The following is a 72,089-nucleotide window of genomic DNA, read 5'->3' on the forward strand; positions in this document are numbered from 1 at the left end:
TATCCCGGTATTTTTCAGGCCAATTACTACTCCACTCGTGGCCACCCTGGAGTGACTATGACTCCGGGGATATCTTGCCCAGTTTGAAGGTCTATTGTTCTATGTTATTGTTGTTGTTCTATGTTATTTTTGATGTTTATCTCCTCCTACACTTTTCGCTATCCTGAAACTACACGCGGGCGATTTATTTTTCTGCAAGAGACACATTTCCAACACAACTCCCATCCCGTGCTCCGTTCCAAAGCATACCCCGACACATACCATGCATGCAATCATTCAACCAAAAAACGAGGGCTAGCGATTTTATTTGCCCGCCACCTTATTTTCGAGCCCATTGACTCCCTTGCAGACAGAGAGGGTCGGTACGTCATTTTGGTAGGTAAACATAATAACAATCTTTGCACTCGGATTAATGTTTATGCTCCCAACCAATATCAGAATTGTTTTTTTTCTAAACTAGATGTCTTATTGTCCCGTCTTCGCCAGGGGGACCTTATCGTAACGGGAAACTTCAATACTGTCTTGAATCACTCCTTAGACCGTTTCTCCCCTGTGGCCGCACCCCGTACCGCTTCTGACCCATTATCCTCTAACTCGCTCCTCAGCCTCATGAAATCCCAGCTTCTCTACCACTCCTGGTGAGTGAAGGAACCGTCAACATATTACTCCCCACCTCATCATTCATACTCACGCATTGACATGATCCTGCTCAGCCATAATTTTGCATTAAACCTCCAGGCGGTTCAAATTCACCCGATGATTTGGTCTGATCGCGCTCCCATTTTTATAGACCTCTGTGGCCTCTCAGACCGCCCCCGCCCCATGATGTGGCGTCTCAATGACACTATGCTCCATAATGTGGATATACTCTCCCAGCTTGGGGCTTGCCTCAAAGAGTTTTTCGAGCTCAACGACCACCCAGATATTTCTAGAACCACTCTATGGAGGACACACAAGGCGGTCCTGAGGGGACACTTGCTTAGCATTGCCTGCAGGAAGAAAAAATAAACTCTTACCATGACTAATGAATTATCTTTTAAACTACAATCTCTGGAAGCCAAACACAAGGCTACTCCAGATCCTTCCATTTTGCTAGTCCTCCGCGAGACCAAAGCCCAACTTGATTTCCTTCTCTCCAAGCAGGTCTCCAAACGCCTTAAATGGCTCCGACAATAGTTTTATGAAAGGGGGGACAAGGCAGACAAAATTCTCGCTGCACGGCTTAGATCAGCCAGAACCCACCAAAATATTATATTGATTTGTGATTCTAATAACCAACTCCTCCGCGACCCTGTTGCTATCAGAGATGTTTTCCAGTAATACTATTCCGCCCTTTACAATCTCCCATCTCCCCCTGTCTCTTCCTCACAGCAGTCCAATGCCATGCTGATCTCAGACTTCCTTGCTAAATCTAAACTCCCTAAGCTATCCCCTCAGGCCCTCCAATACCTCAATGAAGAAATCTCATTAGATGAAATTTAACTTACTATTAAATCTCAAACAAATGGTAAATCCCTAGGCCTGAACAGATTTACATTAGCCTATTATAAAAAATGTCAAGCTTGCCCCCCACCTGCACTCCCTGTATAATGGCGCCCTTTAAGAAGTTTCTTTCCCACCTGAAATCTTCAAAGCAAGAATTGTAGTGATCCACAAAGATGGAAAGGACCCACTTCATTGCACCAGCTACAGACCCATATCCCTCCTCAACCTAGACTTAAAGATATTCGCTAAAATTCTGGCAAATCGTCTAAATATATTTCTTCCCTCGGTGACCCACTACGATCAGGTGGAGTTTATCCCGAGGCGCCAGACGAGGGATAACACCAGAAGAGACATTGATATTATCCACATTGCAAACACCAGGAGATCTCCCACTATAATCCTCTTTCTGGACGCTGAAAAAGCAAGTTCCCTATTGACTAGACTAAAAGAAACATCCTATAAAATCTACTATCGCTCTGACCCTCGTAGTGGCCCATGTGCAGCGGGTAGGATCCTGCACCTGCTCTACCACCCTTTTACCTCTTGACATTTACACATTATCTTCTTTCTGACTACACTCTTGCTTTAACCTTTGTGGTCTTCCCTCCCCTCCCCCTTCTTATTCCCCTTCACCCCCACCCTATTTTTGTATTATTGTCTGTTATACTTAAAGAAAAGCAAAAAATAACGAAAAAATTGTCAATTGATGTTTCAAGGTTTCTGTGGACGTCTTATCTGGATTTCATTAAAATGTTGAATGTCCTTTTATGTACACACTGTTACTTTCATACTTTGTATTTTGCATGCCTTTTATTGCTTGACCATTCAAAATAAAGAATTAAAAAAATATATAGAAAAAAAAATGATTCTGGCACACAGAGCTTAGTAGTGATTCTCATTACCAAGTAGTACTAAACCATGGAGTTACATTTTCTGACATTTTAGGCAATTCTATCAGTGCTATCCCATACACTTCCATTAATTTAGTTCCCTATGGTGCAAACCACGGCAGCATCCTATCTTACAAATTATGTAAATGGAAAATAATTCAGAACAATCTGAGTGTAATTTAATGTGAATACTAGGCAAAGAGTAACTTATTAATATATACAAAAAAAAGGAATGATAAGCAAATTGAGCAGAGGGTTGCCCCTGCTGCCTTGGACCCAAGTGTATGTGGTCTTTTCACAAATACAGACTTGGCAGTAGCAGTACTGGCCAATAAGATATCCAGCAGTAGCAGCAATGGAGAGTAATAGTAATGCTCAGCAATATGCACAGTAGTAGTATTAGTAGTAATGCATAAGAATATACCCACACTTTGCAGTAGGCCCATTGGAGCAGTTATGTCCAGCAGTAAGCAACAATGGCAAATAAACAGCATGGTCACGCCTGTAATAAAGTTGTGGGTACCCAGCCAGTGTATTCTGCATCACGTCCTCTCCATCCTTCCTCTGTGGGCTCTGGATGTGCAGGAAGGTGTGAGCGGTATGTGGGGAGGTATGAGGAGCATGTGGGGAAATCTGACTAGTTTGTGAGGAGCATGTGGATGTCTGAGTGACATAAGGGGCATGTGGGGAAGTCTGAGTGGCATATGAAGGGCATGTAGGGAAATCTGAATGACATGTGAGGGCCATGCGGGAAGGTCTATGTGGCATGTGGGTAGGACTAACTGGCATGTGATAGGCATGTGGGGAGGTATGAGGGGCATGCAAGACTTGTGGGGGAGATTCTGATGAGATTTTGAGCCAAGTGGGGGTCTGAGGGCCTATGAGGCGATTTTGGAGCAGATGGCAGGTCTGAGTGGCAAGGGGTAGAATTTTGGAGCAATTGAGCATGTTGGTGTGTCTTGGGATGAGTGAGGTAGGGATGCTGATGGTGTTTTTGGGCTTTGTTTTATTCTTGAAGTTAAGGGTAATGTGCGGTCTTCCAACCTCTAGACGGGCTGCACATTACCCTTAATTTCAAGAATGTGGCCCCTAAAGTAAATTGGTTTGCCCATCACTGCTGTAATATGAGCAACAGTACTCAGACTTGATTGTAGTGTTGCCCCAGGCTGCTCTGCAATAAGCCCTTCACCCCCTTAAAACCCATGAATCATTTCAGTTAGTAGGAAAAAGGAGCAGGTACAAAATAAATAAATAAAATATAAATGATTATGAGTAATTAGTAATTTTACTTGGCTACGTGCACAGGATGAATAGTGGTGTCACAATGGAGGAGGCACAGTTAAAGTAGAAATCAGTCTGGTTAGAACCACATAATCCTATAGGCATCTCTCCCAATGATAAAGGAAAATGGATAAATGAACCTCAATGATGCTTTAAAGTTCTCTAATACCCCACCTGAGGTTTATACACATATAGACAATCAGAGCGGCTTTCTCATGCTCTAAACAATCAGAGCAAAATTGCACTAGATTGGTTACTTGCTGACAGGCCCTCAGCCTGTCATTTATGCTGTAGTTCTGCAAAGAGCAATTCTCGTTGTCTATAAGGGCTTTTTTATTTTTTAACTATTGGATTACCACAGCAGAAAAGAAGATGGAAAAGAAGAGGAAAGAAAAAAGTCCCATAGGATTTACGAGTATAATAAAGAACAACAATATACCCAAGCAATTTATGGCTACCAATGTTGGCTGGTGCCAAAGATTAAAATACTGTACAATTTTTTACACATTACAATAAGTGCCCCAACACCCACCATCTTGAGGTGTTGAGATGAGCCCCAGGGCTGGTTTTTCATAGGGTAGATGGGCTACATTATTTTGTGCTTCCAATTCCCCTAGGGAATTCAGCCTGGTGCTGATCAGCCTGCGTTCCATCCTGACAGGGGGACCGCACTCGGTGAGGTTCCCTATTCTAGCTTTACCAGCCTGTCATATACTGGTGCTGGGTGTTGCTTATAGTGTGCGGGTGTGACCCCACGCTGTTTGTCCCCACATCAGTGGTAACCAGCCCAGGATATGACCACTGTGCTTGGCTCACTTTTGGGAGGAGTGGGCACATTTATTTTCTTTTTTCTCTATAATATACATTAAATTGCGAGTTGATAATGGATGGTGCATCATGTATGCGGCTACACCATGATGCACTTTAAATGTATCTTGATGCAGCCTCATTCGATGACATTATGTTAGTTTGCACGTATCTTAAGATATGTGAAACTTAACAGAACCACTTAAGAGCATAATATTTGAAGTCCGCAATTTACGTGTATGTTCAGCCCGCAAACAGGGGCGGGCTGGCCTGGGGGGCAGGGGGGCATCGCTCCCCCGGGCCGCTCAGTTTATCCATTGTTAGGGCCGGCTGCCCAGCTCCACCCCACCCCCGGCTGAACTATAACTATTAATTATTACCGGGGGCCACATCACATGTCATGTGACGCGCTCCCCTCAGCGCACAGGTGGGCGCGTCACTTGCCAGCCCGCACCTGCCCGCAAATTGCACTGAATTGTACATGAGCCCCATTGAGTGCACTTTGGAGCGATGTCCAAGCCAAAAACTGTTCAGTCAACTCATTGAGTGACTAGACTGTGAAGCCAGGAATCCTGAGCATAACAATAGACCACAGGTACCTATAGTCTGTGTAACTCCAAAAACATACTAGTAGGTTAATTGGCTGCTATCAAAATTAACCCTAGTCTCTCCCTTTGTCTGTCTGTCTCCCTCTCTGTCTGTCTGTCTGTGTGTGAGTGTGTGTCTATCCTAGGGAATTTAGACTGTAAGCTCCAATGGGGCAGGGACTGATGTGAATGAGTTCTCTGTACAGCGCTGCGTAATTAGTGGCGCTATATAAATAAATGATGATGATAATGATGATGATATCCTGATCTAGAGATAAAGGGAAACCCAATCACAGTGGTAACCTGATTCAGGGGTATCAGAACAGTTGTTATAGAGGACAGTGTAGAGGACAAGAGAGAGAGAGAGAGAGAGAGTGATTATCCCCAAGGTATGGAGTGTCAGCTTTTGGGCAACATATAAGAAACACTGTCAAGCTTCATTGTAACTACAAAGTATGTGCTGAAGGTATAAATATAAAAGTAGTCAAGAAATGGTCTAGCACCCATTTATGACAACTGAGCACTGTATTGATTTACATGTGATTTCATACTGTCTACCTGGTTTCAAACCTACATTTGCAATAAACTTTTCTACATGTTACCCACATAGCCCTGGAAAAAGAAGAGACTGAACTAATCTGATGGACTCCAGGAGATAGATGCACTGCCTATTTGTTCTCTCACACTTAAACCTTCGGAATAGAGCTATATAGTGTACAATCCAATCAGGACCATACAGCCAACCTTTATATATTTGTACTTCGTGTATCTTTGTGTTTACGTGTGTCTGAGAAACTGAATTCTCAGAACCCAGTAATGCTGTGTATTTAAAGGTCCTAGCTCAGCAGCAGGGTTCCTCATTAGTGCAGGTCAGCTAAAATGACTGAGCAACACATTTGACACTTTGAAAGGCTGTAACGTGTGAGATTGCCGAGAATGGGATTGCATCTGGCTGTAAAATGGGTACATGTAAAGCTTGTTATCCATGTGTAAAAAAATAATGATAGCAGATTGAATTCTTTAACAGCTATTTAAGAATTATTTTCAAATTAAAGTAATTGACATAAAAATAAGTAATTCTGAGACTAATTCAGAATATTATAGAATATATAATGAATAATATAAATATCATATAGGAAATGAGGAAGCATATTTCACGCACTGAAATTAACATCCAGTCCTGTAATCCAAACAAACATACTCAGGGGACAAGAGAGAAAAAGATCCTTTGCAAACTCAGGCGCTAAATGAAAGTTCAAATGGACTTAAATGTACTTAATAGGAACAAACAGTCACTATTCTTGACCTCAAGTTCTTTCATGTTGGGACAAGCATCATTATCAACCAGGACTCATTGTAATATCCATGACAAATAATTCCTGGTTGGATTTTACCAGATGGCATTACTAGAACAGAGTCACAATTTTTCATACATGGAGTTTCACTGATTACATAATTTATGTTTATGTATATAGCGCCAATAAATATACAATCACTTTACAATATTATTTATAGTACAGGGAGATATATACATTACAATATAGGGAAATAAATTCATGTACATTGACAGACATTAATGACGTATAAGGAGGAGGTCACTGTCCCAACTGGCTCAAGGACATCTGTGACAGGTCCTCACATGGTAAGTGCAGGCATAAATGGGCACATGGATGTGAAGAGCCTTCGAAGATAGAAATCAGAGTTTGAGATGTGAGAGATTGTAATAAAGAATTGACAGATATGCTAACAATTTTTGTAAAAAATAATAATACTGATTTTTTGTTTTGACACCCAGCCGGTGCGGACACACTATTGTTGAATGCCAGTTCCTATGACCCTACTGACTTCCAAGGAATATAGTAAACCTTGACCAGGCCCAGAAGTCAAAGTTTATGGGATCCCCATGATACACAGTGCTACATATAAATCGTGCAGTCACCAATGTAAGAGCTTTTCTAAGTGCATTTTGGTTCACATAGAGGTTGTTATTCATTATAAGTTCTTAAATTTGACACTTAATATATTATCATACATCTGTGCCCACATGGAATGCCTTTGAACAGACTCCTGGGGGTAAATGTATGAAACGCCGATTTCCGCAAGTCGCCGGAAATAATTTTTGCATAGACAGCTAAATGCAAACATCTCACCCTCACAAATAAAGCTCTCTCTAACTCCGCTGCTCCATATCTCTCCAACCTCATCTCCACTCATACTCCTTCTTGCCCTCTATGGTTTTCCAATGACCGCTGTCTCACCTCCCATCTGGTCACCACCTCTCATTCCTACATTCAAGACTTCTCCTGTGCTGCCCCCCTTCTCTGGAATGATCTCCTCCATCTATCAGGCTTTCCGCTAGCCTGCAAAACTTCAAATGCTCCCTTAAAACCCATCTGTTCAAGTTAGCCTACCCTTCCTCCACCTAAGCCTCCCCTCCTACAGTCCTCTTCTCTATCTTTCTTTACTTACCTTTCTATACCTTGCCCCTCCTACTTAATCCTGTGCTTCTCTCCCCCCAGTGTTCTCGTCCCTCACCCCATCTTGTCACTTTGTGTCTCCTGCCAGTCTCCCCTCACCTTTAGATTGTAAGCTGCCTTCATTCCTTCAACACGTCTCCCCATTTTGTCACTTGACTCCTGCGCCTATCTTTCCTCTGCTCCATTGCCTCTGCTTCTCTATCTTTGCCCTGATCCTATAAGTGGTGCCCACTCTACTGGGCACATGGCACAGGCTCAATCCCTTATTCACTCTCCACCTGCCTTCTCTCCTTTTCTATCTGTACATATGAATTCACTTTTACCACGTTTCCCTGTGCACCTTTCCATGCCAAACTGGTACTTGCTTATGCCAATTGTACTTTGTTTATACTTATTGCACTTTGTTTACACTTATGACACTTTTACTGCACTTGTTTTAGTACTACCCTGTATGCCATGTATTTTTACCATGTACTTTTATCTTATGATCTATGTATGGCGTTGTGGACTCTTTGTGGCGTCTCATAAATAAAAGAAAATAATAATAACATCTCGACTTTTGGTTTATACCATTGTACTTAACATTTAGCAATATTCATAACTGTTGTAGTTATTATTATAAAGGTGCAAAATTCAGTACATGGCAAATAACAAGATAGCATTCTTTACAGATTAAGCTAAAACATAATACAGCAATTTGCTTTATAACCAAGGAGACAAATTGCTCTACTTCAGTTTTGCACACGTTATACCACTTTATACAGATAGTGGTAGAGTAACACGTTTATTGGTGTCTTAATAATTAGAAATATGACTTCAGTATCACTTTAATCATTTCTGTTGCTCTGGGAAATAGATCTGCAAAATAAACTGCATATTGGTGTCTGCTTTTCAATGAGCAAACACATTGTATTCCTTGCCAAAGAAAAGTTTCACAGCACCTTTGTTAATTGAAACTGAATCACACACCAAAAACATACTAGTAGGTTAATTGGCTGCTAACAAATTGACCCTAGTCTCTCTTTCTCTCTCTCTCTGTGTCTGTGTGTGTGTACGTTAGGGAATTTAGACTGTAAGCTCCAATGGGGCAGGGACTGATGTGAATGAGTTCTCTGTACAGCGCTGCGGAATTTGTGGCGCTATATAAATAAATGGTGGTGATGATGATGATGATGAAAAACCCCACTGGCATCCGGGCTCACAAGCAACCCCTGACCTTGATCGCCAAGAGCTGCATCCCTGTCCGCAGAGCACCCAGCACCCAGCCCACAAGCAATCCTCGACCAGGGTCACCAGAGGTGGCACGACGACAGCAAGGAAGGCAGTTCGAAACACAGGCAATCCTCATCATCATCAACATTTATTTATATAGCGCCAGCAAATTCCATAGCGCTTTACAATTGGGAACAAACACTGATAAGACAATACTGGGTAATACATACAGACAGAGAGGTAAGAGATCCCTGCTTGCAAGCTTATCCCTGCTTACAATCTATAGGACAATGGGAGTTAGAAACACAAGGGCATGTGCTACATCATATTGCACAATGGACCAGCTAGAACGCAATGTTGCAATGTTGGTCAGAGGGTTGTTGTCTTGCGTTAGCAGTGTAGAGGATGGTAAAAGGGTAATCTAGGGAAATTAAGATGGTGGTTGAGGAATATCATAACCTTGTCTGAAGAGGTGGGTTTTCAGTGAACGCTTGAAAGTTTGAAGACTAGAGGAAAGTCTTATTGTGCGTGGGAGGGAATTCCACAAATTGGGTGCAATCACAGACACCTCAATATTCTGCAAGTACAAACCGTATGTGCTGAGAAACCCCAACGCGCCTCCGTGCCATAGAGCACCCCCACCAGAAGGGACGTCTGGTCTGGTGAACCAGAGAATGATCCACCCAAATTGAAACCAATCGGAAGCTGATCAAACAATCAAAACATCATATGTATAATAGAACACCCACATCGCACCAAACAACCAGAGTATGAGACTCCAAAAAATTACAACAATACAACAGTCTGTAAACAGGACCAATGGATCCCCACAGAAACAAACAAATAAACACATTCAAGAGTAAGCAACACACAAGACAGTTAAGCACTACACACAAGATACACGTCCTCCACAACCACTCCACCAACCTCACACAAAGGTCCGATAAAGTGGCTGAGCAGATAAAGCACCATCCCAGAAAAATCAACAGTCCTGGGCCCAAGCCCCAGAAAAAAAACAAACAAATCCCAGGTCCCCAACTAGATACCTAACCCCCATAAACATCAGGGATCAAATACAACACATCCAATGACCCTATCTACAGGAGACTAGCCACCACACTGCACAAACAGCCACAATCCAAATCTGTGCATTTCACCTAAACCATCTGGCTCCAATGCACTAAAACGATGGATCTAACAAGTTCCATGAAGACAAAGGCACCGAAGTTTGCCACCCCCCCCCCCCCCCCAATGGCAGGAGGGACAGACTCCAAGCCAACCACTCTCAAAATGTGCATTATTTATTTTGATTAATGTTTAAAACATTTTTGTTTTCATATTAAAATTCTTTCACTTTGGGAATGTGCAAGTGATTACTTTGCCACCGATACACAAATACAATCTGATTCCATGGGACACACCCAGTGGGGGGGGGGCAGGACACACCCAGTAGGGGGGGGGCAGGACACACCCAGTAGGGGGGGCAGGACACACCCAGTAGGGGGGGGCAGACACACCCAGTGGTGGGGGCAGGACACACCAAGTGGGCGGGGCAGGACACACCCAGTGGGCGGGGCAGGACACACCCAGTGGGCGGGGCAGGGCAGGGCACACTAGTGTCTTTGTGATGTCATCGATGTTCTGCATTATAATGTCATACCTGCCAGGGTATAAATTGCTGTCTCCCTGCCCAGGGTTACTATTACCTGGGACAACCACCTAAGGAAATCGCTGGCATTTTCACAGAAAAATGGGAAAACAGACAATATTATTATGGAGATATACTTGTCGAGGAGACATCGGAAGAGCTTGGTGGCCCCATTTCAAGATGAGAAGAAGGAGACAGCAGACTGGAAAAACTGATAAAGAAATGCTCAGCATTATATTGTTAGAAAATATATTTTTTATTATATTATATTTTTTTTTTTTTATTTATATTATATTTTTTTTTTATATTTACATTTTATTTATATATTTTTAGAAAGTATATTTCTTATTATATTATTTTTTTATTTTATATTTATTATTTTATATTACATTTATTTTTTACATTTATATATTTTAAATATATTTTTTATTATATTATATATATATATTTTTTTATTAAATTATTTTTTTATTTTATTTATATTATATTTATTTTTTACATTTATATTATATTTATATATTTTAACAAAGTATATTTTGGCCATTTAACTCTGCATAGCCTCTTAATGCCCAGAGGGAAGGGCGGTCCTCGCAGCCATGGTTCCCCAGAGGTTTCCTCCACAGGGGGTTTTTCCTCTCCTGAGTGCTGAAGGACGACTCTTTGTGAGTCCATAGGCTTCCACTTATAGGTCAAGTTTCTGAGAGCCACAGGGCAGTTTTATAATGCAGAGTACACAAAAATTATATTTTATTATTATATTATATATATATTACTATATTTTACCAATAAAAAAACAAAATTAAAACATTGGTTGTCCTCAAGTTTTTGAAATTGTATTTAACTGTGTGTTTAGATTATACAGTAAATGTGCTGTATACAGTATATATTGAGATGTGACATATAGCAGGTGATAGGATCATGGTAAAGGATCATGACTACATTGTTACCAGCTGTGTTCAGGGCCTGACTGAGGGTTCTGGATGCCCGTAGAGTGCCCCCATCCCCCACAACAAATGTATAGGCATATAGGAATACACCTGAATATTAATATGCAGGAGTATTCTCCAGCATTCAAATGTAGAAAATATATACGAGAAGGGGTATAGATGCGGGTACACCTGTTAGTGCATCCGCAAAGTTAATACTCCAAGCTCATACCCTAATGGCGCTACTGATTGGAATAAATAAATAAATAACCACAAGCTGCAGTCACAAAGGGCAGTGGGAATGCCCAATTAAGAAGGAAAAAACAATGAGAAATAGGTGTCTGCGCCAAAAGCCACCACAACAAATGTAATGAGATAAAAAAAAAAGTCGCACTCCCATGTGTAGAATATACAATTGCATCCAACACTCCAAAACACAGACGCACAAAAACTCAATACAAAAACGTATCACAACAGTACAAAAGAACATATATAGAAATGAAAACAAAAGTATAACTAATAAAAGATATACAAATATCCAATAGCATCAAACAATATGTTGTCATCTAGAAGAAAGTTCAGACGTGCACACTTGCCAACAGAGTCCCGTTGCAGAACCTGCAAGTACAGAGCAGATGGAACAAGACACTACCTCCAACCATAGAGTTCAGCTGTGTACAGAAAAAGAGCACTCACCATAGTTGCACGCAGCCGGCCACTCACAGCCACCGACGACCGGCAAAGCGCAGATGATCCGCGCCGATGCACTGAAGCGCAGATGGACCACCTGAACAACCGGACAGAAGGGCCTCACAGACACGACGGCCGACCGAGCAGCCCTCCACCAAAACAAAGTCTGCAGATGCCCGCAACCGCTGCGACGTAAAGCAACGCAAAGATGCACAAGACCACACACATCCAGAATCAGCCAAACAAGCAGGCAAAAACATACTAATAGGTTAATTGGCTGCTATCAATTTGACCCTAGTCTTTCGCTGTCTCTCTGTCTGTGTGTGTTTGTATATGTTAGGGAATTTAGACTGTAAGCTCCAATGGGGCAGGGACTGATGTGAATGAGTTCTCTGTACAGCGCTGCGGAATCAGTGGAACTATATAAATAAATAATGATGACTCCAAAAACATGCTGGCAGGTTAATTGGCTGCTATCTAAATTGACCCTAGTCTCTCTCTCTCTCTCAGTCTGTCTGTTTGTGTATGTTAGGGAATTTAGACTGTAAGCTCCAATGGGGCAGGGACTGATGTGAGGGAGTTCTCTGTACAGCGCTGCGGAATCAGTGGCGCTATATAAATAAATGGTGATGATGATGATGATGGGTGGGAAATCAATGTGTCTTATTAGCATCCATGTTGACGTTGTTCTTCAATGTTTAACCAAGATTTGAATTTCTGCAAAACATCAAACTTGTTTACTGCATCTTTGTTGATAGGGAAAACCACTAATGAAGTATAACTGTATTCCTAGAGTTGCCTGAATAAATGGAAAAACCACATCCTTTAGTTTTAAGGATGTGAATGATAATTTAATCATGTAGTAAAGTACATCCTGTTACTTTACACAGAAATACATTGTATTAACATAGTATGATAGCTCATTGTTGTTGCATTTCAGAATGTTTGAAACCATCTAATAATTTTGCTGCAAACAATCTGGCTGTATAACATGTCCTACTATGCTGTTTTCGAAATACATTTTTCTGTCTTCAAGGATACCGGACTTCCGATTATCTGATTTTCTAATAAGATGCTGATCTGGACTAGTAGAAAATGCATTTATGACTGTGCTTTCACTATCCTACTGCATGAGCCGTGTCCCATGGAATTCAGCCATCCGGTCTGACACGTGGCGTGACATGGCGTGTGTATATGTGTGTGTGTGTGTGTGTGTATATATATATATATATACATATATATATATACACACACATGCATACATATATAAAACTACATGAATCCCGGAGCACTACAACCCTATCATGTAATTTCCATTGAGTTGTGATTATAAGATATTTGTTTCACTTTAAATATGAACAAGAAAATGTGCACCTTGGCCCTTAGGATGTAAGCTCGTATGAGCAGGGCCCATCTTCCCTCCTGTCTCCATACCTGTTCTTCCGCTCCGTCTCTACTGTATTTGCCTGCCTGGAGTTTCTGAAGTACTGGTACTTTGTGTTCATTGTTCTGTACTGTTTTACCCTGTATAGTCTACTGTTTGTACCATGTACGGCACTGCAGAAACCTTGTGGCGCCTTACAAATAAACAAACAATAATAATAATAACTATGCTGCACTGCTGGACAGCAAAGTCATACTTGATCAACCTAAAGTACTGTCCGGGAGCCTGCCATATTTCAGGCAGTTCAGACCTCCAGCAGACCTCCAGGGGTTTTTTTCACTCCCACTTCACAGGGGCCTCCTTATGCACATCCTGTGTGAGTTGGCTTAATTACTGCACTTTGCTACAGTGGCAGGGTCAAAGTTGGCAAGTATGAGCAAATTTAAAAAGTGTGGACAGAGTTGGCAGGGAGCATGTCCCAGCTCAACTCTAAATTGCAGTGTCATCATCATCATCATCCGCCATTTGTATGTGTGTGCTACATGCAAAAGCAGACAGTATTTTCCCTTTTCAAGACCCAGAGAGGTCTGGAAAAGGAGATAATGAGCTACTCAATTCCAAACCCTGTAAACAAAATTGTTTCTCCCATATCAATTTCACGTTAAAATATAATACAGCGTGAGATGTCTCTTTAATGTGGTGGAGGCATGTTGGTGTGTTGAATAGATAAAATAAATGTACAGATAAGGTTAGAGGTTTGAAGTAAATGTGCTTATGTAATATATAACATAATAATGTATAGTATAGTATAGTATAGACATCTATAATATTTTTTATTTCATGTCAAATCAACTGCATGGCTATTGAATGCTGGTTTTATATTTTGTGCATTACTCGGCAAGGTTCTGTGGAGTACTCTCCCTGCAGAGTTAATTGTTGTGTTAATTCTGTAGACTCGCCCATCAGCAGCCTGTCTGTTTGCTATGCCACTAGACATGTCAGGCTTGCTTCAAAAAGTCAGGTTCTTATATCATATGATGGTTAAAGTGGAGACCAAGTCAGTGGTACAAACCTGTACATGTTTTATTTCATATATGACACCCCAGTAATAAAATACATCTTTACATCTCCATCTCCACACCACTACGTCTCAATTAACACACCAGCCTTCAGCTTTCTTTATATACATCTTACTTATTCCCACTTCCTGCAAACTCCTTTCTCTAACATTGTAATATTTCTCCTCCTTCAAATTTGAATGTGAGATCTCCTGAAGGCTTTTTGTGTTATACACAGCATAATGTTTATGCTTTGTCATATGCCGACCTTCAACAATAAACTGCATATTTTGGTAACATCTTCTAAATTCATAACAATTATATAAATGGATAACTTTTATTCTATTGTGTACATATATATTATAATGATTAACAGTAATCGACAATAAACCAATTGTGTATGGTGTTTTCTACAATACAATACAAATGCAGCTTTAAAATCACTTTTGGATAAGTCAGATATCAAACAGGCTGTTAGTGTTTACTTGCCATAGACATGAACAACTATTTATGGGCAGGATTTTTAAACCCTGGCATTGATCCTGCCTATATACCATGCATGCCTTGCATTGATTAGTAGCAATACGTACTTTACAATTGAATTGCAGGTGAACTTCAGAGGGCGAAGTAAAAAAATAAGGTGCCAAGTCAGCTGATCTTCATTTAATTTACTTTTGATACAGATTTTATATATTGTATTGTTAGTGATGTACTGTATTAACCCCTTCTCTGTTGAGGATTTTTTCACACCTGTGCTGAGCCTGTTTTGGAACTTTTGAGGTGAACACGTTCCAACATCATTAGGAGCCAGAGAGCCATTTTTCTGTGCTGTAACCACACAAATCATACCTTGTGTTTTTCAGAAGAATTTGCATTTTCAGAAAATACCATTGTTTTGTTTAGAATCCTTGACACAGTAAAGAAAAATGGACAAAAAGTTTTTTTTAATTGAAATTGAAAAAAAGTGCAGAAATAATATGGGTAGCCCAACAAACAATACCAGTGGGACAAACTGGGAAGCCTACTACATCAAATCCATAGTTAATGAATACACAGTAGTGTCCGGAAAGATACATAGTAGCAAGAAATAACGCTGTTGCTGGTGAAACTATTTCAGGTTCTCTCAGGTTGCAAGGAGTTAAAGAGTTGTGACCACAAAGTTCAAATATCAATCTTTTATTGCAAACAAGTAAAAATATAGTAATAAGGTATGTTGCTTTCATAGTTCCCTTAGTAATATGTTTAATCAGCAATTTTCCAGGGCCCCATTCTCTCTCTCTTCTTGAGCTGGATAGACAAATGATTGGCACCATTATCGGCGGTCCAGGGTGAGAAAACTTGTGTAGCAGCAAAACCAGCTTTTATAGAGAGGAAACTAAGGGTGCCGGATATCACTAACATATAAGGTATAATTATAATTAAGAACTTCATATTGGTACAGCTATGAGTATTAAACTGTTTCACTTTCCAGTACATGCACAGTTAGCACTGGGACAACGCCAAGCAGAGATATCCCTGCTTTGCCTTGGTTTCGTCAGCATTTCAAAATACACACAACAAAAGTACAAGAACAATAAAATGGGGTTCAGCGGACATTTTGCCTGGCCTGTCACAAACGCATTTTTCATTTATTAACCAACAAAAAAAATTCAGCTGCTGAAAATTAGGAATTGTCCTACCTTTATTTAAATGTGCCATCTTGTGGTCAATCGAAAAACTGCATTTGAAAATCCATTTAGTTCACCTCATAAAGCACTAAGATCTCTGCATATAATTATATCCCAAATATAGTTATATTAATGTAAACAGTAGCAAATATACAACTCAACCACAAAAAACACATATCCTCAAGTGGAGGCTATCAACCATGGACCACTACATATACACTATGTCCTCCACATAGTAATAGTAGAAAAAGTTATACATTTGTAGCATTGGATCGCTGTAAATGATACCTTTAGTCCTACAGATCAAAATCTTGGACGGTGTTACATTGGAGATATGCTGTGTCATTGTGGACGGTGAGGTATGGGTGTGGGCATAGGATGTGCCTTGAAATCTTTGTCATGTTTCTCAAACCATTCCTGAACAATTTCTGCTGTGTGGAAGGGCACATGATCCTGCTGAAAGAGGCCACTGACATCAGGGAATACCGTTGCCGTGAAGGGATGTACTTGGTCTGCAACAATGTTTAGGTAGGTGGTACGTGTCAAAGTAACATTCACATGAATGCCAGGACCCAAGGCCCAGAGCATCAAACTGCCTCAGCCAGCTTGCCATCTTCCCTTAGCACATTCTGGTGCCATCTCTTCCCCAGGCAAACGACACACAGGCACCAGGCCGTCCATATGATTTTAAAAAGAAAACGTGATTCATCAGATGAGGCCACATTCTTCCATTGCTCCACAGTCCATTTCTGGTGCTCATGTGCCCATTGTAGGCACTTTCGGCAGGAGATAGGGGTCAGCATGGGCACTCTGACCGGTCTGCGGCTACACAACTCCATATGCGGCAAGCTGCAATGCACTTTGTGTTCTGACACCTTTTTGTAATAGTCAGCATTAACTTTTTCAGGAATTTGTGCTACAGTAGATTTACAGTGGTATTGGACCAGACCGGCGGCTAGTCTTTGCTCCTCACACTCATCAATGAGCCTTGGGCACCCATGACCCTGTCACAGATTGTCCTTCCTTGGAACACTTTTGGTAGGTACTAACCATGGAATAATGGGAACACCCCACAAGACCTGCTGTTTTAGAAATGCTGACCCAATTTGTCTAGCCATCACAATTTGGCCCTTGCCAAAGTCACTCATATCCTTACACTTGCCAATTTTTCCTACTTCCAACATCAAGTTCAAGACCTGACTGTTCATCTGCTGCCTAATATATCCCATCCCTTGACTAGTGCCATTGTAATAAAAATAATCAATGTTATTCACTTCACTTGTCAGTGGTTTTAATGTTGTGGCTAATTGGTGTATGTTTGCATTGATATGTGTTCAGTGGTAATGTGTGGTTGCGCACATAATATGAATTGGTGGGACACTACTGTGTGGCATAATAAGAATTGGGAGCACTACTGTGTGGCATAATAGGAACTGTGGGGGCACTTCTAGATACCCTAGGCGGTGCTAAACACGCCCTTCCAGTGGCAAGCTGCAGCGCAAAGAATGCCTTTCTGTGTTTCCCTGGGTGTACACCCTAATAAAATGTGCACAGCTATGTGGTCAGGTGCTGGGGCCACAGTTATCTATAAGCTAGGAATAAATATGAGTAATAAAATGATCGTGTGTGTAGTGGTATAAACTGGTAGAGCAAAATTGTCTGGGAAAGGATCTAATACTATTCAATGAGAACTCAAACATCCATTCCAAACATTCCATAAGCCTAGAGACAGCTTAAGAGCAGCTGACACAAAAACACATAGCTCAACAGCATACCCTTCAACCAATACAGACGCATAAGAAAGGAACTGCAAACACAACACTACCTATTTCAGTGGGTTGGAAACAGTAAATATTTAGACAGTCAGACTGCAGTCACCAAAATGACAACAGACAGACTGTCGGCAGATGCCTTCTGTCGACATGTTTAAAATGTTGACATTGTGACTGTTGACAACAATAATGTCGACATTCCAAGGGAAATGCCAGCGGACCCACCGGCATTACAGCTGGGTCCAGGAATTTAATTGCTTCCCTGGCTTTCAGAGTGGATAACACAAGAACGAGGTACTTCACTCAGAATTGAATCTCCCTCTTGGGAGTTTCTACTAACACCAATAAACATCAAAAAACGTATCAACAACATACCCAAGTAACGGGTGGCCCTCTAACTTTCAAAAGGGTCGCACATTACCCTTCGGCTCAGTAATAATTTAAAACAATTAATTTAATCACGAAGACGCCTATCTGTTAAAACATATCAGGAGGCATTTTAAAGAAATGACACTTGCTACTGTATAACAAACAAATCTGACAAAGCAGGAAGCTGCAAGTGATAGCTAGGGGGCTACCTGCTACCCATTACTGTCATATATGCTATGTTTACCATCCCTATCTCCGCAACTAACTGTAACTTAGAACACATCCATATACGGGAATGTACTAAAAGGATGATCACAGAAAGGGATGATCAGGATGATTACCTGCAGTTCACCCCCACAACACTGGGTGTCAGAATTCTGCACACTACAAGAAACATACAGCTTTTAACTATAAATCAGAATAAATTAAAAACTCTGTGAAGTACATTATCCTATATATATATATATATATATATATATATATATTTATTTGTGGGGAGTTTGTTGTGTGTGGACCAGGCATATTATAATAAAATAATACAGCTAATCTGTATTTATAACAATCCTTAGTGTGTGATATTATGCTGTAGTGATATATTATTTGTTAATTGTATAAAAAAAAAAGCTTTCATATTTAAGTAGGATGATCACATTTTAAGCATAGATAAGTCCACTGTGGAGTGTTTTCTATGTGTTTCCAGTGGGAAGATGGCTATATCCTTTTTATTTACGTAGGATGATCACGTTTTAAGCATAGATATGTACAACTGGGAGTGTTTTCTTCGCGTTTCCAGTGGAAAGATTCCTATATATTTTTTACTTATGTGGGATGATCACGTTTTAAGCACTGCAGCTACTTATTCAAAATAATAAAAATGCTATCTGTGCCCACTTTGCCACCTGATTTTATGCCCAAAACAGTGTGGGGCCAGGCAAAAGACAGGTGCTTTATATGTAACTGACCACCCTGTGTTGATTCCCACTGTCAAATTAGTGGCCCAATGCTCTTTAACCCTTGAAAACCGCACTTATTCAAAATTATAAGATATGGTAACTTTGCCCACTTTGTCCCCTGATCACATGGCCAAACCCTTGTTGGGTCAGGCTAAATACTACTGCAGTTTGTATAAGGGACCCCCTTTAGTGTTAATCTGATGTGAAATCGGTGATCCGACTTGATTTAATCCTTTAAAAATAAGCTTTTGTGAATAAGAAGCTGGAGCATGAATAAGAAGCTAACTTCAGCCTCGTCTTTTCTGTGATCATCCGTTTAGTACATCCCTCCATATATCACATTATCACTGCACGTATACCACAAGCTTCATCCATTGCTAACCCTAATATTTTCATCATTTCAGTTTGAACACACATCACATATATCTACACCATGTCCAGGCCAGCTGAAACATTTAAACCACTCATCATCCACTTTCCCTCTATAACCAAATCCATTAAGCCATCTATCGGCCAAAGAAGAAAAAAAAATATTATTATATTAAATTTAAATTATATATATATATATATATATATATATATATATATATACACATACACACACATTTATTTGTATTATATGCAATTAATAAACCTTATACTATTTTATTATTGACTTTTATTTCATGCTATCATTGTTTGTTTTTTTATCTTAAATACATTCGGGATAGACATCCTACACAGTTCAACACAAGAAACCAATAAACCACTCTCACATCCAAACAGGTGACAACCCCTCCGTTCCCGGTTCTTCGACGCGAACACCATTGCAAACACACCCCATATCACAACACACCCCATATCACAGCACACCCCATATCACAGCACACCCCATATCACAGCACACACCATATCACACCCGCCAACCCTGTCCAGTTCAGCATAAGGTGCGCGCGCAACCTACCTCACTGCACACTTCAATAACATCAGAAAGCAGCCGCCATCTTCGTTAAGGGAAAGACGTAACCCGCATGCGTCCACCTCAAGCGCTGCCTTTTGACGTCACACATTTTTAAAAAGTGCCCGGTTAATAAACGGTCGTGCAAGAGACTGCGCCTGACAAGATAGTAGCGGTGATATATCGTGAGTAGCGTCAGGTCTTACCTGATCTAACTACTTAATTACCACAGTACATGTAACCAGACATGATACATTGGATTTTCTTCCCCGATCCACGTATATGAGGGACACGCGATGTTCCATATATACATAACGTGTAACAGAAAGCAACCTCCTGGATGCAGTTTATAACCTGTGACCAGGGATAAAGCACGTCTGTAATATACAGTTATTCTATGAGTTGGTCCTGACATCAGCCCCAAGCAGCTATTAATTTGTGTTGTAGGAGAGTGTATAAATAGATGATGATGATGAGTGAAGCAAATATTAACTGGATAGAAATGACAGTTATGATTGGTGAATAAGATAAATTATTTATTAATGAACATTTTTTAATCTTTAGAAGACAATATGGTTATGTTCTGTGTCAGTTTTGCGGTAATACATTTTTAATTTCCTATTCTACTGAATACAATTTTGTATATTTTTTTTGTGATATTTAGGGGTATAAATTGGTATCTTATTGCGTTAGCTTTTATGTGCATTAGTCAAAGGAAAACTTATAAAGTCATGAAAATGTAAACTTTTCTGTAATATGTCTGATTTACTTTTATATATTTTAGGCAATCCTAGAAAATTGCCATGGAATGTAATCAAATAACCTATTGAATTCTCTTCAGTCAGTCTTTCGGTCTCAACGCTCCACTGCGACTGTGTTGACTAATGTTGTCAATGATTTCATCACAACTAAAACCATTCTCTTCTAATTCTCCTGGATCTCTCTGTTGCATTTGACACTGTTGACTACTCTCTTCTCATACAAATGCTAAAATCCCTAGGTCTTCAAGACACCGTCCTATCCTGGTTCTCATCCTACCTTTCTAGTTGATCTTTCATTATTATTTTCTCTGGATCCACCTTTGCTCCGCCTCCTTTATCAGTTCGAGTACTGAAAGGCTCAGTACTAGGTCCTCTGCTGCTCTTTATCTGTACATCTTCTCTAGGAAAACTAATAAGTTCCTTTTGGATTTAAGAATCATCTCTGTGTGGATGATATCCAAATTTATCTATCTTCTCATGATCTGTCGACACCTCTGTTGTCCCGTGTTACTGACTGTCTCTGCTATTTCATCTTGGATGTCTTCTCGCCAACTCCATCTTTCAAAAACAGAGTTAATAATAATCCCTGACTCGAAAGTAATATTTGTTCCCCACATCGACTCTATATGTAAATCACATTTTGTGTATTTAAAAACATTTCCAGAATACGCAAATATCTTACACATGACACTGCAAAAACTCTAATTCATGCAGTCCTTATCCCTCGAATTGGCTATAGCAAGTCCATCCTTACTAGTCTAACCTGAAAACAGACTCTTACCCCTACAATCTATTTTTCACGCAGAGACTAGATTGATTTTCCTTTCAAATCATTCTTCATCTGCTGAATCACTCTGTTGCCTTTTTACCAAATCCAATATAAGATACTTCTATTAACCTACAAAACTGCACCAACATACATCTCCTCACTTGTCTCAAAATACCTCCCAAATCGATAACATCGTTCTGAACAAGATCTGCGTCTCTCTTCAACTCTCATGCCATCCTCCCATTCCCGTGTACAGGACTTTTTTCGAGCTGCACCCACTATGTGGATTTCCATCCCTCGCACAATAAGACTTTCCTCTGGTCTACAAACCTTCAAGCGTTCTCTGAAAACTCACCTCTTTAGGCAAGCTTATAATATTCCTCAACCACCCGCTTAACCTCAGTAAGTTACCTTATTGCCACCATTTACACAATTCACCCAAGACAACAACCCTCTGACCCCCCTGACCAACATTGCTGTGTGACTGGATCATATAGCATACAAATCACTTTATACCTTTGCAATCTGGATGGACCAAAATACAATATGTAGACTTAACCTCATGTATTCAACTCCCATTGTCCCATAGATTGTAATACAGAATTAGGTAGCACTATATAAATAAATGTTGATCATGATGATGCCTAGGTTGTTTCTTCACTTTTGCCAATAATAATTGTAAGTAGGTAAATAACACATCTTGTTTAGGTCCCTGGTTTTTGATGTTTATAACTTTTTTTTTTGCATGAACTGATTTTTAAAATTGTCTTTTTCTAGGACCCAGCGTGATTCTTCCTTTTTCTGTCCACATCACTTACTGTCACAGATATGGATAAGCTGACATTTCCGATGTTTCCAGCAATAGAGCTGGTTAATTTTTTACGGCAGAATATTTTAACTGGTACCGAAGGTAAAAGCTTTACGAAAAATGATATCTATCCTAACCCGAAGGTAAGATGTGTTGCAGTCATTCTAATCTGGTTGGAATAGCCATCACCGATTTGTGTTGTAGGTTAAAATTCTAATCTTTAATTATACATTGTCATATTACTATAACAAGAATATAGTACACTACAACATGTCACAATACTATAGTAATCTATCAATGAGGTAGCTTCTGACCAGTTCTTCTAGTATAATTTACATAGGTTTAGGATGAGTTTACTGTTTTATGTTTCTTGTTTTTTTTCACCCACATAATGTAAAAGGATTATAATTAAAGAGGAATTGGCATTTTACAATATGGTTAGAACCCAGATTTTGGAGGGAAAAAAGGCAAAACCATTTAATGTTAGGGCATTGTCGCAGGGAGCACCACATTTTGGACATTCGGTAGCTTGATCAGGTCTAAATTTGGCCAGTCTCCATGGAGTGAGGTATGCTCTGTGGAGAATGTAAATCTGAATAGTAGTTGGTAGTTGCCTTTCAAAAACTACTGAGAAGTGTACTCTAGTCTTCATCTCGCAGGGGGCAACGGTCCTCTTCCCATTTCTCTCAAGCGTGTTAATTATAGTTATCATATTCACCTATTAAGTAGGAGTATGTGAAGGAGATGAGCCTCGAATATCCCAAGGGCTGCAATAACGTTTTCATAGGACTCCCTGTTCAAATTTGGTCAATATGACATGTTGACGTTTTAAATAGCAATAAATTACATCTTTGGGAAACCCAAATTTCTCTCTAAGATACACACTGAAGAACTTTTCAACCGATGTGTTATCTATAACTATTGTACCTGCGACTGAAGGTCCGATCAGTCTGGCGATTCATGCATACACACTGACACAGATCTGTGTTCTTCATCTGGTCCTCCAGTCTTCAGAGAATGACGGCACAATATTCATTCATTCTTGTCACACTAATTAAAACAGCCTTGTTATAGCTATCCACATGTCCTAACAAATTTCGTTCGCTTCTGTGACCTTAAAACAAAACATTCTGTCTCAGAACGAACAATTGAATTATTCCTTCTACAGTACTCTCTACATTTATTCACCGGGACATTCATTGTTTGCATCGGCTGAAAAGAGTACGACTCTCTGTAATCTATGGAGATCGTGAAATATTAAACAGTACGAACAACCAAATGAGCCCACAATCGACACATTGGAACGTCTTTCGACCATCGTGTCACTATACACACTAACCCGACTTTGGTTGATTTGCCCGATTATTGGACGATAATGCTCCAGTTTGTACCTAGCCTTAGTTATTCAAGGACTTGAGATGCTCATCAACATACAATTGCCCAGTGGTAAAGGTACCATATTTAGAATCTAAAATATAATATAACATTTATTTATACAGCTATATTCATTTTTGTGTTTACAATTTTTTTGCTTTGTAAATTAGTCCTTTTTTGATCTCGTAAACCTAATACCTAGATTTAACTCTATGAATTAATTTGCAGGTAGAATGGGTACAGAAGCTCTTCATGAGAGTGCTGCAGCAAGTATTCAGTCATGGAGTGGAACAGTTTTATATGGTACGGACGTGTTTTCCATGAGTCTACATTGCTGTATTCTATGCCTATGTTATGTACCAATAGTAGGTGGTAATTGTAAGGATTCATATTTTTTGTGGATGTATGAATGAAAGATATGTTGGCAACGAAAGTGCATTCTGCTATTATAAACTGCCATAAACCAATGGATCCAAAATGTTCACAAATGGACCATTATTCTGTGCCATACATGCACACCCCAGGTCAGTCTGTACTTGACTGTCAGGTAAAATGAAAACATTCGCAATGTGTTGCAGAGCTGTAGCATCACATAGTGCATCTATTGCTATGGTAAGGAACTGCTACATTGGTAAAGTTGCTTTCAGGAACAAATTCTGATTAAATTCATTATCTGAAAATTAAACGTAGACTCGCCAGACTATTTGGCTCTACTGTATAGAGCAACTGGCATTACTAGTAAATTCAGAGCGAAGGGGCCAGGTAAGATATATGTAAGTAGTTGCTACCTATACGGCAAATATGATGGTACTGCTGTTATAGTAATATATCATCTTAATATTTTTGTTGTAATGTGGTCGATTAACCTTTTTCTACAGCAAGTGTCTAGCATCAAATTTTGGTTGGAGACTGTTAATTTAGAGCTTTTGAGTTGCTAATATTATAGGCTGACATTTGACAAAAGTAAACCTATATGTTGCAGGTACCGATGGATTTAGAAATTCCGTACCCACATCTTGTTGAAGGTTTTGCTCCAGTGGCTTATATTCTGAAACTCATGTATGTATTCCATTTCTTGTGCGAAGACAGCTGGTTTTTTTGTTTGTTTTTTTTAAAGTTTAATTGTTGCTACTTTTTTCTATTTGTCAACACAAGAACCCTAGTGAATTGTTCTCAATGTGATTTAGAAATGTGTCTTAAATGCACTTTAGTTTTGTCTTGCATCTTTTGTGAGACACTGATGCTGGGGTATGGATTTTCCTTCCAGGAATTTGACTTTTAGAATATCTCTACCAAGTCTGTATTCCGCCCTGGAGTTTTTTCAAAATGCCCACAGGGGCTGGGTGCTTTTTTTTCAAAGCGGTTTGTAGCAGCTTTACTTTTAATAATAATGCTGCAGGATGACCTTATCTGACATCATGCATGAAGTTTTTTGCATGAAGGTCTTGGAAAAGATGGTCTTGATCTTCAAGATGGTGCAATTTACACTGTTCCATACGAGGGAGTTCCAGATTGAATTGTTATCAAAATGTGACAAATTACACCTTTTCTTGACCTGCCAGTTCACTGGACTGTCTTACAAAGATGTGTCAGAAGCTCCTCTGGTGGCTGAAGTTGGACAACCTAAACAAAGGTTGCACCTTCACCAGTTTGGATTAGACAATTGTAACAGCAGACTCAAGCTTTTTGGACTAGGGAGCTTTGTGTGTCACACTCCATTGTTTTCAGGGCCTTTGAACTGAAGTCAAATTACCTGAGAAACCTGCTACAAAGGAGACCTGTGTAAAACGTGCTCTAGTCAAAGAACATCTGTTGCGGGAAGTGCTCTTAAACTTCAGCTAAACATTGCCGTGGCAGTGGCATGCATCTATCATTAGGGAGGCACAAAGTGCACTCTTGCTATGAGGGAATAAATATAATGCGTCGGGCAGAACAATATTTTAACAACAATCTCAACTGTGTTCATACTACAAGTGTAGAACTGGCAAAAAGATTTTCTTAACAGGCGTGCTCTACTCTACGGAGAATGGGCTATACATCTGGAAGTGTTTCAACAAATTGTAAAAATAAAAAGGGGTCAGCTAGATTTGGACATGATGAAAATTACCTCAGTTGTGCCACAAGGGGCAGTGATTTTGCGCAGGAACATGGGCTCCGCAGATAGTTTTAGTGGCACAATGTCTGTTTCATGGAAGTTTCATCTGATTTTCTGTTCCCTCTGTTCGCAGAAGATTGTGGTTCATGGACATTCTCAGGATGTGAGCAGGGCCATTGTGGCGTCTTCCTCTAAGGTGGAATCTGATTTGGAAGACTAATATTTCCTGGTGCAAAAAGTAGTTTTCATATGAAAAAAAGAGATGTGGTCGCACACAGATTTAGGACTAGTCATCTATTATTCAGGATTTAATATAAACTCACAAAATAGATGGGGTGCACTCTAACATGTACATAACTATGGTCAGAGAAGAGTAGATAGAGGCACTCCAGTCCCTTATCAGTTAGACATAGATATAAAACTTATTTTTTATTAGATTATATTAAAACATCAAACACAGAAACAAAATAATAGTTAAAAGTGTGTGTTGTATATGTAGTGTATTAAAATTCAAAAAGCATCCAACAGTGGCGTAAATTATGCATCACAGAGGCAAAGAACCAAAGACATTTCTGTATAGGAACGTACCATAGCAAGCACAAGGTTCCACAGATTAGTTTTATCACCAAAGTACATCCAATATCATTACTGGATCTATAGCCTACTGATAAATTGTTATATTAATAGTCCCTATACAGTCAAATACATCTAACAGATGTATCCTTTCAGTTAGCCAGTTTGGTCTTTTAGTTTTCTTTCAGAAGAGAGGGGCACTCCATCTGGAAGTGCAGTGTGTTTTTGCAGGGAATGATACATGGGCAGCCTCCATACAATCCACCTATAACTTGTGATTTGAACTTTGTATTGTCTGCGCTGCAACAGCCCCACTTTAAAACTCGGTGGAGCGGAGTGTTTTTTATAGGAACAACTGTTTTTTTTTTCTCCTGGCTATCTCCAGTGCTGAGGTTCTGAACCATGGGCTCTCTTGCAGATCTCCACACCTCACTTTTCTTGAGGATGGGGCTGCTCTTAGGATAGAAAGGGGAGGAGATACAGATTTTCTACAGATTTTCTTAGTGTCAAGCTCCTGAAAGGACCCTCAATACCCCAGTGTCCGTGCCCCCTAGCAGACCCCGAAAAACGCACTGAATGCAAGTATAAAAATCCTGTGTTTCTTCTGAATGTAAAGTGAATGTATTTTTAACCGAGCAGATGTTCTTAAAATGTTTGCTATGAGCTATCAGAATAAACTTGTAGACTACCATTAAGAACTTAATACTCAAGACCATGTAATATAATGGTTTCATAATGTATACATCTATTAAAGCTCTTCTCTGTTCTTGATATATATGAAGGCCACGATTCCTGCAGATGTGTCAAGTGTATGATTTTCACCCATCTGATGTTCTGAATCCAAGTAAGTTTGATTTATGATAATAGATGAGTTGACAGCAGTCTGACAAGCTGGACATTAACCTGACAGAATGTGTCTTGTGTTTAGAAGGGAAGCGCACTCTCTATCTGCTGAGTGGGATTGTTAACTATTTTCACTTCAGGGAAACACGAAAGGAGATGTACACAGCATTCTGCATGAGCTATGTAAGCAAAAAATATATAATTTTTTTTTTATTAAGATTATTCATTTAAATGACACCTATTACTTTAATTTGTTATCTTTCATTTGGAAATTATACTATTGCTGTTTTCTTCTAGAAATCTGCTTTGGAGAATATGAACCAGCAGCAGAGGACGATTCAAGAGTTAGAAGCCAAGATAGAGAAACTCACGTAAGTTTGCAACTTCCTTATAGGCTTTCACAAACGGTTGCAGTACAGCCTTGCATTTTAGATCACCTGCAATGCAATCACTGGGATAAAATATGTATGTTTTAGAGCAGTGTTCTGTATCACTTCTGACTATAGAGAGATGAACCTCAATTTGGCTGATGAACGATCTTTAGAATATTTTTTTTTAAAAAACAAAAGCCCTTCCAATCATACTACAACTTGGCTTTTCATTATTCCACAAGCAACTGCACACTAAAAATTAATGGAAAACACTGCTTTCGAAGTTTAGGGACCATACGTTTAAAAAGCTTTTATTTTATCTGGCTAGTAAATAAGAAGAAATGTACATCAATTCATATGACATTTTGGATGTCTGCAAATATCTACAAGCAGCCATTGTTCTTTGGGTGTTCCATCTGGTCACATAAAAGACTTCATTTCGAACGATGTACATTTATTTTACTTTCTATTTATATTGGCCAGACAAGATGAGGCTTTTTAAATTAACTATTACTTGCTAGTGCTGATCTTGTTTCATTTTACTGCAGCCCTTTTAGTTTCTAGGTTTACTTGACCACTGTGCAGTCTTCACATATTAATAAGAAACAATGTAATGTATGCGCTCTTCTTTTGTAAAAATATTTTACCGTTCTTTTTATTTTTGTGTTAGAACTGTACCGCCTGAACAACAAGCAGAATTCAAAGCACTTTCTAGTGATATCCATGACTTGCAGCAGTCAATAAGCCAGGAATATCGTGCAAAAGATGTAAGTGACCCCCTTTTTTTTAATTGTATTTCTGTTTTTCATGCATTCAGTTTCAGTATGACTTTTTATTTTTTTTATATTTTTTTTTTATTCTGGCGACCCATCTAAGTGTTTGACCAAATGATTGCTATTTTATAATGAAACGCAGCTCGTTTAAACTGCTATTAACAGGATCTGAAAATAATTCTTACCAGCGTTCTTTTTGTCACGGAGGCAGGCCAAGAACTGATGCCTCCAAATATAAAAAGCAGTCCTCTAACAGAGCTCTGTGACTCTTATGTCTCTTTTTTTTTTTTCCTTTTATACACTGATTTGCAAACTATTATGTTGTATACCATTGTTTTCTTTTGTAGGTGGTTTTTCAGGAAAAGATTGCACAAAAAAAAACTGATTTTGCAGAAAAAAACAAGAAACTGGTGAGTAAACTTCTCAATGGGTAAATTAGATCATCTTGGGTGAGAATACTTAGTTTTGTCATTACTGTAGCTGCAATTCATTCTCTCTAGTTCTTTTAAGACTAATGTGCATTTTTAATGCATTTTGTGTAACTGCAGATGATTGTTTGCTAATTGATTTGATTAAAATATCTCTATTTGCCACAGAACCAGTATAAGCTTACAATAGCCACCATGAAGGAAGAGCAAGAGCGCCTGAAATCCCAGATTGTGGAATCTCCAGAACAGCGCAAGAGTAAGACAGAGAGGATGAAGGAAAATGTGCAGAGACTGAAGCAAGCAAGGGTAAAAACCTGAAGAAATGTTATTTCTATAATAGCTACACATTGCATTAAGTTGACTTAGAGTACCTTCTCCTTTGTTGGATTCATTGCATGTTTCAGTTATAATACTTCTTCAACATGTTTTTACCTCCCCCGATTTGGAATACTATCCTGCTCTCCCTCTTCTTTTTTTCAAACTTTGGACCCCCCCTCATTAAATGTTTGTGCTTTATAAATAAAAATATTTAACTTTGCATTCACAGCAAGAAACAAGTGAGAATTATGACCATTACAGAGAGAGAGTGGCTGTGGCTTGTTTGTGGCAGTCAGATATAGTGGCTTACAATAAAAAACTTCACAGCATTGAAGCCAACCTGGAGACGTACAGGAAGATCCGCGAAGAGGTAACAGACCAAACTTTTCTATCTACTTCTGATTATGTTTTGTGAGGAAAGGAATCCGTGCCTCACGGTAGTCACTGGCATTGTGATTGTTTTATTGCAGACTAGACAAAAAGAAGAGCAAATTGTAAATAAAAACTTGGAACTGAAGTCTGTATCTAATGAAGATGCGCAATTAAAAAGAACCATTATGATTAAGAAAGAGAAACTTTCAAAAATGGATATTAAAAACCAGAAGAAACAAGAAGATTTTGAAGAGCGCAAAAAAGAAATCTTAGAGTAAGTTTTGATTCCTCTTACATGGCTAGATAACAATGACTGTCTAAGTGGTTGTGCAGTTTTATGGAACAGTCTTTTCACGTGTACATACCATGTAGAGTTTTGAATTAATTTTAAAATACCCTACAGGGTACCAAAAACAAAAGTAGCTCAATAAAGTTGTAAACAATGAAAGAGCAATTCTGGTTACAGCAGTGCATGTGCTATGTATTAATATAAAAGTCTCAGTCCTATCTCCATTTATACAGGGTCTGCAGTCACATCCAAGAAAAGAGACAGGCTGTGCATGAACGGGTGTCTCATGTTCTTCAAGAAATCCAGCAAATAAGCAATAAGAAAGATCAGCTACTTGAAACAGCAGAGGAAGAGAAGAAGAAATATCAAGTAGGTTCTCTGTTGTGGATAGGCTGGGTCTTCTCTTCTGAGTACATCTTTCTCAGTAATTATTTTTGCACTCTATATGACACCACTGTGTGCTCCTTATGCAGAATGTGAAATTACATTATGATTCTGCTATAGCCAATTAAACTATACCGGACCACACCTACCTTGCAGATGCTTATGAAGACAATTTATCTGCTGTAAAGGAGGACACATACAGTAGTTATTTGTACTACATATACTTTTAATGAAAAAGATAGAAATCCTCCCACCTACCGTCACACTGCAGTATCCCCTGCCTACTTAACATCTCTTCCTATTATCTTTTTAGGATGTTATGACCGGTTTCAAAACTGGATTAGAAAAATACCATGACAGTTTGCAAAAAGCATCCGATCGCAGTGCTGAGCGGAGGCGCGAAAAGATATCTGAGCTGAAGCGGATGTTGAGTCGGCGGTAAAGCCGGCAATATTTCAGAATGTTTCACTTTTCATTTATTTTATTTTTTTTCTCAATTATAACTTATTCAAGTTTTCCAAAATGTTTAACGCTGTTTGTATATGTACACAATGTAAATAAATAAGTGTTCACTGAAATAGCTGTATTCAGTTATTTGAGTTTGAGTCATTTGCAGGATAGTACTCTATTAATGTAACTTATGCTAAGCATAAAGTTGTGTTTTGTTATCATGCGAAGTAGAATTAGGTCTGCATGGGCAATTTCCAACTGCTCAACCTCTCTGCCACTAGCAGTAACATTAAAATTGAATGGTAGGGTCTTGAGCTATAAAACATAATTTGAACCATGTGGTGTTTTGCAGATATCCTTGAATCTTACTTTGCGTGTTCTCGGGTTAGATTCTTGATGTAGCCTTCCCACATTTTCAAAAATGTACCTCCATTTTTTTTTATCTAAAATGTAAGGGATGTAGCCTTTTGGATGGATTCATTCCTGTATAGGTATGTTGGGACACACCAGAGACTGATTATCGCTGGTGAGGAATGATACATTGAGCTAAAAGTGGGGCATGGTTCAATATGAGTGTCACCTTTATTTTATGTACTTGGGGAGCCCAGTGTATCTGGACATTTGAATGTAGCCTATTCTCGATAGACCTTGTATTTCTGTTACATCCTATGGGAGACACGGACAATGGGATATAGAAGGTCCAGGCAGAGTTTGTCATTTGAAAGTTTTTTAAGAAGTCTTAAACTCCTCCCTTCTATAAACCCTCCCCTCCCCCCCCCTGCTCCTGCAGGAATGTCTTGGGGGGGACGGGGGGCCCTGAGTAGTCTCAGGGGTAGGATGCTTTTCGTCAGGACTGCTTCTTCCTGCAGAGTATTTTAGTTAATTTAATCTCTCCACTGCTAACACACCCAGTGACATACAAACAGGCTCATGGCAACCAGATGCCCCAGGGGGGTACACACAATTGCAATCAGTCTCCCAATAACTAGGACCTGCTTGAAACTGCAGTACCCCCAGTGGTAGGTTGTCAGGTGAACCCATGACTCTACTTCAGCCTGATGCTTTGCTAAGTATATATGAGGTGTGTGTGTGTGTGTGTGGCCCAAAGAAAAGCAAAACAAAACCCAGGTGGTTCAGGGGTCTAATAGCCAATGACTTAAAGGGTAGTTCATGGCTGTAGCGCAGGTTCAAATCCCATTATAGGCTTCTTAAGTGCCTTGCTGCAGTGGCATGGCTCCTGTTTGTACTGATTGGTTAACCTCAAAAGGGAAGGAGCTTTAGCTTCACATCAAGGTGGGCGTGACTTATTTATTAAACACAGTTTTTCTCTTGGATGATCTAACCAATATTCCCGAAGGGAAAAGTTGGGAAAATGGGGAAAGGGAAAAACCGCTCCGCACTAGACAACAACCAACCTCACTGCTTGGATAACTCAACTTAGTGAGGGGGTGCTAAGGTCATATATATAGCATATGAATTAGAAGAGAAAGAAAGTTTTGACCTAAGAAGCACTCCAGGTGTGAAGTAAATAAACATTTAATACTAATATTTTAATGGTATGCATTAAAAAGATGTATGTCAGTATACAACTGGTTAAAAAAGCGAAATATTTAAAAGTAATAGTGTTGAAAAAAATAGAATTAAAAATAATGTAACCCTGTGGTGGAGCCAATCTTAAGAGTACTGATAATGGGGGAAGGTCTGCCAAATAGAAATTCCTTCCACATGTATATACACAATAGATAAGGTGAGAAATAGCCAAGGAGAATGATTATAAGGTCCTATAGTATGGTAACTATGTTACATTCACCAAAACCCTATTCCTGTTGTATTCATGTGGACTCTAGATGGCAGTAGAACGTGAACTTCCTCCCTATGATCTTGGCTCACTGGAGAATGTCCCTCTGTTATTAATAAATCTGAATCCTAACCATAGTCAGAAGCTGAATCGCTGGATATTCCCAGATAAACAAGACATATATAACGTGGCTTTACTTATTTCCTAATGGCATAACTTCAAGGAGACCACTCTTATGTGCGGTTTATATTGTTACCTTACCAATAAACTGTACAGTGTAGTGACAAAGCGCCTTATTTTATGTTATAATAGTGCGCTTATAGTCAAAAGAATTTATAACCAAAGGGATTCACCCTAATAGGAGACAGTGTAATACAGTGAAACCACTCATTCATACATCCTATATTACTGCCATGCCACAAGGCTGCACAGTGCAGCGACAAGGTACATTATTCAGTGTTGTTATTGTGGGTTTATAGGCAAAGGGATTCCCCTGGTAGTAGGTTATAAAGTATAGTAATAGGTCGCTGTACTTAAATTTGGTATACACTTGTAGAGAGAAAGATATCTCCTCTAAAGGTCAGTTATTCCTTACAACGATGAAGCGCCGTAATAGTAGTTACTATGCGCCTGTGAGCAAAAGGATTTACTTTAAAAGTAAGTAATTCGGTTCAGCGGCGAGACACCGCACTGAGAATTATGTTATTTATTGAATTTCATAGACAGAGAGATTCCCCCTAGTAGTGAGTAGTTAGATAGAGAGGCACAGCGCCGCGATTGGCTCCGCCCACTTCCGGGTTTGACGTCACCTATTGTGACGCCGGCCCGACGTACGTTTCGCTTGAGAGCTTAGTCCATGAGTGGAGCCAATCGCGGCGCTGTGCCTCTCTATCTAACTACTCACTACTAGGGGGAATCTCTCTGTCTATGAAATTCAATAAATAACATAATTCTCAGTGCGGTGTCTCGCCGCTGAACCGAATTACTTACTTTTAAAGTAAATCCTTTTGCTCACAGGCGCATAGTAACTACTATTACGGCGCTTCATCGTTGTAAGGAATAACTGACCTTTAGAGGAGATATCTTTCTCTCTACAAGTGTATACCAAATTTAAGTACAGCGACCTATTACTATACTTTATAACCTACTACCAGGGGAATCCCTTTGCCTATAAACCCACAATAACAACACTGAATAATGTACCTTGTCGCTGCACTGTGCAGCCTTGTGGCATGGCAGTAATATAGGATGTATGAATGAGTGGTTTCACTGTATTACACTGTCTCCTATTAGGGTGAATCCCTTTGGTTATAAATTCTTTTGACTATAAGCGCACTATTATAACATAAAATAAGGCGCTTTGTCACTACACTGTACAGTTTATTGGTAAGGTAACAATATAAACCGCACATAAGAGTGGTCTCCTTGAAGTTATGCCATTAGGAAATAAGTAAAGCCACGTTATATATGTCTTGTTTATCTGGGAATATCCAGCGATTCAGCTTCTGACTATGGTTAGGATTCAGATTTATTAATAACAGAGGGACATTCTCCAGTGAGCCAAGATCATAGGGAGGAAGTTCACGTTCTACTGCCATCTAGAGTCCACATGAATACAACAGGAATAGGGTTTTGGTGAATGTAACATAGTTACCATACTATAGGACCTTATAATCATTCTCCTTGGCTATTTCTCACCTTATCTATTGTGTATATACATGTGGAAGGAATTTCTATTTGGCAGACCTTCCCCCATTATCAGTACTCTTAAGATTGGCTCCACCACAGGGTTACATTATTTTTAATTCTATTTTTTTCAACACTATTACTTTTAAATATTTCGCTTTTTTAACCAGTTGTATACTGACATACATCTTTTTAATGCATACCATTAAAATATTAGTATTAAATGTTTATTTACTTCACACCTGGAGTGCTTCTTAGGTCAAAACTTTCTTTCTCTTCTAATTCATATGATCTAACCAATGCATGATTCTTTGTCTCTGGAGCAGGGGTCAAAAAGAGGTCCGGCCCATCTACTGATTCAGTGGGTTCTCTGATAGAGCTAGATTCTGTGTATATGGGGAAAAAAAGTTCTTTATGTTTTAACAATTTAGTTGTTATACCCAATATTTGATTTCGTAACATCTTCAAATGTTTAGTATGAGGTGCTACCACTAAATTGTTTAATAGCAAGAAGGAGTAAAAGACTTTATTTACTGTGGTTAGATTCTGTGTTGGATAGTGATTGAGAGATCAAGGAAGATCCCAGGATGTTTAACCTAGACTCTGCTAATGTTTTCCTCGGGCATATCACAAATCTAGGGGTGTGGATGATGCACCTGTCCCCATTACACTGCAGAATGCTCTCTTTTTAGACCATCAGGTGAAAGCTGGGGCTTTCATACCCTTTATAAGAGTGGCAAGTGTTGGATAAATACCAACCTAATATAAAGAAAATAAACCATATATATCCCTTTCAGGATGATATATCCAAATGGAGTCTTGCACCTAAAATTTATTTCGCTAAAGCAAGTCGCTTGCCAAAGACCACGATTCCATTAGATGGTGGTGGTCCCCTGAAGGACCCTATGGACAAAAAGATGGAGAGCTGTTTCAAAGTTACATATTTCCTCAAGTCTGGCATAGCAGTAGCTTCAGTCTCGAGAGCTCTTAGGTTATAGTTTAGTGTTTTGCATACTGACATTGAGGAAATATCAGTAGACAATATTTGTTGAAATGTATATGAATTATGCAAAAAAGCATTGATTTTATTTGTGAGACCATTCTTTTCGACTTCAGCAGTAGTAGCAAAAAGGGCTATTTGGCTATGCCCCTGGGCGAAAGACCTGTAGGCAGAAAATTGTCTGGCCACACTCCTGTTGGAAGCTACTTTTCTCTGGGGAGAAACTGGATGTTGCGATACAGATGTCTGCAGTGAGTAGATCTAACAGTCTACCTCAAGATAAAGAGGAAGACATTTTTTCTTATTTTTCTTCTAGACAACAGTTTAAGGAAGCTTGTATTTAGACCGAGGTAAACATTATTCCAGGCAGTTTTATAATAGTTCTAGCCAGTCCTTTTGCAAAAACTGCAGGCAAGAGCTTCAAAGAGCGCAATGACTTCCTTCAAGGTCAACCTCTGTTTATCCCAGTAGGGGGCAGAATTGCATACTTTGCAGAGGTCTGGAAATTTACCACTCAGAATCAGTGGGTACAAGATGTTGGAAAGGGCTACAGTATATAGTTTCTCATTTTGGAATGTCTCAAATCGGTCTTCCCTCCAGGAAAAACAAGCTTTAGAACACAACCTTCAAGATCTGTTGAAAACAAAAGTTATTGTTCCTGTCCCTGCAAATAGAAGGAACAGTTTTTTATTCAAAACTTTTCTTAGTTTGGAAGTCTTCATGATGTTTCTGAACTGTTCTAGACTTGCAAATTTTCAATCGTTTCGTGAAACAAAGCTCTCCAAAATGGAGTCGGTCAACTCCATTCTCAATGCGGTAGGGAAAGGAGATTTGTTAACCTTGGTAGATCTACAAGCCTTGAATCTTCACATCCCAATTGCAATCCAGCACCATCAATTACTGATATTCTTATCAGGATCATCATTTCCAGTTCACCAGCTTTCCTTTTGGCCTTTCCTCGTCACCTAGAACCTTCACCAAAGTTTTAGTGGTTGCGATGGTGTGACAGGATGGACCGCCTATTCCACCCTGTCTGTTGTTGCTGGGAACTGGCTGGGCTTACTTTGCCACTGTGCCTTTTCTTTATTCCAGTTTTGCCGTAGTAGGAGGGGCTTACAGTGCTGCCAACACTGGACTCCTTAACGGCATCCAGAACTGCATTCCCTTTGGATCACTGTTGCTGCTGGTGTACCCGCTTGCTGGTACCCCTGATCACTTCCTTTAGATCAGCATTGCTGTGAATTTATTCCCCCCTGGCCTATCGCACTGGGCAGCAGGCAGAGCAGTGGTACTAAGAGCGGGGTCCAAACTTCAGAACAGCCGGAAACAGAGTGGAGTTGGGTCTAATCTGTAGGTCACAGGAAATTACAGAAGGGAAAAAAATGTTAAGCAGGTCTGGAAGCAAGTATGTTTGCTTAGCTCAAGTGTCCTGACAAGGACAGTTCACACTGGTCGAAGGTACCAGTGGTCAGAAAGTCAGATGGAGCAATGATACATTTCAGTACAAACCAGTGCTGTTTTCTACAGTTTTGGTGACAGCCTAGTATCGGGATGTAATAAGTTTCCCCAAACATGAATTTAAATGCAATTTACACTTGACAAAATTTACACTTATCTGTGATATCCTACATCACATGATGTTTACAATGTTCAGACAGGTTCTAACACACTGGACAAAAGGTCACTCAGGAACACCAGTAACAACCTCCTTTGGTGCATTTATTGTATGTTGGTTACTCACATGAATAGACTTAATTAGCCTTAATGAGGATTTCCTCTCAAAGCTACACAACTGACTCCACAAACAAGTGCTTATTGCATCAGACATATACCTCAGAAATTGGTGTATTTCCTATACAAAGTGCCACACGGTACAACAAAATTAGTACATCTACAATTATATAATTATGCGCACTGCGCTATTTCCTTTAAATAAATTTAAACCATAAGTTATTTATAAGTGATCCAGCCACATATGGCTGTTCATAACCATGTGGCCATATCTGGACGACACCTTGGTCATAGCATTGAGGGATGAGTTGAGCTTTCTTTATCCCTAGGTTTTCCTATAGGTTGCGTATGCTGCTTCTTATAGTTATTCTCAGATTTTAAACATCGAATGGAGCTCAAAACTTCTGGTATGTTTGTTTATGTGGGACTTTCATATAACTAATTCCTAATACTCTCAGCCTTTCAAGGATTGCAAAATGGTCCCTCTACTGTTGGCAACATCCAAGGTTAAGAAGTCAATGTATAATCCTTTCAGAACCAGTGTGGACAATGCTTACAACAGATTCCAGTGCTACAGATGGGAGAGCCCATCTGCTGTGTAAAGGAGGAAAAGCATCTCCAAAGGAATGTTCCAGATATGAGAGCAGTTGGCGTTCACTTCAGTACTTTCAATCCTGCTTACAGTTCAAACATCTGAAGAAACATTTCAACAACAGAACTGTACTTGCTTTCATAAACAAGCAAGGGGGCACCAGAAGCAGGTCAATGTCAGAAGTAGCAGCTCAGATATTTAAATGCATAAAAATATCTGAAATCGTGTAGCGCGCAAAGACAGTGCCATAGCAGATTATCTCAGCAGATTTCAAATCCTTCTAGAGGAAAGGGTCTTACATGAGTCTCTTTGCCTACTAGGCCAGAAATTTGGGATCTCCGAGATCGGCTTGATGACAGCCCAGAATGCCAAGAAGCCTCCATTCTATTTCCATCACAGAGACAACAGGGCACTAGCAGTAGACGTCCTATCAGTACTGTGGAATTTCAAACTGGGTTATGTGTTCCTTCCTTTCCCCATCATTGTTAACGTTCTATTGTAAGTCAAGAAAGAGATGGTAGAAGTAGGTGCAATTCTCTTATTTTGGCCTCGCCACCACTGGTTTGCAGTAGCTTGGAGAATGCTTCTGCCAGTCAGGCCAGATCTTCTGCATCAAGGTCCAGTCCTTCACCTAAATCTGGACTCGCTCTCTTTGATGACATGGAGGTTGAGCGGTCATTTTTAAATTACAAAAGGTGCCTCGGATGAAATTTAATAATAAATACTAGAGAATAATTCTTCTAGTATTTATTACAGAGATTAAAACAAGTTCATTTTGTGTTCAAAAGATAGGATAGAGTATCCTGTGTCGGCCAGTATCCCAGTTACTCTAGAATTTCTTAAAGATGGTTTTGTTAAGGGTCTGGCTCTCTCTGCACTGAGTATTCTTCTTGATGCCAAGTTGGCATCTCAGAGCCTAATTTTCCAATTTATTTCAAGCAGTAAAAAGATTGCGGCCACTAATTAAACATTTTGTGGCACCCTAGGATCTCAACATTGTTTTGGATTCCTTAACCTCAGGTCTGTTTTAACATCTGCAAGATGTTTCCCTCAAATGGCTCACCCTTTCAAAATTGTTTCTAGTAACAATTACAACTGCTCGCCGAGTAGGAGATCTACAGTCTTAATGGTGTAAAGGGCCTTTCTTAAACATCTTACTGATAAAGTAGTCTTAAGGACTAATCCTGTTTATTTACCCGAAGTTATTTCACCTTTCCTATTAATCAAGGAATAATAATGCCATCTCTGTGTTCACATCCATCTGATAAGTGTACAACAACTTCATACCTTAGGTTTAGTCAGAGCGATATCTATTTTTCTCTCCAGAACAAGGGTCTCAGATAAACCAAGCAACTTTTATTTTCCATGGGGGTCTTTGCAAAGGTATGCTTCGTAAAAATCTACCTTGGCGGGATGGATCAAGGAGGTTATTACATGGGCCTACAAGGGGGAATGGGCATGATGTGCCTAAACTATTAAAGGCACGCTCGACAAGTGCTGTGGCTACCTCCTGGGCACACAAGACAATGCCATCAACGAACGACATCTGCAAAGCAGCTGGATGGTCGTCAATTCACACATTTACCAAACACTATTTTGGTAGATGTCTCATCTGCTGCAGTTTAGGAGAAAATTCTCTAACAGGTTCTTAATTTTTTTTTTAATTTATGCAATCAGTGTGTTGATTGTACAGCCCACCCTCCTATTTATACTGCTTTGGTGCATCCCTTTGTGAGGGCTGCCATGAAATAGGAAAAGAAAAATTGGGGAATTATACTCAACGTTAATTTCCTATCCTTGAAGTACTTCATGGCAGCCCTATGTTTCCCACCCATGTTCTATATTTACGTTTTTGTAGGACAGCTTTGGCAGTTACTAAAGACACTGATGTGGAGTAGGAGTCACCTTATATAACCTCCAGGTGTGTTTTCTTGTTTCCAGTCTACACTTGTAAGGGCTGCCATGGAGTATTTCAAGGAAAGAAAATTAATGGTGAGTATAATTCTCAAATTGTCCTACCCTTCTTTCTTTAAGTTAGAGAACTTACAAGTGAAGCTATCAAACACATTACAGACTCTGTCATTTCCTCAGTGGAAACTGATAAATGTGAATCCTCACCCAACATTATTGCCACATAGTGTGGTTTCCAAAACCTTAGATGTTCAAGAAGAGAGGAAGAAATACTATAAATAGAGTATAGCTTTATTTGTCACAGCCAGTCTTTCTCTCAGTCCTGTCGATTCCACCTTAAAAATATTGCCATAATACACCCTTCTTACTCAACATGCTACCAAAGCTATTATCCATTCTCTCATCATCTCCCATCTTGATTACGATTACTGCAACCTCCTACTATCCGGCATTACCGACACCCATATATCCACACTTCAATCCATCCTAAATGCTGCCGCATGACTGATCTTCCTAGCTCACCGCTCCACATCTGCTGCACCAGTGCAAATCCATACACTGGCTCCCTGTGTCCAATTCAAATTACTCACCCTTAACTTCAAAGCCCTCAACAACAATACCCCTTCATACATCTCAAATCTCATATCAAAATACTCTCCCTCCTGACCTCTTAGATCTGACCTGCTCCTTATGTTGTCACTGAACTTCTCCCGTGCTGCTCCCCACTTAGCGACTATGCGAGATCCCAGTACTAGTAAATGACGTCACTGTAAAACGCGACGCTACTATTAATGCTGTTAAGGGTGTATACAAGAGAGCGCTGGCTGTCCATTTTTTTTCAGAAACACTTCTACATTGTACAGCCGGCGCTTTCTTGTATACCCCATTAACAGCATTAATAGTAGCGTTGTGTTTTACAGTGACGTCTTTTACTAGTACCGGGATCTCGCAAAGTCGCTGTTATGAAACGTAATTTATTTTTAATTTTTTTTAACAGTCACAATTAGAGTTCGCTCGGGCATGTCAGCTTCGGAGTGTTCCCATCGGGCATACTACTGTCGGGGTTGCTTTCATCGTTAAAAGGTACCCAACCCCTTGGCATAGTATATTGTGCTTTAAAACACTTTGAGAAAACATTGAAAAAAGTGGGGGAGAAAGGTAAGGTTGATTGTGGACAGACAAGGGGAGGAGGAAGCAATGACAAGGGATAAGAGGAAAGTAGAAGGAGAAAAAGGGGACAGCGTGTGAGAGGGCAGAGGAGGGGGACATTGTGAGAGAGGGCAGAGGAGGGGGGACAGCGTGACAGAGGGCAGAGGGGGCAGTGTAAAGCACACTCTGGTGCTTGTAAAGATCACATTCCTGAGTGAAGGGTATTGTGTTCTGGTCAGTTACTCTGTTTTGTACTTGAACACCAGGTATACTGTAAGGTGGTCTGCTCCAGCAGTGCACATCCCAGGTGTGCACCCCCCTCCTCCCCAACTTCATCCAGGGAAGCGCTCCTGTCTGACTGTAGTTGGTAGTAAAATTACTGGCACTCTCCGGTATTAAATAAAATTTTGTCAGATTAACTGAAACTTGTAAAATCCACTCAAATTGACTTAGTGGTGGATTCCCAGGGATCCTCGGTCACCTTTTACGCCACAGTATGATTGACAAACAAGGGACAGATAATGAATGAGATGAGTCAAAATGATGAAATACAAGAATAGTAATAAACAAGATAGAAGAAAAATGGTGAATGAAATAAATGATGATAGAAATAAAAAATATAAGTAGGAGGAAATAAACAGGATGGAATAATGATATGCTTGAATCTGTGTCATACTGGTTAAATATGTTAACAGGTGTGAACATGTCAGTTTCAAAAAAATGTCAAGTAGAATATCAGAGAATAAAATTACAACACACACTTCAATTTATAAGCAACAAGGATTGGAGGTTCCAAACTGAAATATTTAAATATACATTGCAACACTCAATTACTGAATATATAAATAAATGTATACAAACACACTAATTTGTGTTGTGCACTTTTAACAGTAGGGTAGTGTCATGTAATAAGTATTAACTTTATTCATTTTTTTAAATCTTAATATTTTTCTTTGTGTACATCTCTCCCAAAACATTGTAGTTCAGGCTCACATGGTGATAGCTCATGGTCAATTCTTTTAAAAGGGTGGGTGCAGGTTACTCAGGCTAGAGAAAACACTACCAACTAATTAGTGATAGTGCAGCTTTGCAATTAAACTTGCAGGCTGTGGAATTGAGAGAAGGATGACAGCAGCTCTAACAATAAATTATGAAAAAATATTATTTATCCACGCAGAGTAACTAACAAATAAGCCATCAATGAGGCTCATTTTGACAGATCTGGACAGATATGGTTCCTTGCTACCAGTTTATTACTGTGCAATAGTCACTAGCAGTTAAAGAAAAAAACTGCTTCAACAGCCAAGAAACTAAAGAGATATTTGTGCAGAAATGTTACTATTAAAAAAAAAAGTATAAAATTTGTCAGGATATCCTTAAAGTTTTTCTTAAAATCAAACAATACATAGCAAAAATCTTATAACTGATGTGGTTGTGTAGGAATCCGCTGTCAGATGAGCTCTCACTGTGTTGAAAACTGTTACAGTCAATATTTGCCGCCATAAAAATCATAGAAATACTGCAAAGGTTATATATTAGTTTGTCTGACCACATATTGCACAACACGGTTTGTTAAAAAAAAAATTAAAAAAAAAAATTATACCAGGCGAGAATCTTTGAATAAAAATGTCTGGTTTATTAATGTTATATGATGGCATTTAGTTGCATTTTATACATTTTATTTTACTCTCAGATGTCAAAAAGAAAATGCTTACAGTTAAAATATTAAAAAAAAAAATCTAGACCCAACAACCAACTGACTCTAGGCTACTCTAGTTAATTTTGTGCCTTACATAAAATCACACCACATCTTAACCTTTTCATTTCACCTTGTGAGACATTTTGTTACCTTCAGGCTGGAACCTGTTTCTGAAAATTGACATCTCGCCATCTAAATATTTCCCCTTATCAGGTTTTTACATCTCGTAGACCATACAGCTGCATTTTAACTAGTACATAGCTCACATTGTTTATGGGAAAACCAGAAAGCAAACGTGGCTCATTTATGATGCGGATAATAACTAACTGCTAAACTTATATAATTGAAAGTGCTGTAAGTATCCGTGAGTGTCTACATTATATGCTTGTCTTATGTATTAAAATTATAACCATAATATGAATGTACATTTATACTTATTGAAAAGTTATGATTTATTTGTCACTATATATATGTTATAGATGTAATAAACATCTTCATTTTCTGTGCATCAACTCTTACAAAATGTACAAACTGTACCCCCAGTCATTAAAGATTTTGAATCATGTCTTTATTTAAAGGTTTACAATATTAGAATATGTATAACATATACAGCAAAAATGCCAACTGTTATCTAAAATGCAGTATCTAGTGAACACAATTAAGTATAGTAAAAAGGGATTGGAATGGCAATGGAACATTTTATAGTTTTTACTCTTTTTCATATGTTCAGGTCCCAATCCCGTCACTATGGTGGTTTATAGTTACATCCATGCTAAATGGCAGAACATTCTGTCCCATGTTGCACACATTGTGCTAGATTGCCGCTGCCAATAGTGACAACTGCAGTTGTAACAGAACCCGAGTGGGCCAATCCTTAGCCTAATCAGTGGCCCGCCTCTCCTGTCGGCCAATTCTCACTGGGGTCACGGGGGAGGATGCTAGCATAGCTAATCTGGCCATCACTGAGCCAACTTTGGCCAGATGCTTGGTCCAGTCTGTTGTAATCCTGTCTAGCCTCTAAAACCAAACGGGTACAGCAGGGCTAGTTAAGCCCAAGGATAGGTTGACCAAAGGTCCTCCATGGTCTCCTTGAGGCTCAGGCTCGACGTGTTGCATCAGAATGTATTCCTTTCCGAGAACAAGGTACACTCATGGGTTAATCTTCCCTATAATAAATAACCTGCACACTACAATCAGGTACATGAGAGTTGTCCGGACCATCATCTCCACTGTGGAGAAGGTACTATACTGCACATGCAGCCCCTGCAGAACGATCTTGCATTCCTGAAACATTTCTCTCGGTCAACAATCAAGTGTCATTTGTCTGTTTTCCTGGACATGTGTCTCCCTGTCTTGAATGCATCCTAAATTATACTGGGGAAATATTTCCTTAGCAAGTAATCACAACCCATGCCAGCCATGGCAAGTGGTATGTAGTATATGTGTACCTTAGCTTCAGGGCACATGGACGTCATATTTATGTAGCCCATAGCTTCTGAAATCTTCTCCAGGGCTGGGTCAAGATGGACAATGCCACTGCTGTGGCCTACTTAAACCAGGGGGGAATCAGAAAGCCCCAGGCCATGGGATATATGGCTCAGACCCTATGGTGGCTACAATGACTAGGTCCTGCCCATTCAGTGACCTACATCCTGGGGTGAGAAACCGAGATATAAAAATTCTGAGTCTTCAACACTAGGGTATGCCAAGATCTCACTGATGTATAGGGACCCCCAGAGATAGATCTGTTTTTTTTGTCTCAAGCACTGCTGCCTCTTTATAGGATCAGGACACAGAATCCGGCTGCATTCTTAACCAAGTTCTACTTTGTTTACTTGTTTACCCTTTTTCTCAAGAATTATTCAGAAGGCAGGATGGAAGGGGTTCAGGAGCTGTTCATCACCACAACTGGCCCTGAAGGTCCTAGAACACGGATATGACTAACCTTTCCATTGATCGGACCCAATCCCTTCCTCTTCACGAAGACTAGCTTTCTCAGAACCCCTTCTATCACCAGGACCTGGCAAGTCTATATTTAGCAGCATGGATATTTAATCCATAACCTTCAGGCAGAAGGGTATTGCCAAACACTTCATTGGGACCATGCTGCAGGTGGAAAAACTTCCCTTTTCTTAGTTTTTGGAAAACCTGTCTGTTCTGGAACAGCATTTTCAGCTGATCCTTTTCTTGCAGAGTGGACTTGAAAAGGGGTTAGCGGTGAAGTCGGTTTAGTTGTCTGCAATATCCATGTTCTTCCAATGACAAATAACTCTTGCTCCAGAAAGTAAATATATTTTTGCAATGACCAGGACATGTTTGGCCGCCATTTTGTGCTCAAATTCCTCATTGGGACTTTAACGTAGTCCTGAACAGACTTTCTCCTACAGGTCATCATTCTTGGTGTTTCACAAAGATAAGGCAGATCTTAAGATCGTCCTGTCCTTCCAACTGAAGGTGTCTTCCATGTTCCACATTAACTAGAAGCTGGTTATGCAGTCCTCGTGACTGTACAACTAGCTTCTAGGATGTGGTCTGCTGCTTTGGGTATATAATAGGCTGAAGTGCTGGAAAAAGTGTTACAACATTGTAGGAAAATAATTAGTGTTCATAAATAATACATGAACTAAATGCAAAAGTAACACAAGATCTTCCAGTAAATAACAACCATGCCTAGTTATCAGTAGGTGAAATACCTCTACAAAAGACTTAAATAGGAAACATATTTGTCCTCGTTTAGAGTTAATAGTAACGCAAAAAAAAAAAAAAAAGTTCCACATTTTCCCCATGGCCAAACCATGTTGCAATATAGGGGGGTGTACATTTTTTATGTAGCACACAAATACTGGAGAGCTTTATTTTCACACTGCAATTTAGAGTTGACCTAGAGCAAGCCAACTGCCAGCAGTGCAACATGGTTTTGCCAAGTTGCAAATTTGCATAGTTTTTACTTTGCTACTTGGTCCAATGTGCATACTACATAGGACGAAGTGAGAATAGATAACCTACCAAATACAGTTGTCTAAACAAAAAATTGTGATATTCAGTCAACTCAACAATCATGCTAGAAAATAAGGAATATTTTCTGGCTGATTAGCCCCATAAATTGATGGTCACTAGCAGTGGATGGATGAAATGAAATCAGTATTTCCAATGCATAGGCAGAATACTTATGTTATGAGCGTTTTGTCGCTATCCAATAACGATTGTCGAACCTCGATTTGTGTTTCCAACGCACAAATATTTATTCTCAAAAAGTAGCAGAATAATTCAAGCGAAATAATAATAAGTACAGCTGTTACTTATCGCAGGCGCTCTGGATCCAGTGAACAGTCATTCAGGTCTGAAGTCTGTGGTCAAGATGACTGAACACTACATGAGACCTACTGCTTATATGCAAACAGAGATACAGTGAAACAATGCAGGTGGTATAGCTTGCTTCTATTGGTCCAGGCATCAGGAGGGTCCAGGGGGTTACACATCATAGGCTGATTCAATCTAAGGAATCCAAAGGTGGGGGACTCTCCAGGGGATGAGCTCTGTTCTTCCCACTAAACTGCTCTGTTCTTCCCGCCAAACTCCAATTACAATCACTCCATTAGCATTTTACAGTTAATATCATATTAAAGGTTTATTCCCTAACATCAATAACTAGAGTATGCAATGTGTGATCTCTTCGCCGAATGCACCGAACAGCTGCTGATGTAAAGGGGATTAATATGATATTAGACATGACACATTTCTTTTAACCTGAATCATATGTATCACTAATATGCATATAACTTATAATATTACACATAAACACTACTATATTTCAACATAAATAACTATGTGTTGCAACTACGATTAATGTGTACTATTTACAAATGTGTGTGTTGGTGCGAATGTATACTAAAGTGTAAAAACTGTTATTGCCACGTGTTGCGGCTGGATACGCCCTTCCACGCCGTAGCGTGCTCTACGCAAAATTTCAGACAAAGACGATCAAGTTTGCTCGATATTAATTGAAATGACTTTATCCAATTTGCTGTCTTCGACACTTAAATGTATTCACAGAGTATAAATAAAAGATACAACTTGACTACAAGCCTACACAATTTTCATCCTTCTTGTATATGTAACAATCTGGTCCATGGCATAGCAACAGTGGTAGTATCCATACTGGGAACAAGAGGGGAAGAGGAACAAACGGGATAAGAGGAGCAAGCGTGAAGTGGCAGAGAGAAGACAAATTAGGGAATGTTGGGCACAGACATGGGAGTACAAGTACGAGACCATGGGTACTGATTTCCGAAAGCCACCAAAAAAGCAAGCACTGCAGGTAAACATGTGTGGTTGTGTTGTTAGAGACCGGGAGATGTCATGGTGGAAAGAGTGTTAGCTGTCCCACTGAATAGGATAAAAGGGTTGTGAGACCAAATAACCATTACAATTGGCCACTAGTATACTACACAACTGGTCTGGTTTGTGACATCATTTACAGATGTGTACCACGGCAGCACGGTGTCTAAGTGGTTAGCACTTCTGCCTCACAGCGCTGTGGTCATGAGTTCCATTCCTGACAATGGCCTTATCTGTGTGGAGTTTGTATGTTCTCCCCGTGTTTGTGTGGGTTTCCTCCAGGTGCTCCGGTTTCCTCCCACACTCCAAAAACATACTGGTAGGTTAATTGGCTACTATCAAAATTGACCCTAGTCTGTGTGTCTGTCTATGTATGTTAGGGAATTTAGACTGTAATCTCCAATGGGGCAGGGACTGATATGAATGAGTTCTCTGTACAGCGCTGCAGAATCAGTGGCACTATATAAATAAATAAATGATGATGATGTGTACCAACCATTAGTTACAATCCACAAACCGTCAAACAGAAAACCATCAGCATTTTTTTTATTGTTATTTACTCCTAACCAGCCTTAAGAAAAGATGGTATATTTAATTACATTCCTGGTCTAAAGTAGCCATTTGCTGCAGAACACTAGGCTGTCCATTGGAAATCTCCCTTTCCCTCCAAGCACTACAGCACCTGGTGTGCTGTACCTGTTCACTGCTGCTTTGCTATGCAGAATATATTTTAGGATAAGTGTGGCAGTGACCTCTCCTATTCTGTTATTGAATAACTGAGGACATGGGCAACGTCAACTGATCGGGGTAGAGATGTGATGTTCCTGTTAAACTACTATGGGGAGATTGCAATTGCTGCTCTGCTCCTTTTATTCCAGGTCTGCCTGTGCTGACATGTTATTTATGCAGAGCCATTGATTGGATGATGTGCTGCATATTTTTAGACTGTATATAGAGCAGATGACTTTATAAATTTGTTGGGTACATTAGCAGGGCTGTAACTATGGCTGTGCGATAGGGGGGGGGAACGCCCAGGGCGCAATGCTGAAGTGGGGTGCAGTTTATGAATATTTTAGGTTCTGTTGAAATTGAGGGCTACAGGGGCGGCATTTTTGTTTCTCCCCCCAGGTAAGTTACGGCTCTGTGCATTAGTTTGAAGAAGAGCGCTGTGGACTATCTAAAGGTCACTTGCTATTATGCACAATATGCCTTTGTAGCAGCAGAATAGAATAAAAGAAAAGGTTCCGGACTTCTGTCATTATTCTTAAAAGACAGTTCACAGATTGAAGTACAATGAAGTCACATGACCATTTACAGATTGTAATAAACTGATCTCATACTCTGTTTAAAACAATAGCAACATTTCTACAGTTCATTTAAAAATGTATCGGCGTGCTCATGTCATAGATATTGTTATTGTTGTTATTGTTTTGTTTTACCACTAGAGGGAGTTAATGGAGCAAAAATGATTATGGTTTGTGAATTTTATTTACGGCAAACTGGCCTTATAATCAAACTCTGTTGAATAAAGATTGTTTTATTATTTTCAGTAAAATATTCTACCGTATGCATGTGGTATGACATTAATAGTTTTGTCATTTAAAAAATATATATAAAGGACAGCTCCACCTTTAGTGGATCTTTTATTAATTAAATATGCTCGCAACATATAGCAAATAGGCCCTCACCTGCTCCATTACCAAAAGCCTAGAGCCACCGCAGTCTGTAGCTCATGGCGCTAAAGGATTCACTCCATCCATTGCTCTGCGAGGTTCACTACGTTCTATTGAAGAGCTATGGATGATTTGCAGCGCGCTTATTTTCCCATTTCACAACTGAGCATGATTGTGAACATGACAGGTCTCTGCTTCAGGTAACAACAGGCTACCTGGAGGGGGGAACCTCCCACTTACTGCGCACTGAAGGGGATGGATATATTTAATTATGAAAGCTCCACAATAGCTACTTTACATAAAGCATTTAAAACATTAAATAACATTATTAAATAAAAATATATAATTTTCTATAAAGTTTTTTTTGCTAGATCTCCTTTTAATCCTGGGAAAAATTGTAATCCAATGGGAAATGCAAGACAGATCTTTTAACCAAAGGGAAACATATATCATCAGCTTGCAAAGAATCACATTTTGGGAGGTGAAATTTAGAGGAAAATGGGGGGTCGTATGATACCCTCATTTGTCAAGGGATTATATCTAGAAAATTAAAGAGACTGTTATTTTTTTTCTTCATCAAGTGAAATTGGTCTCTTGTTTTTCTGTCATACAGGAGAAGTCTTATGTCTGTGATGAATTATAAAAATTAAAAACAAATTCACAATTTTAAGAGTGTGCTATTTCATTTAAACATTTCTTTTATTAAAGTTTTTTTAGCCCAGTTACAAGAATTTGTTTTATTTCTCAGTTCAAGATAATAGAGTTTGTTTTATTCATTTACTCTCATCCTATTAAGTTTGCATTAATTACATTACTCTCAAGGGGAGTGCCTTGTCGTTCTGCTGCCCGCGGCAGCAACTAAAATGACACCTTCCCATCCCTTATACAAGCTACTATAGACATGTGTATGACTGATGTGAGTCATTAAACATTCCCTGTACATCACTATGTAATATGTTGGCACTATATAAATAAAGGCTAATGAATACACAATATGAGTCTATGCACCCAATACAGGTAATTACATATACAGCATTATTACATTTACCAAAAAAAGATACATTCCACACATTTAGACTTTGGCATCAATAAAAATGGCATTTTTTAAATAATCCCCATCATTACATCGGATTTCCCCCCTGCCCCCACCCAAACAGCTGCTTCAGGTTGCCAAATGATATGCTCACCTCTACACCTCTCCTTGTGTGTCACTAGTCTTTATTTACCAGTAACGAAATAGCTGCAATGCATGTAATCCTGGTTAATGTGGTAAAACAACATTATTTTATGAATATGTTAAACCTGCCTTGTGTAGCAAGTGCTAATTTGTGTAAATGTTAGTGATAATAAGACATATGCTTATGTATTGGGTGCTTAAATTGCAGCTTATGTGTTATGCGAAATAAAAATGTAAAACTGTGAAAAATTTAAAGCAATGGTAAAATGCACCAATTCTTGTTCTATTTATTCAGTTGTGTGCTTTTTCTGTAAAATTATAACAATACAAACATTGTAATAACCTGGCAAAGTGGTGTAGTGGCTCAAACCAAAATGTGTGCCTTTTATATTTAACGAAAAACAGCATTTCCTTCTGAGGGGAATTTCTTCAATTAAGAGAGAAAGAAACGGAGGTTGACTAATTAAAAATATGACCATTCTACTACAGTACAGCACTGTTGCCTATTACATTTGAATAAGCACACATTTAACCTCTTAATGTGTGTAGCTTTGTGGCCAGGCATATTTTAAAAATGTTATTGGTTGTAAAGGAGTTAAACAAGCTTTATTTTTAAACAATAATGTTTGTTGTTTATATGTCTGGAACGATCAATTACTATCACAGTTACATCAGCAACAATAATTGTAACAAGCTCTACACTTAATATGTGTCAATTTTGTTTTGTTTTTTTAGAACGCTTCTTTGTCTTATGAAAGATATTCAAGGTTTTATCATCAAAACAAAAAATGTGTATATATATATATATATATATATATATATATATATATATATATGTTAACAAGGTAAATATGACTATCAGTACAATCACTTGTGTTTACTCAAGACTGAAATCAATGATGGAAACAGTTTGATGCTTAAACTGGACCAGGTATAACTGACATGTTATGCTTTGTCATTTCAGCTTCTTGTCATCTATCAGAACCAATGTAGACACTGTCCAGGAGTTGTGAGGGATTGGCAATCATTGTTTGTGGTGGAGGACAAAGCCAATGTTTAATGACACTCCATTTTTTTTAACAGAGCTGTAGGACAAGACAGGGTAAGCAAGAACAATGAATATTACTTTAATACATATAGAATTTAATTTATATATAAAGGGGGTGTAGCTGTCCTGTAAATAACAATAAGATAAATAACACAATTAGATAAATGCAAATGTATTTTTTAAGATGGTCTCTTGAGGACAAACTGCAGGCTATATTTCTGTTCTAGACATAAATAATTGATTTATATCTAAAAGTACTGGTAGAAAACTCTTTTATTTATTTCATGTTTTAAGGACATGTTGCTTTTACTAAAGATATTCAAAAAATTGTTTGATGTAGAACTACAGGAATAATATATTGGTGATATTTACTCTCTGTAGTCTTTAGATTGCAATAGTAATAAGTATTCCCTATAAGTAACATATTAAATCATTAATTAATGAAATGAAAAGAAAACTTTTCTATTTATGATTAATAGACTAAAACAGACAACTACAGTATAGGAATTTGAGCTGTGAGAGAATTAAAATGACATCCTACCATGAGTTCCAATCGTTCAATGGTGTAAGAGAGTATTCTTTGGAAGAACCATATGGAGTTATCTTTAGATCTGTGCAGATTTTACTTTAAATGCAACCATAACAAGACCGTCATATCGAAAAAAAAAATGCTTAATTATGCTCAACACAGAACAATAGCTGTCACGCAAGTTCACAAGTGTAACACAAATGTTGTTTTGTAGCCTCGGATGCCTACTTTTGCTAAGGTGCATCCTGTTTTAAATGTATGTGGATACATTTATCCACATTTATCTGCAGTGGTGAAACAGTTTGCACCATTTGGTGAGAGGAGTTGGGAAAACCGGGGAAGTTCCTTTCTAAGGCTGGGGTACACACTACAGAGTTTTCAGCTATATTGACATGGATGTCCCAACGATATACATGTCCAAAACAGAGCTTATTATCTTTCCTCCTGCCGGAATCACCACCTTCCCTCAAATCTCACTCACTGTCAATAACACCACAATTTCCTCAGTCTCCTAAGCCCACTGCCTTGGTGTCACACTTGACTCCACCCTCTGCTTTATTCCTCACTTCCAGACTCTCTCCCAGTCCTGTCGACTCCACCTTAAAAACATTGCCAGAATACGCTCTTTTCTTACTCAAAATGCTATTCTATTCTCTCTTCATCTCCCATCTTGACGACTGTAGCCTCCTACTATCCGGCTGTCAGGCGCCGTCTCTGCACTGACACTTGGTGTAGAAGACGGACGCCTGCACCTTCCAAGCAACCACGTCCTGTTGCCTAGCAGCAGGACGCTATCTCTGCTCACCTGTCTGCAGCAAGCATGTCTTACTGCCAAAATCTCCCTAACCCTATCAGGAGGCACCTTAGGGTATATAAGGCAGCCTCTGACACATGTCTAGTGCCAGAGTATTTGGTCTTCAGCCTTGCTCCACCGTTTGTTCCTGTGTTGCTGTTATTTGGATTCTGACCCCGGCTTGTTCCTGACTTCTCTTTTGGTTCCTGATTCTGGCTTAGTATTGGTATTGACCCGGCTTCCTGACCATTCTCCTGCTTCTGATTTGGCTATATCCGTTCCTCTGGTTTTGACCCGGCCTGCATCCTGGTGAGCTATCACCGCTGCCTCAATTGTTACCTCGCCAGCTGACTGATACTGAGGGCCGCGACCTGCACGTCCCTTGCAGCGAAGTCCATACCTCCTTGCGGGGGTTCCTGGTGAAAACCAGGGGCGTGTTAGACTCCGCTCCTCAGTACTCAGTAGCGCCAGCTGCTGGCAGGTATCATCAATTCCACCTAGTGATTCTGACACCGGCATCCCCGACATCCATATATCCACACATCAATCCATCCTAAATTCTGCTGCAAGAATGATCTTTCTCTCTCACCACTCCACATCTGCTCTACCACTTTGCAAAACCCTACATTGGCTCCCTGTGTCCTCCAGAATCCAATTCAAATTACTCACCCTTAGCTACAAATCCCTCAACAATACCACCCCTTAGTACATCTCAAATCTCATATCAAAATACTCTCCCTCCTGCCCTCTTAAATCTACCTCTGACCTACGCTTTGTTTTGTCTCTGGTAACTACCTCTCACTCCTGTCTACAAGACTTCTCCCGTGCTCCCCACTTATGGAATTCCCTACCAGACCCAATAAGTCTTTCCCTCAGCCTTCAAATCTTTAGACACTATCTGAAAACCAATCCCTTTTTTTAGAACTTATTTTACCCCATAATACCATTCACACTGATACACCCACATAACCATCCCAATCACCACTCTGAACACACTTTCTCCTCTTCTTTCAGCTATGCCCACTTCCACTTAGAATGTAAGTCCTCCATAGCTTTTGTTTTCATGTCTGCATTTATTTTGTCTGCCTTGTATATCCCTGTATTATCTATGTATTGTTTTCCTTCTGTACGGTGCTGCGGAACACTGCAGCACCTTATAAATCTGCAATAATGATAGTAATATTTATAAAGTTTCCACATATGTAGGTGCATCCCGCTTTTATAGAGTTGGCTGTAAATACCCAGAAGTGGTTGTGCCCTTGACAGATAACTAGGCGCACTGGTGCAAATAAAAAAGCAATGTGCGTAAGCAATTACTTGAAATTTGTAAATAACATTAATTTATGTTGGACATAGTTTTACATTATACCACAGTGGAGGCTATGAGGGAGTTGTGCCTGTCATCTTCTTACCTTTCTCTTTCATATTTTCAGTGCTCTCCAATGAGACAAGGCCCCCAATGAGGTCATTCCATATTCCACAACCACAAGCTATTGTATTGTTAACACATCTCAATAATACTGATAGGAGAACTATGGTTGGATATATATGGAATAATGTACTCAGCGGCAAACCTTCTGTGGGTGCAGGGGGTGCGGATGCTATGAGGTCCATAGGTGAGGGGGCCGTGGCAATGCTAATATGAGAAAATAATACGTACAAAGGCGCTCATAGACCTCCACTTGAGCCTAAAATATGGTTCTTCTAGGATTATCCACTCAAACGATACATGTAAAAACAAACAGTATACAATAGTGTAGTTCATATTATAGACAACCTTAACTAAAAAGGCAAAAAAAGAGTATAGTGAGGAAATCTAATAACTCTTCATCACCCGTTGGTGTCCATGCAACTTAGTAAAGCATCCAAATGATAACAGCAAAACGGTGGCAATGCTAATGTTTATAGTAGGAGGTAAGTTTATCTTTAAACTATATAAGTTTTCCTAATGAACAATGTAGTGATGACATCAGAAGGGTGACCTCAGACTTCATTGTTTATACACATATTATTTACAGGAATATATGTATTTATTGGTGTCACTTATAGAGGGAATATAGGGAAGAGAAAATAAAATAAATAATGACATCTCTACTGTATGGTGAGCTCTTAAGCAGACTTACTAACACAATCATAGGTATAATCCTGGAACAATAATATTTTATATCATCCTTTATTATTTATATTAGACAAATGCAATGGGAAAACAAAAACATAGGGTTACAGTTCATTCAGACAATATACAAAAGTATCTTTTTTAATAAAATCTCAAAGTTGGCAATAGTGCAATAAAACAAATATGTTTTTATTTTTTTTACCAAACCAGCGGAGCACTGCTTTTATAAATAAATATTTAAAAAACAAACAACAAAAAAAAACTGGCCTGGCTTTATAAAATGTGTAGCCCCTAAAAAACATGTTCTGCAAAACTGATGAGTTTCATCTGGGGGGCATTGAAATTTGGTCACTGAAAGACCAAATTGGCATAGGTATGGCATCATACCAAAATGTACTGAGTCCCTTGAGGTAATGGCTGCCAAATGGCCAGATATGCCATCTTGAGTGTGATTAGTTCTGCAACTGAGCTCACCAACTAGATGGTTGAATGTGCATGGCACCTTCAGAAAGGTGTGTCGACTTTAAGGCAAAATACTGTAATTGTAACTACCATAGTAGCTGTAGTAAGCATAGGCCTCCGCTCTCCTAGATACACAGCAGGAAACCTGTGGCCAAGAGTGTGGGTGACGCCAACAGGTAAAGAGCAATTGAAAAAGGTGCAGAGAAAAGAAAGAGTGGAGTGAGTGGACACAAGAAGGAGGTGGGCAGAGTAGCTGTAGAGCAAAGTTAAAGGTGGTGGAAACAGGAGGAGAGGGGACCTTGCTCGGCGGAGCTTACAATCTAAGGGAACGGCGGACAAACCGAAGACGCAGGGAAAGTGAAATGGGGACAGGGTCAAAAGGACAAAGAAGGAAGAAGGGGGAAGAAGGTGAGAAAGGGAGAGGTAGCCGACAGGTGGGTAATTAGGCAGATGACTGAAGCGCTTTTAAGAAGAGGTGGGTTTTTGATGCCGGTTTGAAGCTGCTTAGATTGGGGAAGGTTCTGATAGCAGGTGGGAGATTGTGCCAAAGTAAGGGGGGCAGCGCGGGAGAAGTCTTGAATATGTGAATGAGCAGAGTTAATCAGAGGGGAGGAGAGGTGACGATCGTTGGCCGATCGCAGTGGGCAGGAAGGAGTGTGAATAGAGAGAAGGTTGGAGATGAAGGGAGCAGTGGAGTTGGCGAGGGCCTTGTATGTGAGGGTGAGGAGCATGAAAAGGATTCTGTAGGGGAAGGGGAGCCAGTGAAAGGCATGGTAGAAGGGGAGACAGGAGTGGAGCTGCGGGAAAGGAAGATAAGTCTAGCAGCAGCTTTGAGTATAGAGCAAAGGGGTGCGAGATTAGAGTAGGGGAGGCCAGTGAGGTGTAGGATACAGTAGTCCAACCGAGAGATGATCAGGGAGTGGATGAGGGATTTAGTGGCGTCCTGGGAGAGGAAGGGCCGAATGCAAGCAATGTTGCGTAACTGGAAGTGGCAGGATTTGGCAACAGAATGAATGTGGGGGGCAAAGGAAAGAGAGGAGTCGAGGATGTCACCCAAGCAATCAAGATAGGGAACAGATGAGATAGCGTAGTTGTTGACAGTGATCGATAGGTCCAGGGCCGCCTTCAGAAAAAATCCCCCCCCCCTTATGAGCAACACATACTTTCATACTTACCTGGGGCCCGCCGCTGGTCTCCACTATTCTGTCTTCAGCCTGGCTGTCACTGTGACAGCCAGGCACCACGATCCGATCGCAGGAGTGGAGGAATCATTCTCCCTGCGATCATGTGATCTGTCACAGGCAACGGCGGGCCCCAGGTAAGTCTGTGCTGAGCTGTTGTACCGGGCCCCCCTGGTGAGCCCGGGCCCGGTACAACAGTACCCCCCGTACCCCCCTGATGGCGGCCCTGGATAGGTCAGAGATGGAGGAGGTTCTAGATGGAGGGAAGACATAAGTTTGGTTTTAGCAATATAAAGTTTTAGAAATCTGGAGGACATCCAGGAGGAGATGGCAGAGAGGCAGGCAGACACCCTGGAGAGGAGTGATGGAGAGCCAGAATCAGAGCGTTTTTATGTGAATTCTGTCAAAATGGACACATCTATTCTAAACTACACATGGAAAAAGCAAATATGTAGTTACTATACCACTCATATGTTGAAGTAGAAGTATAATATTAACACATGAAGCAACCATCTAACCATGTTTTATTGTGATGAAAATTTCACTCTAACATCAATTATTTAAATCACCCTTAGTTATTGTAATAATAAAATTTCCAACTCATGCCATAAAGCTTTCCCCTGGCTGTTCCTACATTATGGAACGTTACCTCTATACTCCCTTAATTGGGTTACTTCTTGTCAAACCATTGCTGGAATCTCTGTCAAAGCCTATGTCTTTTCTAATCATGTTTACTATTTAAGCCAGTACACGTGGGAACTTGTATGCTGAACTTAAGCACGTGTTACCTTGCCCTTTATTATTGTATTGCTGTATCTCCCTCATTTAGATTGTAAGCTCTTTGGCGTAGGGGTCCTCAGTCCTAATATTATTTTCTTGTTACACCAAATTTATATTGTTTCTTGCAATTTTATAAGGAAGTGTTTATACTGCAAAGCACCAAATAAACAACATACATGCATATATAGTAAATATTAGCAGACTGTTATCTCACAGGTAAACCTAGGCATGGACATAGCAGGCCTGGTTCATTAAAGAACGTAAATACGTGTCATATTTAGCGTAAAATCGCTCTGGTCATGCCCAGAAGCAGACCACACGCCAGTGAACGCAGCAACATCAAATTCATCTTTGAGCGCAAAAGACCCTTACTACAGCTTACGATTTCATGGACGGAACAGGGACTAAGTGTATGCACGTAATGTACAGCAAGGGTGTGCCAAACTTGAGCGCATGCAGCAGTGTCCCAGTCAAGGTACATATTTTCTGTCGCATCTTTTGCGCCAGCGGCAGGGCAGGTGTTAGTGTTGATTACTAATAATGGCGGTTAAGTATGCATACTAGAATTTGTGTTTGCAATCAAAAGCAACTGTAAAAATGCATTTGATGTACAGTAGGCGTTCATAACACCATAATAAATGAATTTTATGGGGGCAAACCTTTTTCCTTTTAATGTCTTGCTATTAATGACTATATTATTAATAGGTGACATTAATAGTTTTTGGGGGGTTTTCTGTGCGTTCTTTTGGGACTTTATATTCCACATATATATTGGACATATCATGCAGTGTATTGTCTGTTATAGTAGAGTGCACTTAGACCCGTATCTTTATATCTCCTCCTTGTTGAATGCAGATGTCCGTATGCTCTTTTTACATGTTATGTTTTTTTTAAAAAACGCACAATATGTTAATTTTGCATGTCTTAATAATTTAGGCCCATGTAGTATGACTGCTGGTTTATAATAAAGTGACCCTTATAGATGTAACAATCTATAATATGCTGCTGAGTTGTACAGATTGACAGTAACTCACTGTGAAAGGAAAAGGGACATCTTATTTATCTTAACAACTGATGATGCGTAAAAAAGCTGAGTATCTTACTGGCATTAAATATTTGCTGTCTGAGTGTCAAATGTGACAGACTATCGTAATGCAATGGCAGTTTGTCAGTTCTAAACAGGTGATAGATTACAAAAGTGCGAAACTGTAACTCGTAAACTAGTTGTTGGGCTCTACGTAGGCACAGATTACAGAGTATTATTATTATTATTATTATTTATTTATAAGGCACTACAGATTCCATAGCACCGGATACAGAAGCAAGTAACAAATAGATGAGATAATGCACATAAGTAGCACAGATGAGTGTGAGTAATGCTATGGGGGCTCACATGGAGTGCAGAAAAAGAGGTGACGGGACGTACAAGGGAGTCAGACAGTAGACAGAGGTGGGACAATAGGTAAAGAGGACTCGCAAGAGCTTACATTCTAGAGCAGTGATGGCTAACCTGTGACACAAGGTGTTGTGAAACTACAAGCCCCAGCATGCTTTGCCAGTAGATAACTAGCTGATAGCTGGCAAAGCATGCTGGGGCTTGTAGTTTCACAATACCTGGAGTGTCACAGGTTAGCCATCACTGTTCTAGAGGATCACTGCCAATATCAGGCAATTGGCCCAATATGTGTGTGGCATTAAAACAAGTGCAATAATAATTTGATCAATATCAATTGGCTCATGTAAATGCAGTTGGAAGAGGACTGCATTTTGCATATATGTGCTGTCATCTTCTGTCCACATTAACAAATCCCAGTGGTAGAACAAGTAATTCAGCTCTTCTGCCACTGTGCTGAATGGATCTAGTCCAATTTGCCCAATAACATGTGTGACCAAATTGAACACCAATGCGGTCACTCAGCTCCGAGCACGAGCAGCAGGATTAGCCCTTGTGACCAATAAAATAGTTTGTTGTTGGACATTAACCAGTGTTTTCAGGGGGTCAGATTCTCCATAGCATTTTGGTAAAATGATACATTGTCTGCATTATAATATCAGTCTGTTGTGGATGTTAGTATTTGGCGTACTACGTTTTTAGTGTTGTGGTTTGGTCTGACATTGTTTTTTGTTAGAAAGTCTATGTATGTGACATCTGCATTCTCCCTCCAGAATAAGGGTTTATTTCTAGGCATTTAGCTGCCTTTCTTTTACATAATTGAAATCATTAACCTTCCCATTTAATGAAAAACACATCCTGAAGCATTAGTAGTGAGAACAAGCCCAAGAGACATGGAGAGGATGTGTGGAGTATGTATATGTATCTGATTATATAGATAGTGATACACAGCCATAAGAGCGGCACTGATAAGGTGCTGTCTGGTTGTGTCCCTGGGCAAATTACAAGTGTATCTTCGCTCTATGTGTTTGGGATGTCTTATGCCTCTGGCCACACGGCCAGCTCAATGTGGCACTTCATTTCTACTGTAGGGACATTGGGCGATGACCATGTGAAGGCTGTTGTGCCCGGCAGACGTATTCTGCTGCCTATATTTAGCCACCAACGAACATGGGACCAGGCTGAAGATAATTCGCAAAGACAGAGCTCCAGCAGATAACAGTGGCCAAAGGGCGATGGGAGGAGAACGAGGTAGTTAGGGGGGAGTTAAGGCAGGAAAGAAGGAGGAGGGGGAGGAAATTAAGGGGATTATTTGAAGACAAAAGCTAGATGAAAAATGAAAAAGAAATAAAAATAGTAAACAAAATTGAAGGGCGGAGAGACAGTCGTTAGAAGAAGGAACATGGAGTGAATGGGAAAGTGCAAGGGGTATAGAATTAAATACATTGGAAATAAGATCAAATTTGAATAGGGAAATAAAATTGTTATGATCAAATAGCTAAATAGAAGTACAATGTATAAGAGGTTAATGTGATAAAGGAGGAAAAATAGAGTCAGACGGGGACTTGTAAGACAAGAGTTCAGCGACTGAAAAAAACAATTGTAAAAAGATGATATGAAAAAAGCTTTTGTGTTCTGTGGAAAAAAATGTAGATCATTTAAATCAGACTGTGCGTAGAAGCAGGTAAAAAGTACACCAGAAAAGGTTTATTACAAATTGAGGTACAACACAAAAAGAATCTTTTACAGAATACCAATTTCATGTCCTACACCCAACAGAGGATATTTACACTTCAAATAGGACTTACAGTGCACAAATCTGTATATTCATGGGTCTGCTTGGTGACTATATAGAGTTAATTATATTACATATCAGCATTGCTGATTTTGCTTTAGACATACAGTGCACTCATTTACAGACGGAAACACGGGGATGTCTAAAGACCAAGGCTATAACAATGGATTATACAAAGCAATTGCATTCCCTTCTGAGACAGTGTTACAGAAATAGCTGTTCATACCAAGAAGCTAATTTGAAAACCCCCAATGTGGTGTCTGTGAGAGGAATACTTTGGTTATTGAAAGGAAATATACTGTAACTAGAATACAAGTTGTTACTAAATCAATAGAACTGTCTGGCATTCAGGAACATGCATTGCATCTCTGAATGTGTTTACTGACCATACACAGGCAGATTCAGTTGTTTGGCTGGATTAATGAATGACCAGATCTGAAAACTGGATTGCAATGGGCTCTGACTGATGACCACTCTCGCATGCTACTGCAATCATCTGATCTATGTACAGGGGTATAACTATCGTCGGTGCAGGTTGTGCAGCGGCTACTGAGCCCCGAGGGTGAGAGGGACCCGGCAATACAGTGTTACTCCCACCTCCAAGGCCCCCTGCTCTTCCCCGACATCCCCACTCCCCCTGATGACCCCGCTCTACTCTCAATAGAGAATCTGTGCGGATTTACTTTGGTCCAATAAGAGGCCGATTGGTTTGCCTCAGGCATTTTGAATTAGCGTGTTGTGTAGAGCCAATCCAGGCTCACCGCTTCTTCACCCTGCCTCTTCACAATGTCTTATATTTAGTCAGTCCGCTGGCAAGGTTCAAGAGAGAAGAGCTCTGTGATCAAGAAAAGAGGATGCTGGTGATAAGCAAAGAAGACAGTAGAGGCAACGGAGACAGAGAAGAAGAAGAAGGCAGGATCAAGCCAAGAAGACAGAAGATGTCAGGTTCAAGCGAAGAAGACTGCTGGAGCTGATCCACCAAAGATGCAACAATGGAAAGGTAAAAGAGCTTTCACCATTCTCCCCCTTCTGCCAACAATGTTGCAAGAGCCAGGTAAGGCCTTCGGGCTTTTACACTTCAAACCTAGGGTGAATTAAAGTTGGCAACAGTTGAGTAGGGCGCTAGGCCTGTGGTCAGTCTTTAATTGGATGTTAAGCCCATGGTCACTAATAATCGTGTTCTAAGACTGTGGGCAGTATTTTATCAGGTGTAATGCACATGGACACCAGTTGAATTGGGTGGTAGGACCATGATGCATTAGTTTACTTAGATTCAAAGCCTGTGACATATTCATTCAGGGACTAGGCCTTTAGGCTTCAGTTCAGATACTAGGCCTGTTGCATATTAGGAGTAACTTACCGTCACATTGTGGGTGCCCCCATCCACTAGACTACCAGGAAAAATTGATTTAATGCACTCAGTCCCCCAATCAGAAGCCACACCCTGGATATATTTTCCTGCCTTTATTGTTGTATACAGTAGTACTGTGTACAGTGTTGTTTAGGTTATCTTCTTAGGTTTTCCAGTTCCCTCTCCTCAGTGTAGCACTCATCATACAGGCCCCCATTAAATATAGGTAGGTCTTCAAAACACTGTCCTACCTTTGTAATCACTTTTCCACCTTTTCTCCGCTTACTTTATCAGTTGGAGTACCGCAAGGCTCAGTTCTTGGTCCACTGCTGTTCTCGATCTATACCTCTTCTCTTGGAAAACAAATAAGCTCCATAGGATTTCAGTATCATCTCTATGCGGATGGTACCCAAATTTATCTATCCTCTCTTGGTCTCTTGCTATCTGTGTTATCCCGTGTTACTGACGGTCTTTCTGCCATTTCATCTTGGTAGTCCTCTCGCCAACTCAAATTCAATTTTTCAATAAAATTCCCACCTACCAACAAAAGTTACCTACCTGACATTTCTATTTCTGTTGACAACATAACCACAAATCCTACTCCACAAGCTCGCTGCCTAGGTGTGATCCTTGACTCAGAACTATTCTTTGTTTCCCACATCAACACTATATCTACATCATGTTACATACATCTAAAAAAACATTTCCAGAATACGTACATATCTTACACAAGACATTGCAAAAACTCTAATTCATGCACTCATTATCTCCTGCATTAACTGTTGCAATTCTCTCCTTACCAGTCTTCCCCAAAACAGACTCTCACACCTACGATCTATTTTGCGCGCAACAGCTAGTTTGATTTTCCTTGCAAATCATTCTTCCTCTGTTGAACCACTCTGTCAGTCTCTACATTGGTTGCCTGTTGTTTACCAAATCCAATATAAAATACTTCTATTAACCTGCAAGATAATCAACAAAACCGTACCAACATACAACTCATCCCTTGTCTCAAAATATCTCCAAACTCGAGAACTCCGTTCTGCACAAGATCTGCATCTCTCATCCACTTTCATTAAATGCTTCCATTCCCATGTACAGGATTTTTTCGAGCTGCACCCACTCTATGAAATTCCATCCCTCGCACAATAAGACTTTCCACTGGTCTACAAACCTTCAAGTGTTCTTGAAAACTCACCTCTTCAGGCAAGGTTATAATATTCCTCAACCACCAGCTCAACATCACTAAGTTACATTATTATCACCATTTACACAATTCACACAAGACAGCAACCCTCTGACACCCTGACCAACATTGCTGTGTGATCATATAGCATACTAATCACTTTTTAGTTTTGCACTCTGGCTGAACCAAAATACAATACGTAGACTCAACCCCATGTATTCAACTCCCATTGTCCCATAGATTGTAAGCTTGCGAGCAGGGACTTCAAACCTCTTTGTCTGTTTTATCCAGTATTGTCTATTACTATGTTTGTCCCCAATTGTAAAATGCTACAGATTTAGCTGGCACTATATAAATAAATAAATGATTATGATGTAGGCTGTGTCATAGTTAGAGCATTACACTACACCTAGTGCTAGGAGTTACTGTGTGTGCAACATTCTGGTCTCTTAGTAGGTTGATAGGACTAGGGCACTTCTGTTGTTGTTGTAGCTCGCACTTCAGTGGGTGGTAAATACTATAGCTACTTCTATGTTGCATCTCATCCCTTTCTTAGGAGCCATCTTCAGTTCCAGACAGCTACTAAGGGCAGTCTGTGTCCCCACATCATTTAGCTGACTTTCTTTTACATAACTGAAATGATTAACCTTCCCATTTAATGACAAAAAAACATCCTGTAGCATTAGTAGTGAGAACAAGCCCATGAGACATGGAGAAGATGTGTGGAGTATGTATATGTATCTGATTATATAGATAGTGATACACAGCCATAAGAGTGGCACTGATAAGGTGCTGTCTGGTTGTGCCCCTATGTAAATTACAAGTGTATCTCTGCTCTATGGGGGGAATGCAATTGCCCACGTTACTGCTGAAACTAGCGCACCCTGCGCTCTATTACCATTAATACGGTAATTTTAACGCAGATCCCTGAGCCGCGAGCAAAGATCACCCTTAAAGATTACTGTACTAATGGTAATAATGCACACTATTACTGTGGTAATGGTAATAGCTCACAGGCCTCGTTACTTTCGACAGTAATGCAGCCAATTGAATTCCACGCTATGTATTTGAGATGTCAATGTTGTGATGTAAAGTCAGTGGACTAGTCAAGACCAAGTAGGACTTTTACAAGTCCTCATACTGTGGAAAGCCATCACCAGGCCCCTATGCAAATTTTGCTATGGGTCTCAGCAATGCTCTGTTTTCACATCCACGCTCATCGGACTGCTTGAAACAGGGTAAGGGGTAAGAGGAGAGAGAAGTTCAGTCAGGGACGGATCTAGAATTATGTTTTGGGGGGCACTTTAGTCTCCACCCTCTTTTTGACAGGTAAGGCTGCCTGCGGCCACACACTGTGTGCAGGTCCGTTTGGCAGAGATAGGCAGACACAGCATGCACCCTGGCGCTCTTATTGCAATTTAAACACAAATCAGAGCTGCTGGGCAGGATTCTCTGCCGAACGGACCTGCACTTAGTGGGCTCAATTCATTAAGGAAAGGAAAGCCCATGTTGCTTGGAGGGGGATGTATATTTAAAATGTAATGGCAGATTTATATTTGGGGTAGGGCATGTCCTAGATCAACTTTAAATTTCGGTGTATAAATAAGCTATCAGGTATTTGTGTGCTACATGAAAAAACAGACAGTATTTATCTTATGTGCAAAATAAAAAACTAATTTGCACCCCTTGCATTGTAACATGGTTTTGTCCACGAGAAAAATTACTTATTTATTTGCCTTACTTTGCTTAATGAATCAGGCCCAGTGTGCGGCCGCAGACAGCACGCCCCTGCTGGGAGGGGGGAGGGGGGGTTGTCCCCCCTGGATCCGCTAGTGAGTTCCGTGTTGGTCTTTCAGAGCCAATAGGCTACCCCTGCAGATGTGGTGAACGGTGCAGCCAAGGTACATATGCTTTAATTTCCTATAAAGGCCCAAAACTAATTTTTCTGTTTTCAGTTCATTTACCCTTTAAACTGGCTACACACGCTGAGATTATTACATTTCTTGAGGAACCTACGGATCAGATCATAAATAAATTGTACAGTATATAAAGCAGTCAAATTTAGAAAGACCTAAATACTTACAAATCAGGTTGTTCATTCAGAAATAACTATCATCCTGGTCATATATTTATTTTGGTTGGCAAAGACACAGCCCAATTGAATTGTTTATTGGCAATGGCCGGACGATTGTGTGAGTTCACTAAAACATTCATATTATGCAACAAAATCTCAGAATGTGTGTCTGCATTTGCTTACATAGTTGCAAAGTGTAGATCTCCCTGCTATTAGTCCTCTCTTCAACTTTCAACCTGTATCCCCTCCCTCACTGCCACCTCTTCCTACATTTCCTGTTTTATCTCTTAATCTCTGCACTGCTCTCTCTTCAGATACTGTACTCAACTCATCAGTTGTTCTGACACCTCAGCTCATCATCCCCCTCCACGACTCTCTCTCTCTCTCTCTCTCTCTCTCTCTCTCTCTCCTTCTATCTTGGTGTGTTTGGTGAATCTGTCTCAGTACAATTATGCATTCAGAAGGCTGTTGCTTCTGTGGGTGCAGATTGTCGGGTATTTGCATATAATAGCAGCAATTTATCGCTTGGCAGCAGTGAGTGGCTTTTAGATGAGGGCAGCTGTTTTATCTGTTTAACACTGACAAACAAATGGCTCCATGTCTGAGAGAGATGTGAGAGACCTTAACTATTTGTGTGCCAGAGAGACGATGCTGCTTACTTTATACTTGTATTATATAGGTAAGACATTTCATAATATTCATGATGTCAGACATGTACAGCTGAGGAAATATTAAGTATCTTTATTTAAATAACTGCTGTAATTCTGCATTTTGTGCAATCTGCACCAGACCCGCGGTGTCTGTGTTTCAAAAGAACAACTTATACTGAATATGAAAATCGTCTTTGTGTGTATGTAAATGAAGTGTAAGCGTACTAATGAGATGAAAAAGTGAAACCTAATTACCACCAGCTCCATGGAATATAGGCAGATTCGGTGGATAATTACTGCCACTGGAATCTTGTAACATGTTAGAACAATATTAATTAGCGATTCTCTGACATAATGAAATAAACTACTTTCTGTGGCTGTGTAAAATTCTATCTTTGAAATAGAGGCGACACATAAATACCATCAATACTGAAGTGCAGGCTTGGTCAAACTGTGGCTCTCCAGCTGCTGTGGAACTACACTTAGACAGCCATATGTACTGCCACTGCAGGCGGTGCAGGGGCTATGCTGCCCTAAGGTGGTGGCGTGCTTGTGTGTGCGGGAGGACAATACACAAAGACCAAAGCACATTGTCTAACTAGTGGCGGATCCAGGGGGGGTGGGGGGGGGGGGGGGGGGCGATCGGGCGATCACCCCCCCTAGCAGGGACTTGCTGCTGACGGCTGCACACTGTGCAGGTCCGGTCAGCATTGACAGTGTGCTGCCCGGCTGCTCTGATTGTGTTTTAAACACAATCAGAGCAGCGGGACAGTACACTGCCAATGCTGAACGGACCTGCACATACTGTGCAGCCGTCAGCAGCCTTAGAAATTAGAAAGGGGGCGGGGCCTAAATCCCCCCCCCCTAAAATCGCCCCGGGTAGAGCAGTTGCCTAGATCCGCCCCTGTGTCTAACTGTACTGTTCAAGTGCATTAGGGTGAGGGAACATGGTGTCACCCACATTGCCTTTCTACCTGAGCTGATTTCTGTACAAACGACAATGAATGGAACAGAATGCCTGTCAGGAAAAGGATGATCATTATGATGATTGCAATGTTCTGGGCAAAGTAGTTGAAACACAAGACAGATCATAAGTGGCAAAAAAAATAGTAAAATATCTGCGTTCCTTTTAGCATTCTCCCAGCATTATCCAGAACACTCATGTAAATAGTTCTTAGTTGTTAAAGGGCTCAAGGATCCCTTTTTAGAAGCCCTGTCTACTATACATTGTGCTCTGTGGAATGTGACACAGTTCACAAGAACTGACAGCACGGGGTGGCTGGCTGACAGTGTGCATGCACCCTTAGTGATTTGCAGAAGCAGATGGATTTTTGGTGTATTTTTTATTAGCTATATCCATACTGAGGTCTGGACAAATTCATCTGGAGTTTGGAGGCTTATCCCTGAACTTGGTAAATCCCACAATTTACAGATCCAGGGAATAGCTACACCCAGAGCATAACTATAGGCATTATAGTCTTTGTCACTACTATGTGGTCCGGTATCAGAGAGGTCCCTGTACCAGAGGAACTATGTTCCTTAAAGTACAAACTTAAAATTGATTCATCTTGAATTAACCTAGACAGTTATATAATTTGGAAAATATGTAATATAAAATGACTGTATATATAAATGAGACTAATGTGCCAGATTACTAGTGATGCAATTAGTGCTCTGCCTTATTGGACACTGACTGGGGATGGAGAAAACGTTGGGTAGATAAGACTTTATAATGGTGCATAGAGTGCACAAATTTAGAATATGGACCCGACATTTACAGTTATATCCCAGGCTACACTTATTCAGAGGTATATAAATAATCGATGCCAGCATGTCACAGTCACTATGATGGTCGGATCCTTGAAGACTGTCTGGCTAGCCGCTACTCAGCCCAGTGGTGCGGAGTCTAACAAGGCAGATGGTTTTCGCCAGGGACCCCCGGAAGGTGGTATGGACTTTGCGGCCTTTGCCCCACAGGTTGCGGTCCTCTGAGTGCCAGACAATACCAGTAGAGAGAACCCGGAGGCTGGGAAAAGATGATGATCCAAAAGAGACTGGAGAATGCCTAATTGTCTGGGGTAGCTGTTGGAAATTAGGAGCACTGGAGGGCGGCAGAAGTAGAGTCCTCTCGGAAATGGCTGCAGAGTCTGCTGGAACACAAGGAGCGATGGTCTGGAAACCACTAAGGACATCTGCGGAGCTGCAAGACAAAAGGACTGATAATCTGTGGCAGTTATGCAGACCACTGTGGATAACTGCAGAGTTTCTGGAGACAAGGAGCAATAGTCTGTGCAGATATGGAGACCACTGTCAATAACTGCAGAGTTGCTGGAGGTAAGGAGCAACAGTGTGCGGAAAATATGGAAACCACTGTGGTTGGCTGCATATTTGCTGGACACAAGGAGCAATAGTCTGCAGCAGGTAGGGAGACCACTGTGGTTATCTGCAGAGTTGCTGGAGACAAGGAACAATAGTCTTCAGCAGATATGGAGACCACTGTGGTTAGCTGCAGAGTTGCTGGAGACAAGGAGCGATAGTCTGCATTCCAAGGAGCAGGAGAGCAAACGGAGCAATGTCTGAGTGCTGGAGGGATCTGATTCAAAGAACAGACACCTTACCTGTGGGACAGGTGCCTTAAATATTCTGAGGGATAATTAGTCTCCTAATAAATGGGAGGAGGTAATAAAAGCCGGGTTCTAGACCCAGAAATCAAACTGGCAGCGTCAGGGGGAGCTGCCGTGCCACGGAGGCAGCGGAAGGCTCATAGAGTGCGGTTAGGTGAGTATGCTGGACCCTGGGTGTTAGGTCCGCGGGTCCGAAGTGTTACACAGCAGTATTACTTCCAGTTCCATGGCTTCCTGAATCATGTCCAATACGTGTTTCAGCATACTAACAGAACCTAAGGTGTTTGAAGGAGTCTGTCTTATATTCTGCACAGAGACGAATGACAGTTTGATTGTTTTTTTTACTATTATTAACATGTCATTACCTCATAAAATTCCACTGATCTCTTAAAGTCAAATATGGATTCTAGTCAATAGTCTAAGCCTCAAGCTTGCTCCATGGTATATATTTTGAGGGCCTGCTTGTATGGAAAAGTGGTCAAGTCAAGTAGACCTACATAACTTATGCATGATTATGGAAAGGATTATTATTATACTTATCCACCTTTATTTATAGGGTGCCAGAGATAGCAGTGGTGATGGAGATGGCTTTGTATGTGAGGGTGAGGAGTTTAAAGAGCATTCTCTATGGAAAGGCAGCCAGTGTAAGGCTTGGCAGAGAGGGGATGCAGAAGTGGAGCAGCGATAGAGGAAGATAAGTCTAGCTACAGCATTACGTATAGATCAAAGAGAAGAGAAGCGAGATGAGAGGAGGGGAGGCCAGTAAAGAGAAGGTTGCAGTAGTCAAGGTGGGAATGATCAGTTAGTGGATAAGAGTTTTGGTGGCTTCATGGGAGAAGAAGGATCTGATATCTACAATGTTGCAGAGCTGGAAGCCACAGGATTGGACACAAGATTGGATGTGGGGCCTTGGATTATGGCAATGTAGGGATAAACAGAAAGACAGCTATTATTTTGAAAAACATTTTTGTTTCTCTTCCTGAACATAGAGTGGCAGATGCCATTTATCTTATTAGATATTCAGAATACCTGCTAAACCTGTCCCCCATATAATTTACATGTATTTCCATAAACATTAAGGGGAACTTACTTGAAAGGAGATGTAGACACACAAAACAACAGCATTTCTAGAACAAACATGCAAAATGTATTGAAAACTTGTTAGATACTAATGAAAGTTACAAATAGTCATCTGTCTAATGTCATATTATGCAAACATATATATTGTAGAATTCCAAAAATGTTTTTTTATGTTATATAAAATTCTAGTTGAGACAATAAAATTTGTGGTTTTTTTTACTTGCATCAATTTCCCTTTAGCTAAGACTGCGGTTCCCAAGGTTGCTTATCTATCAACCAAAGGGAAATAAACAGAAGAAGAACATACGGCGGTGCTGGGGACCCGGCATCCTCCTCCATCCTCACTGTTCCCTTCTCACTGACTGTCGAGTGACATTTTCAGTGAGAAGTGGCGCAAAGAGGAGCAGACAGTGTGTGACATGGTGAAGGGGGACCACATTGTGTGACATGGTGAAGGGGGAACACAGTGTGTGACATGGTGAAGGGGGAACACAGAGCCGTAAGTTAGAATTCTAGCGCCCGGGGCGAGAAAGACAAATACCGCCCCCCTAGCCCTCAATTTTAACCAAATTAACCTAAAATATTCCTACATTGCGCCCCCCTTCTGCGTTGCACCCTGGGCGGTTGCCCCTGTCGCACAGCCCTAGTTACGGCCCTGGGGGACCACAGTGTGTGACATGGTGAAGGGGGAACACGGTGACATGGTGAAGAGGGAACACAGTGTGTAATACGTTGAAGGGGGAACACAGTGTATGACATGGTGAAGGGGGACCACAGTGTTTGACATGGTGAAGGGGGACCACATTGTGTGACATGGTGAAGGGGGACCACAGTGTGTGACATGGTGAAGGGGGACTGCAGTGTTTGACATGGTGAAGGGGGACCACAGTGTGTGACATGGTGAAGGGGGACCACAGTGTGTGACATGGTGAAGGGGGACCACAGTGTGTGACATGGTGAAGGGGGACCACAGTGTGTGACATGGTGAAGGGGGACCACAGTGTTTGACATGGTGAGGGGGAAAACAGTGTGTGACATGGTGAAGGGGGAACACGGTGACATGGTGAAGAGGGAACACAGAGTGTGACATGGTGAAGGGGGACCACAGTATGTGACATGGTGAAGGGGGTACACAGTGTGTGACATGGTGAAGGGGGACCACAGTGTGTGACATGGTGAAGGGGGAACACAGTGTGTGACATGGTGAAGGGGGAACACAGTGTGTGACATGGTGAAGGGGGAACACAGTGTGTGACATGGTGAAGGGGGACCACAGTGTGTGACATGGTGAAGGGGGAACACAGTGTGTGACATGGTGAAGGGGGAACACAGTGTGTGACATGGTGAAGGGGGAACACAGTGTGTGACATGGTGAAGGGGGAACAGTGTGACATGGTGAAGGGGGACCACAGTGTGTGACATGGTGAAGGGGGAGCACAGTGTGTGACATGGTGAAGGGGGAACAGTGTGACATGGTGAAGGGGGAACACAGTGTGTGACATGGTGAAGGGGGAACACAGTGTGTGACATGGTGAAGGGGGAACACGGTGACATGGTGAAGAGGGAACACAGTGTGTGACATGGTGAAGGGGGACCACAGTATGTGACATGGTGAAGGGGGTACACAGTGTGTGACATGGTGAAGGGGGACCACAGTGTGTGACATGGTGAAGGGGGACCACAGTGTGTGACATGGTGAAGGGGGACCACAGTGTGTGACATGGTGAAGGGGGAACACAGTGTGTGACATGGTGAAGGGGGAACACAGTGTGTGACATGGTGAAGGGGGAACAGTGTGACATGGTGAAGGGGGACCACAGTGTGTGACATGGTGAAGGGGGAGCACAGTGTGTGACATGGTGAAGGGGGAACAGTGTGACATGGTGAAGGGGGAACACAGTGTGTGACATGGTGAAGGGGGAACAGTGTGACATGGTGAAAGGGGAACACAGTGTGCATAGACAATAAACAATCAAGAATATATTATTTAACCTAAAGGGATTTTCCTTAAAACAGTATGTACAAAAATCATCACTCTGCGCCCCCTCCTTCATCATTCTGCACCCTCTTTCATCACATTGTGTCACCACTCACACCATGTGTAACGTGGTGGATGATTGGCCCCCCAAAAGTAGTATAAGGAAGAATTCTAGAATTCTGCAGGCCTGGTGGTATGGTAGAGGCGAAGGTCCTCCCAGTAGTGTTGAAATAAAACAAGGAACACAGGGCTAAAACCACATAAACTCATGGGATTATTCTCTTTGCTTGTGGCATAAGGCTTTACCACAGCAGAAGATAAGTAGAGGTAGTGTAGAGAAGTAATGGCACAATACCATCAACATGCAATGTTATTAAATATGTCACAAAATAAATAACACTTTAGGAATCTTGGTTCAACAATATATAAACATAAGTCGACACAACGCATAGGACACTGAATAAATATATCCCACTTTAAATTTAGGCACTGTGCTTCAGTGAAGTGGATTTCACTGGATACTTTAGGAGGCAACCGGTTGCTACAAGTTAATTAGACCATTACACTAAATGCTGCAGCAGCAGATAATTTAGACCAATCAATCACAATACCGATTATACTCATCAGACAAAAATCAATAGAGATGCAACAAGGATTAATCCAGCTTGTTAAGGTTAGATACTTTCTAGTTCACTTTATGATATGCAGAACCCAAGGGGGTATATTATAATCCACAGGTTTAAGTGAAGTTTTAGCTGACATATGAAGCTTATTTACTTGGACAAGTTGAAATCAGTAGTCACCTTGATGCATGCATGACTCCTGAGCTTCGTAAACAACAGCATTTCTGCACAATAAATGATTTCCAGTGTAAAGGACAGTGTCCACTTAGCAATCCCTCTAATGAAATAAGCAGCTCTCTCCCAGCATTGTAGGGTTAAACAACTTGCAAATCTCTCATCAGCAACTATTTTATGCAGTTTCAGTCAGCTTGCAGATAACTTTAAATACAGCAGATTTGGCTGGAACAAACTCTTCCTTTAGCCAGTCCTATAACACCTCTCAATAGCAATATTGCAGTCCAGGTCAGAGGTTTTAATAACACAGTTTGAGGTCTCACTTAAATAACTTGAACATAGGAAAGCAAAAGAAACTTATCTGTCTTCATATTAGTCCTGCTGACATCTCATGAACAGTGGCAAGTTAGGTATTTTCCTATACTGCAAAGGTGTTTCTATATGGGCTGGCTGCAAACATCCCTCAGGACACCAATTTAGCCATAGCATTCATTGGCTCTTTTGGGAAGATCCTACATTAGCTCAGCCAGCAGTCACACACATCGCTCCTCTAACTAGTAAGTCCGTTTTTAGCTCCTCCCCTTTACCCCAAGAATCTCCTGGAACCTTCTAGTTCATTCACTGCAGTTTGCTCTTCCCAAAATAGCAGATTCAATTTGCATTTAACTTCCTAGAGGTACTCAGGGGAACTGTAGTTTTCTGAATGATTGCATACAGTAATATGTGACTTACCCTGTGATTTGCAGG

The 72,089-nt window shown here is 40.3% G+C and overlaps 1 protein-coding gene across 1 annotated transcript; it reads left to right on the plus strand.

Moving 5' to 3' along the window:
- The first annotated feature begins 20,221 nt into the window (after nucleotides 1-20,221).
- Nucleotides 20,222-30,887, plus strand: LOC142099252 (kinetochore protein Nuf2-A-like). The gene is made up of 14 exons (XM_075182513.1): nucleotides 20,222-20,328; nucleotides 22,451-22,624; nucleotides 24,084-24,158; nucleotides 24,838-24,914; nucleotides 27,306-27,367; nucleotides 27,452-27,549; nucleotides 27,664-27,737; nucleotides 28,408-28,504; nucleotides 28,858-28,920; nucleotides 29,107-29,244; nucleotides 29,486-29,626; nucleotides 29,727-29,902; nucleotides 30,151-30,286; nucleotides 30,615-30,887. The coding sequence occupies exons 2-14, from the start codon at nucleotides 22,502-22,504 to the stop codon at nucleotides 30,741-30,743; spliced, it is 1,389 nt and encodes a 462-aa protein (XP_075038614.1). The 5' UTR covers nucleotides 20,222-20,328; nucleotides 22,451-22,501; the 3' UTR covers nucleotides 30,744-30,887.
- Nucleotides 30,888-72,089: the final 41,202 nt, after the last annotated feature.

Source organism: Mixophyes fleayi, chromosome 8 (assembly GCF_038048845.1).
Source record: "Mixophyes fleayi isolate aMixFle1 chromosome 8, aMixFle1.hap1, whole genome shotgun sequence".
NCBI classification, from domain to species: domain Eukaryota; kingdom Metazoa; phylum Chordata; class Amphibia; order Anura; family Limnodynastidae; genus Mixophyes; species Mixophyes fleayi.

Coding starts and splice junctions, on each gene's coding strand:
- LOC142099252 (XM_075182513.1), top strand. CDS start 22,502: ATGGATAAGCTGACATTTCCGATGTTTCCAGCAATAGAGCTGGTTAAT. Junction 24,159..24,837: donor GAGTGGAACAGTTTTATATG/GTACGGACGTGT, acceptor TATATGTTGCAG/GTACCGATGGATTTAGAAAT. Junction 27,368..27,451: donor ATCTGATGTTCTGAATCCAA/GTAAGTTTGATT, acceptor TCTTGTGTTTAG/AAGGGAAGCGCACTCTCTAT.